General features: G+C 37.4%; 2 protein-coding genes and 1 pseudogene across 4 annotated transcripts; 1 reads left to right on the top strand and 2 right to left on the bottom strand.

The window, feature by feature from the left end:
- Positions 1-37,548: 37,548 nt before the first annotated feature.
- On the bottom strand, positions 37,549-57,537 carry cysltr1 (cysteinyl leukotriene receptor 1). Of its 3 annotated transcripts, none has more exons than XM_055159588.1 (2): positions 57,068-57,537; positions 37,549-41,060 (listed from the first exon to the last, which is right to left on the bottom strand). In XM_055159588.1, the coding sequence occupies exon 2, from the start codon at positions 41,052-41,054 to the stop codon at positions 40,023-40,025; it is 1,032 nt and encodes a 343-aa protein (XP_055015563.1). In that variant the 5' UTR covers positions 41,055-41,060; positions 57,068-57,537; the 3' UTR covers positions 37,549-40,022. The 3 variants fall into 3 exon arrangements, with proteins under 3 accessions (XP_055015563.1, XP_020773379.1, XP_020773378.1); XM_020917720.2 differs by lacking the exon at positions 57,068-57,537 and adding an exon at positions 50,187-50,226; XM_020917719.2 differs by lacking the exon at positions 57,068-57,537 and adding an exon at positions 44,200-44,316.
- LOC129410787 (5S ribosomal RNA) lies at positions 41,491-41,608 on the bottom strand (annotated as a pseudogene).
- Positions 56,573-63,582, top strand: LOC110153796 (proteinase-activated receptor 1-like). Its single transcript, XM_020917718.2, has 2 exons — positions 56,573-56,801; positions 61,365-63,582. Exons 1-2 carry the CDS (start codon positions 56,773-56,775, stop codon positions 62,098-62,100), a joined length of 765 nt encoding a protein of 254 aa, XP_020773377.1. The 5' UTR covers positions 56,573-56,772; the 3' UTR covers positions 62,101-63,582.
- Positions 63,583-72,089: the final 8,507 nt, after the last annotated feature.

Genomic DNA, 72,089 nt, shown 5'->3' with positions numbered 1-72,089 from the left:
AATTGATTTCTTTATTGATTGATTTAAAAAAGAATAGATTGAAGTTAAGGAATACTATGTAGGATTTCATAAAACAACAAAGATGATGATAAAACATAACGTTTTCTTGTTGAGTTAACTGTAATTTCTATTCTGAATTTGAATCTGAGTACTGCAGATTTACAGATATTCCTGCATAGTACACCTTAGACTTTCTGGGCATAGGAGGGTCAGAGGTGAGAGTGTGTTTTATAGTATTGTAGTAGTAGTAGCTTTGTGTTTGTGTGAAACAAAAAATACAAAAAAAAAATTTATAAAATAAAGGAATACTATGCAGGATTTCAACAAACAAATAAATAATAATAATAATAATAATAATTTTCACTGACAAAACTCTAATTCATGATACATTTCATTTGAGAATTACAGTTTTGACAGAAATTCCTGCATAGTACACCTTAGACATTTTTTTGGGCATAGGATGGTTAGAAGTGAAGCTGTGAGTGTTATAGTTTTAAGTAAGAAAAAAGCAAGGATTATTATATAGGATTTCATAAAAACTTAAGAACGTTTGATATTAACATGTAAAGTTTTGTCTATATTTTAATTGAGTGATTAACTATTTTAATTACAATATATGAAATATGTGATTTTGCCCCAGGTTAGATTGTACTGAAAAAGTGGGTTCTAATTGACACACTACATTTAATCAGAGTATTACAGTTTGACAGACATTCCTGCATAGTACTCCTTGCATTTACTTTAAACTTGTGCTTTTAGAGTGTGTCCCATAGTACTTGGCAATACAGCTACTAAGGACTAACTCTGTGATAAAAAAAAAAAAAAAGAGTAGTAAAAGTAATAGCCATCATATTTCATCATATTGCCAATGCAATAGTGAAAAGCCTGGTGCACTGCCAACTGGTTCACCAGCAGCTACCATGTCTAATGCAGCGCCCCCTTCTGACGGATTGAAGCTAATGCTGCCCAAACAAAGCTTAGCAGGTAGTAACCCAGACACAATATCAGACCGTACATGGAGCTTGAAGGCAGTGTGGCTGCAAATCTTGTGCTAATAACTAATACGTAATACTCTTTTTTTTTTTAATAGTCTTATGTAAGGGTAAAAAAAAAAAAAATGAAATAATGAAAAAAAACTAAAAAATATGAAATATGTTCTTAATTAATTCTAAGCCTTTGTAAACAGGCTGTGTGAATACTGTTCAGAAATAGTGACTTTGGTTGGTTTGAATGATTGTATCCAGAGCTGGGCTTGTTCAACAGGGCTGTTCACTTGTGTGGGACATTTCCTTGGTGACATTTCCTGCTTCTCCTCTTTGTGTTGTTTTCTTTGAGAAATTATGTTATGTTTATTATGTTAAATTATGTTATGTTAGGTTTCAGTGTTTTATTCTAAGTCATCTTAACTTATTAAATTCATTTGACTCTAAAATGATAAACAAACATGAGGTAAGAAATAAAAATCCCATAGTATCTTATTATGAACATGCACATGCCTTAACACTGTTTCTGTTTCTGTGTCTGTTCCCATGGTGACTGGTTTGGAGGGGCCAGCTGAGCCCTGTGGTCCTGAGGTCTGATGAAGCTGACACAAAGACCCCTGTCTCAAAAAGATGAAGAATGAGAGATGTAGCTGATCAGAAGTGAAGTGATGAAACTGAAGAGAAGAAACCTGTCTCCAGAAGATGAAGAATGAGAGATTAACTTAAATTCATTTGACTCTAATAATGATAAACAAACATGAGGTAAGAAATAAAAATTCCATAGTATCTTATTATGAACATGCACATGCCTTAACACTGTTTCTGTGTCTGTTCCCATGGTGACTGGTTTGGAGGGGCCAGCTGAGCCCTGTGGTCCTGAGATCTGATGAAGCTGATGAGAAGAACCCTGTCTCCAGAAGATGACGAACGACAGATGGAGATGATCAGAAGTGATGTGATGAAGCTGACAAGAGGAACCCTGTCTCCAGAAGATGAAGAATGGGAGATTAACTTAAATTAATTTGACTCTAAAATGATAAACAAACATGAGGTAAGAAATAAAAATTCCATAGTATCTTATTTTGAACATGCACATGCCTTAACACTGTTCTGTTTCTGTGTCTGTTCCCATGGTGACTGGTTTGGAGGGGCCAGCTGAGCCTTGTGGTCCTGAGATCTGATGAAGCTGACAAGAGGAACTCTGTCTCCAAAAGATGAAGAACGAGAGATGGAGCTGATCAGAAGTGAAGTGATGAAGCTGACAAGAGGAACCTTGTCTCCAGAAGATGAAGAATGAGAGATTAACTTAAATTTATTTGACTCTAATAATGATAAACAAACATGAGGTAAGAAATAAAAATTCCATAGTATCTTATTTTGAACATGCACATGCCTTAACACTGTTCTGTTTCTGTGTCTGTTCCCATGGTGACTGGTTTGGAGGGGCCAGCTGAGCCCTGTGGTCCTGAGATCTGATGAAGCTGATGAGAAGAACCCTGTCTCCAAAAGATGAAGAGCGAGAGCTGGAGCTGATCAGAAGTGACGTAATGAAGCTGAAGAGAAGAAACCTGTCTCCAGTCATTTGTTTACGCAGCAGCACAATCTGAGCCCCAACAACACAACGTAACACACCGCTCACAACCCGCCCCAACAACGTCAGCAAAACTACAATAAGAGGCTACGGTCCCAACACGAACACATCAGCGCTGCTCCTACAGCACATGGCAGAACACCGGAGCAGCTCGGGGTCTAATCAGAAGTGATGTGAGGACGCTGACCAAAAGAACTGTCTTTAGCAGATGAAGGAGAAGAGCAGATCAGAAGTGATTTGATGAAGCTGACCAGAAGAACCGTGTTTCCAGAAGATGAAGAACAAGATCCTCAAGGAGCGTCCAGAAATCTGTCAATAAATGGAAGGTTGATTTGGAATCCTTATGTTTTTTTTTTGTTTTTTTTTTTTTTTTAGAATTATACATAAGTAAATACTGCAGTTTGTGCATTATATAACTTTTCAGTAACAATTTATTTTAGGGTACACTTATTAACATCTAACTACCTGCTAATTAGCATAGTTGTAGCTAGTTAATTTGTCATTAATTAGTATTTATTCAGACCTTATTAGTGTCTAATTCCCCATAAACTTGTTCTGCTATTAGTGAGACATTTACAAACACTTTCCTTTTAATACACTCCTTATTACTGCTTATTAGTATAATACTAAGCCATTTTTGACCATGAATTATTATTGTAATAAGCTTTTGGTAATAAATGTGTTATTAAGGACTAGTAGCACAAGAAATGTAATTTTTACTTATTTGCACTAAATTCAGCTTAGTCATATGTAATAAAACACTCTATTAGGTGTTACTAGAGTCCAGCTAGCCATGAATGAAGTCATTAAGCTCTGAATATGTTCCCCATTCTAAAGTGATGTTTTGATTGTCGATAATAAATGATTAGTTTGATACAAAATGAAATTAATATGGTTCCTATTCTAAAGTGGTCTCCTCTTCACACTTAATTAATGTATTGTGACATGCATATTAATAGTTCATACATGAATAGGTAGTTATAAATAAAAATAAATATGAACAATTACACTGTTTAAGTATATTCTAGTCTCGGCCACCTTTACCTATGTATTTATTTGCCGTAAATAAAATAAACATTGTACACTTCACAGTACAATCAATGTTACATAACTGCTTTAACGAGCTTCAGTATTTTGATTTTCAGTATGTTTAAGGCAAATTGTCAAATGACATTCTTTACAAAAAAAACAACTTTAGTACAGAAACTCAACTATTTTGTTAACAGGCACTTATAATGAGCTTAAAATTTAATCAGCAAAGAAAGTAGTTTTCCTTTTGACTTAAGGTCTTGAATCATAGCCTTTTTTCTTGTGTCATATTGGATGCACACCTTTTGGCAAATGACAGCAAGGTCTCATTTGCATTGTCAAGTTTAAGGCTATTAAAAGTCTCTGGGTCGACATTACTAAGTTCCACAATAGGCGCAATCATTTAAAGCCATTTTCGCAAGTCCCACCTCTGCCACCATGCCAAGTTACAGGTCAGATCTGTGGAGACTCAAACCTTTTCAAAGTAAGAATGAATGATTATCAAAATTTTCTTCTAGCCATAAAATCTCCAGGTAAAAATGCAAGATAGATACATTAAAAGACATACTAGGGAACTTTCCAAACAAAGCAATCACATCTCCATGGACACAAGCATGTGGCATACACTCTACCAGAAAAGTTATACAGCTCCCAGTTCTCATTTCTCTCCCCTGTCGTGAGATTTGTTTGAAAAATTAGATTGTATGCAAATGTGAGTAGGTGCATAAGGCTCTGTGCACTGATACGCAAAATAAAAAGGCTAAAAAAGATGATATATTGTCAGCGATGCAATACTTCCACTGTATGTGCTACACCTCCTCTGTTCTGCAACATCTGAGACTTATACAAGATGTCAAAATTATGTAAATGATGCAACTTCTACTACTAAGATTTACGGCTAAAACCAACTAAATATTCAATGACAAATACCGTATCATATTAAAACTGTGACTGCTATTAATAATTCACCTCATCCATGCTACTATTGCCACTATAGTACCTCAGCTCCCAGTTCCTACAGATGAACGCTGTTGTTGTGTCCTTGGGCAAGACACTTAACCCATCTCGCCCCCAGTGTCCGTGTACACTAGTGTGAGGGTTCTCCCTGCTCCTCCTACCCCTCCTTTCCCTGCTCCCTCTTCCCTTCTCTCACCTTATTTGGTTTTTCCTGGGCGGGCCCCCAAATCATCTCACCTGCTGAGCTCCACTCCTGATCCTCGTCAGTAATCATCTCCGGCAATAAGAGACCTGCTGACCTGCTCTCCAGTGCCAGATCGTTCTGTCAACCAAGTGTTCTTCCTTTTTGGAGCCAGTCTCATCCCGTTACCACCAGTTTCTGTAAGCCTCCAGTCAGCCTCCATCTCCACAGACCTCCCATCTGTAGCCAACCCGGACCCGTCCTGCCTTCCCTGGAATCTATCCCCCTGCCAAGACTATTTTTGTAATAAAATACTTTTGTTTCCCTCTGCATATTTGGGTCCGACCAGTGATTCCTTAACACACTGGTGTATGAGTGTGTGTGTGAATGGGAGAATGGTTCCTTGATGTAAAGAGCTTTGAGTGCCTTGAAGGTGGAAAAATGCTGTATACAATGTGACCACTAACAACTGTGATTTCTGATACTATCTTTGTTGCTTCTGTTATCACTACTGCTGCTACTACTACTACAACTACTACTACTACTACTACTACTACTACTACTACTACTATTACTACTACTATTGATTCTACAACAGGTTTTGATTCTATTGTAACCCAGGTTAATATATACAAATCTAGTCAATAGCGAATATTCCAACGGCGATGGGTCACTAAACGCATCATGTATTTAACTAAAACTGGTACTGTTATTTACCACAGGCCAGGTGATTCTGGTTGAGAAAACCATCCCGATGGCGAGCTGAACCCAGGAACTTTGCCTACAACTTAAGACACTTCAAACAGCTTCTACGGTCGGGTAGGGGCTGTTGCAGCCAGTCCGGTCCCGCATTTCACCTACTCAACCCGCTTTTGGACGATTACACACACACACCCACCCTAAAGACTATATGTACACTTCTACACGAATTGTGGACATTAAATTTCACCTTTTGGTTTTGGACAATGATAAGGACACTAACAAAGTGACTTATTCACCACTGCTGTTTCATATTGTTTCAAATGTATTAACCAAACTTGAGAAAATCTGCAGATCATTGTAAATATTGTAAATATTGTATATATATTTTTCACTTTTCAATATATAGCACCAACCATATCTCTGCAGTTTCTTGTGTTTTTTACTGCTTCCCTACCTCCCAGAGAGCCGCTGCCTAGCTTTCTGTTTCTAGCCCTGTACCTACACCAACTCCACCCCTTTGTCCCTTGCATACACCTTTTAGATATGCTACACTATCAGTATATAATACTACTGCTACAGCTAAGTACTACTCTACTGCTACTATTATTGGCTTATTATTGATTACTATTATGGGCTATTGTTCTTCGCCGGTTTCTTTTTTTCTTTTTCCCCACACTGAATCGCATTTTTGACCCCCTGAACATGGATGAAAAGTCCCCAAACCGGGGTTCAGATCGATCGGCCCGGCGAAAAATTTGATAAAATGGGCATCGCGACAATGCCCAAAGTGACCCGACTCAACAGCGCCGCCTAGAATTGGACCCCTATGGGAGTGGGGACAGGCAAAGTTTGTCGCAGGGAAACGAAATTCGGGACAGTGATAGAGAACAATGAGACAAGCCAAAAGATGAATTGGAGCATGACCCTATGACGAACAGGAAGTCGGCCATATTGGATCAAACATTCGCCGCCGTTTTGACTTGGGTGTCTACAAAAAGATTCAAGTCCCCGGGGTTTGGTCCAAATAAGCTCAGATTTGACATGTCACATCTACAGACAAACTCACAGAAATTTTCAACTTTTTTTTGGGATACTCCTTACAGTTCGCCCGTAGCTCGCCGGCGAAAAACGCCTTCATTTCCTGTTTTTTCGGTGACCTGTCACGGCCACAGGCATTGTCCTAGAGAGCTCAAATTCAAATCACAATTGCGTGATCCAGGCCTGAATGTAATGAAATATGAAATTTAATAAAAGTGAACTCTATAGCGCCCCCTACCATAGACATAAAATGTCAACATTTTTTAATGTGTACCAAATTTGGGGATTAAATTTGATGCATGAATACAAGCAAAAAAGTCTATTATGGACATGATGCATTTTCCACCACTGGCCAGCAGGGGCGCAAAGACTCCCCCACTAATGCATCATCCCAGCCTGATTATAATACACTATAAAACATATGAAATGTGAACACTATAGCGCCCCCTACCATAGACATGACATGTCAACATTATTGGATTTGTACCAAATTCAGGGAAAAAGTTCTATGCATGACTATGAGCTAAAATATATATAGCGGACATGGTGCATTTTCCACTGTTGGCCAGCAGGGGTGCAATGACTCCTAAAAATATTTAAAGGTGCATTATGTAACGTGTGGGGCGTGCGCGCCGGGGCGAGGGCCACCACCACCGCGCGCGGCTTTAATGTTACTTGTATTTAATAAATTTTTGGCTACACTACCCTATGAAAAGCAATGTGTCCTTCCTTCCATGTGTTGTAAACACATTTTATCACAGAATTTATTGATCTTTGACACCACAAAAACCTTGGAAAGGATTATTTTTCTGTAATAAAACAAGATGTGGTCCTACACCAACTGTGGTTAAGAAAAAGTGTTGTGTCAGCGACGGCATGTGGAGGGAACGTTATATAAATTCTAATATGCTAATTATTCTGCCAAAAATGAATGTTTATTATCATGGTGCACTGTGGTATATTGTACAGCAGGACGACCTATGGATTAGGCAGCAGCACAAACAGGTTTAACAGGGAATTTTCTGACTGTCTGACCCTCCTTTTATGTTGGTATTTATGGGGTGGCAATAGCTCAGTTGGTAGAGCATTCGCTCACTGATCTGAAGGTTGGTGGTTTGAATCCAGCTCTTGACATCTAAACATCACAAGTTGAGTGGTGTGATTCCAGCTCCCACAGATGAATGCTGTTGTTGTGTCCTTGGGCAAGACACTTAACCCACCTTGCCCACAGTGTCTGTGTACACTGGTGTGTGAATGGGTGAGTGGTTCATTGTTGTAAAGCTCTTTGAGTGCCTTGAAGGTGAAAAAGTTCTATAGAAAAATGTGACCATTTAACAAATAGAGAAGAATAATCTGACTTTTCTGATGAAGGTGTGTCTCCATGGAGATATTTAATGCTTTACCTGGAATGTTCTGCAGTTTAGCATTAATGCATCTTAAATTTATTCAATTACACTGTCTTTATTACTGAAAAATGTACTTTTAACACATTGCTTTTGTTCTGTGAAGTACTTTGGATTACTTTGTGTACAGACTGAGCTCTACAAATGACTTCTGTATTTAGTATAATTGGTCTAAATTAAACCACGACACTGCACACCATAATTACATTACATTGCTCATAAAAGCACCATTGTATCTTGTTCTAATGTTGAAAGACTTCTTCCTCTCCTTGGTTTTCCTCGAATCCACTGTCTCTGGCCTCTGTTTAACTTCAGGGGCCACTTACATATTACACAAAACTGACTCTTGTGAAATTTAAGCAGTATTAGAATGTTTTTACCTCATCAAAAACATATCCGACTTGTGTTTTGTTTCATTCACACATGTTTGAGTAAACCTGCATTATTGGTCTGTCTACATCTCCAAAGCTCAAAATGTTCTGTTCCACCTGGTGATGTCATGAAGTGGAAGTTTTCAGCTACCTTTTACCTTTAGTTCAGTCGAGATTAACAATTCCAGAGCTGAAATCATCCAAAGGATTCTAGTGAAGGTGTATGGGGTTTAAAAACATAGTGGAGCACTTACTGTATTCTGTATTACCACGTGACATCACAAGGTGGAACAAAGTGTTTTTAGTTTGAGAGAAGAACTCAGCCTAAATACGCAGGGTTACAAGCTAAAATAATATAATCGTTCCTTCTTCCAGGTCAGTTTGGGGAAAGGCTGTGGCCCAGTTTCTCGGATTAATCAAGTTATTAAAATCACATTTATTTGACATTTTACATTACACAAAGCCCTATTATGTTTTCAACTGCTCTGCCACTTGTGCTCAATAAGGAAACACTGATCCTGGAGGATATTGTACTACTATTGCACAAACTGATTATTACATAAAAGCCTTGAAATTCCATAACATTTTCTTTCTTTAAAATAAATATAATTACTTATTACTATAATCTTATATACTGGTTAAAAGCATACATATACATATTATTATATTCATGTTAAACTACAATTGAAACCTTACAGTGACGTTACACTGGAGGTGTTCTGTATGTAGTAACACAAAGTTTTAAGATTAAGAAAAAACTACAAAGTGGATTTAAACAGCACATTTTCAGGAGCCTGTGATCAAAACAACCATTCATGGCCCTGTTTAGTTGTTTTCAGCAAAAAGGTGAGAGTGACTAACTGAAAAATTTGTGGCTACTGTGACTCTTTTTCTTTGTAATTTTATGTGAAAGCACAAATGAACTCTCCTGTTGTAGAGTCAAATAAGTCATGTCTTTATGGTCAAACTGGGTTCAAATTAAAATCAGATTAGATAAATCTAATTTAAGTAACAGAGTTTAAGAGTGAGTAGTGCCTTCAGTTAGCGTCACACCCCTAGGAAATATTGATAACAGTCGCAAAAGTATGCAAGGTATAGTGATCAAAATTATGAATGTATGGATTTCATGTAATTTTCTTCTGCTGGTGGTCTTCTGAGTCTTTGGTTTGGTCCAGATGAATGGGGTTTTGTTTAGAGCTGGATTACAATCAGTTTGGGCACAATTATTCCAGATTTGGGCATATTTAGACCTGGTTTGGTCCTGGTTTAGTCCTAGAGGTGGGCCTACAACACAAAACTATGTGTTATGATATGATGGAAAACTGTTTTAACAGTTATACATTAAGACTTAGTTTGGGTGGGTTTCCCCTGGGCACTCTGTTTCCTCCACCATCATCACATGCACCACAGGTAAAATCCTAGGTAATCCTGACCAAGTCTTTGTTTGAGTCTTTTTGCTACCACTTTATAATAACTACATCTTAATTTACCTTAATAAATCATGAACAAATAATGTATATTTAGAATGATTTAGACTTAATAACTTAAAAGTGCACTGTATAACTTTTGTGGAGGAGGGTCTGTCGCCTGTTTGTTTCTATGCATGTCACTGCACTAAACCAGGATCAATTGTCTGCAGTGTTCCACAGACAATTGACTCATTTATAAGTGGTTTTAACTCAAAAATACACTGAAAAACATTCTGACTGTGGGAGGGGTTGCCTCTCCACCGATCTGATCTGTAACTTGGTCTGGTTTGGTCTCCATGAAGATCAAAACGTTTATTGCCATATTGTGAAACATCCCAGACAAAGCAATAACATCTCCATTTGATGGACCCTCCACCAGAAAAGTTACGCAATGCACCTTTTAATAAGGGGTTTGCACTGTTCATTATGATAGCTAACCTTATTGTATCATTTTAATATTAGTTTGAGTATAGTTCTGTTTCATCAGTAACAATTTGTATTCATTTTGACAGTACACAATGTGACCCATGGGTTTAAAATTTAGAATAGAACAGAAAACACCAAGACCCAAAAGTCAAAAATCCTAGAAAATCTGCTATTGTTTATAAAATACTCTTCCTTTCTAAATGACAGGATTATTGTGGGTTATGGAGAGCTGTGTGCTGTTTGAATATTCCCTGGACATGAAATACAGGAGGCTGTAACTACCACTCTGAGCCTTAAATCACCACAGAAAATCACTAAACGGATTATTATTGAAGCATGTGGATGGATTACTGTATGAACCATGGAGTTTGTGAAGGATCAGCCCAGAAAAACACGCTTCTGTCTGTAACACACTGGTTTGTGCTGCTCCTGATGCCTCTGGAGATGACTGAGACTGAACTTGAACCAAACACAGAAGTGAAAGAATAAGAGATCGACTTTAGGAGCAATGTGGAGGAAGACAACTGATAGCATTTAAAGGTCCTATATTACTCAAAATTTATTCTTGTGGGCTTTTAGCCAAAAACATACCTGAAAACACATGTCTGTCCACTTCTCCAACACTCAAAATTCTCTTCCACATTGTGATGTCCATGTGTGATGTAGTTTTCAAGTTAACAGCTACCTTTTACCTTTTGTTCAGTAAAGACTGGCAATTCCAAAAAAATATCCAAATTGTATGGAGTTTAAAAACACAGTGGAGTGTTTTCTGTTTGAGAGAAGAACTAAGCCTAAATATGCAGAGATGTGTGTTAAACATGTGTGAATGAAACAAAACACAACTCCAGGTATGTTTGTGATGAGAAAACAACAATATAACATAGATCAGAAAATATCATGTTATAGGCACTTTGAGATCCCTGAAAAAAAAAAAAAAAGTTAGTGAGAAATATGGTCCTTCCTAATAATATAGTCTGAGGGTTAAAGTACAAGTTGCACATTTGAAAGATATTGTGCTGATATCTATAGAGAGAAATTTGACCCATGTCTCTACGTCCCCTGTGTTTATTGAAAGTTAAAACCATACTTTGGAAAATTCTCTTAAACCACAATGAAAATGCATGCTTCTATGTTACTCTGTTTACTGTATTTGGCGAGAAAATCACATACTCTAGCTTTAAAATAAATATTTAAAAATATAAAATAGATGTAACTGAAAATAAACTGGTATGTCAGAAGAGAAAATGCTCAATAGCTCCAAATTAAATGAAATATTCACTGAAGAACTGGTGTGTTTACAGGCTGCTTATCTTATTAATGTTGCACTGTCTCGACTAAATAAACTCAAAAGCATGTTGCCAATAAAATGTATATAATGCATAATAAAGCATATATATATGGGATGATTATGGTGCGTTCAAGGGATACAAATCTTGCCTGAAGTTTTTGTGTGAAAGATCTCATATTCACATTCACATAGTCACTGTAATGTGCTGCAATGGGGCATCTACACCCAAAAAGAAGAAATATAAATAATCTAATGACATTTTTAGGTTACTTCTCTTGGTACAATTGGTCACCATAACAAAGTGGTTGCAAAATAAAGAGCTATAGATTCAAACTCCTGACCCCCTGCTTTAACTTACAGTCTCACACTCCAGCTGCTCTAGAGGGACATTTCTGCACCTACTGTGACTTGTATAGCTCAGTAATATTTCCAATCACCTCGTCATAGGCATGATGAAAAATACATGTGTTTGCAATTAGCCCCTTGGCCAAAGCCTGCTCAGTATTACCCATAGTTCCACAGGTTTGCCGTGGTCTGGTCTGTGTTAATAGTTTTACAGTGTACAAGAGACTGAGTGGTTATGAAACACCAGCTCTCTCACACACGGCTCCAGAGTCATTACGTAAAGCTGCAGAGAGTTTGATAGACGCGGTGATGACGGATGAAGAGGCCGTGACTTCACATGTAGAAGTCTGTTTAAACTGTTGGACTCCGCACTGGACTCTGATTATATCTGGTCTGAGAGAGAGACGACCAACAGTGTGAAGTATCTCAATTTACATGGAGCGAGGTTAGGTTAGGACTCTTTATCCCGCTTTCAACATAAACATCGTTGGTTGAGCACTCAGATTCACCGGCCCACAGGTTGGCAGTGCGATTCCAGCTCCCACAGATGAATGCTGTTGTTGTGTCCTTGGGCATGACACTTAACCCACCTCACCCTTAGTGTCTGCGTGCACTGGTGTATGAATGTGTGTGTGAATAGGTTCCTTGTTGTAAAAGTGCTTTGAGTGCCTTGAAGGTGGAAAAGCCCTATATAAAAATGTGACCATTTACCATTTATGTATGCATTTATTTATTACGTGCAAGGGTGCTGATAGTAGTCTGATAATGGGGCATGTTTTAAACTTATGCTATGTAACTTTTCTGGTGGAGCCTAAGCATGCATTTATTAAATTACACATGTTTTTACAGTTTGAAATCACTTACAGGTCCAGTATTGCACAAACGATACTCCTTTAAGCGATGTTATTATGCTGTTGCCTCATTAAAAACATACCTAGATTTGTGTTTTGTTTCATTCACACATGTTTGAATAATTCTTGTTATTAGACTGTCTACATCTCCAAAGTTTATTTTAAAAACACAGTGGAGCACTTCCTGTCAGAGGTGGGTACTTGCAAGTCGTGACTTGGACTCAATCAAACTTGAGTCACAATTTTTAGGACTTGAGACTTGACTTGATAAAATGGACTAAGACGTGGGACTCGACTTGGACTTGAAGGTCAGTGACTTGGGACTTGACTCGGACTTGAGGCCTGTGACTTGAGAAGACTTGAGAAGCACTTTTAAATGTGAAGTCTTTCTATTCTGACCGTAATGATTCACACTAAGATCTTGTCAAGGCATTTAAAAAGGAAACATGAACATTTCTACAGCTCTTATATACTCTATAAATAGTCAAATATAAATACTATGATTTTTTTTTTTTTACTACAATTTATCTTCAAATTCATATAAATTGCAAAAATCTAAGCTTTGGTTTAAAGACTTAAAATAACTTGAAGCTCAAAACAGGCGACTTGGACTTGACTGTATTTGACTTGGGACTTGACTTGGACTTGAGGTCAGTGACTTGAGACTTACTTGAGAGTTACAAAACAACGACTTGGTCCCACCTCTGCCACATGACATCACAAAGTGCAACAGAGTATTTTCAGTCTGAGAGTTTGTTGTAACACATGTGTGAATGAAATAAAACACAACTCCAGGTCTGTTTGTGATGACGAAACAACATTATAACATGGATTAGAAAATAATGTTTGTATAATGTAATATAAGCTTTTAAAAACAATATATGAAATGATTTTATACAGTGTTTGCATGTTCTCCCTGCGTCGGGGTGTCTTTCCTCTGGGCACTTCAGTGTCTCCCATCATCATCATCATCTGCACAATAGTTAAAATCCTCAAGCTACTCCAATGTAGTCCTGACCTCAAGATCTGGAAATGTGGTCCCTACTGCTCCAGAGGCCTGATCTGTTCGCCAAAGTGAGAGTAGTTTCCCATTTTAAGCCCGATGTCCTCCTTACACTTTCTCCTTCCTCTTGAGTGACTGTTCTGTCCCGTGTTTGACCCTGACAACAGGAACCATGAACCCAGTCAGGGGCCCACTGTTTTAGTGTGAGGGCAAACTGTTTCTATTAGTTTATAAACTGACCCCAGAGTGGAAAAAAGAGAGGGACAATGAGCGAGGGAGGAGAGAGAGAGAGAAAGAGAGACAGACAAAGAGAGTGAGAGAAGAGAGAGATATAGGAGGGAGGTAGAGAGGATGGGTGGTACTTCCTTTATGCCTGCAGGAAACACTGATACACAATGACATCAGGAGGAAGAGCAGATAATGCAGGTTTACAATTAATGGTGAACTTTGACCTCAATAACCTCTAATATTAAGCCTTATTTTTTATCTTCAAGACCAAAAATAATTAGTTTTATGCTACTCCAAGCTAAATCCATATGTTACACTGATATGGAATTATTTTCTCTGGTCCGAATCAGACATGTAGAAAAATGAGAAAATGATTTTAATCTGCACTGACAGCATGGTCAGTCTCATTATGTAGGTCAGTTTACATTACATGAAATAGCTGCACAAAATATCAGTGACTCAAAACAGTCAGAGTTCAGTGGCAGCTAAAATAATAAAGATTTAACTTATGTGGTTTTGTTATAGTTTGTTCTAGTAGTCCCAGCAAAGCAGAGATCTTCTTTAGTCCCAGCTGAGTCCTATTGTTTATACCTGCTTTTGTCAGATTTGATTTGCTGTTGGTTGTTTGGTGTGGTCCTGGTTTAAGCTCAGTTAAATCCTGATGTCAATTTGGGTTGGTCCAGTTATAGTTCTGGTTTAGTTCAGTGTTTTGTCCCAGACAGTCTCAAGGCTTTGTGAATATAAGCCTTACGCCAAACTTGGTACTCATCTCCTTTTTTAGTTCTGCTGAGCACTGGCTTAGACTTGATCACCTCTGTCCCGGTCTATAGCCTTTCAATCTTGGTTAAATCCTGCCTTAAATCCCCAATAATAAGAAATGTTTTATATTATACTCAGTGTTGGGGAGTAACACATTACGTGTACCGGAGTTACGTAATCAGAGTACAAATTATGAGTAACTGTATTTGGTTACAGTTACTGTTTCAGTGAGTGGTAATGGGATTACAGTTACTTTGTTGAAATAAATGGATTACACGGCGGTATTTTCCTGTTTTCACATTTTGGCATATATCCCTAAACCAGGACTAAACCAGGTCTAAAACAGGATTTAAAAAGACTAAACCATGCTGTGTGGACATGTCTCCTCCTCTTCTATCAATAATATTTTTAATACGGTTAAGGAAAGTCTGGACATTTTATCTTCTTTTAGCAGACAAAACATCTTATGTGAAGATTTCCTTTGCTTCTCTACAGAAAATCAAGTAATCCAAAGTATTCAGATTTACGTTACTCACATTAAGTAATTTAATGGATTACGTTACAAACTGCATTTTGGGGTGTGTAATCTGTAATCTGTAGGGGATTACATTTTAAAAGTAACCTTCCCAACACTGATTATACTTTAATCCAGTGCCTCTTAAACTTTTCACCTTTCACGTACCACCAGATTTTACTCTAAACATAGGTCTAGATTAGAGTGTAAAAAGCCTAAACTAACTGAAACCAAGTTGTTAGTTGTTGGTTTAGTCACATTTTAGGCCTAAACCACGAATAAGGTTGTTCAAAAAGATGATTAACTCAAAGAAGTACAAAAACATGAATAGTGGTGCACAGCTGCTGTATATACATCAGAACTCTGTAACCTTGTGCTTTAGCTGCAGGTGCTGATTTGCCTCATTACGAGTCTCTGTATTTCTTAGCCTTTCTCTGGCCTTTCTCTCCTCCTCTGTTCGCACTCACTCCCCTGTGGTTTGTGTTGGTTGAAGCACTGGAGATGATCTGGAGATGATCCGGACCTGCTCTGGAGCGCGTGAGTTTAACTTGGCTGTCACAGATAATTAGAGCAGGAAGCTAAACGGCAAGCTGCTGTTTCCATTGGAGCGTTTTGTTCAAGCTTTACGGAAAATCTGCCATTCCCATTACCCCTGTGACCACAGAGCTTCAATAATCAGACATCAGCTCCTAAGATAATAAGGAAATTCATGTGCAAATTATTAACTTACAGAAAAAGTATGCATTTAGATTTAATACAGAATTTTGTTGAAGTTTGTACAAAAATCTGTCTTAAATATGCTGTATCTGATTTCTCTGCTTTAACAATGTCAAAAAAAAAGTTCATTTTAAACAGATTGCAGTGGTCCAAAGTTATTCCTCACTGTCTGCATTCAGAGCATCCTAATCATTCACCATGATGAGCTTCAAAGCACTTTTCATTACCGTATTTTCCGCACTATAGGGTGCACTCAAAAGTCTCCAACCCCATCAAAAAACGACTGTGCACCCCACAAGCCAGAGCGCCCTAAACACGAATCCACTTGGGTGTCCCAGCATGACTTCAGTAAACTACAAAGCTGCACCACCCACAGCGCACGTAAACACGCACAGAGCAGACAGCGACCGCACAGCGAAACACACCCGCAGTCACACTCATCACTCCACGCCAACAAGGAATGGAACGGAGGAACGAACTGAAAAAGCGAGTGCAATGTGCCACTTCTAGCCACAACTGAACAACTGAGTCACTGCGAACACGCCAACAATCCAGCGGTCCCAGACAGCACCCTCCCTACACACCACAACTGAACAAAGCCCAGAGTCATCGTGAACACGTCAAACAAAGTCCCACTGACCATTTAACTGTTGTGCTTCGTTTAATGTACCTTATAATCTGGTGGGGTTTATATGTGAAAAAAGTTTGAAAATAGACCATTCAATGACAGTGCGCCTTATAATCCGCCCTATAGTGTCTATTCTCATTTTGTAACACTTCCTCAAGACTTAGAGCTTGAAGGAAGGACTGTCGTAATGACGTAACACCACAACAATGAAAACTGTGTGTTTATATATTTAAGATTTAAATTTAATTTAACTGATTTGTAAGAGATATAGAGCCCTTTTTTCATGTTCATTTTTTACTTAAGTTGTACCTACCTCCTCTCTCTTTTTTTCTAGTTAGATATCAAAGAGGTGAGCCTGTCTTTTTAAATAATGCATGTATGTATGTATGTATGTATGTATGTATCTATTTATTTATTTATTTAATTTACACCCTGCCGTCTTGTAGTATGGTAAGGTATAGTATTGTATATTATGGTACATTCTTACTCCAGTGTATGCAGTCATTGGGGGTGAGGGGGGGTGAAGGACAACACAACATATCTGTGGGAGCTGGAATTGCACCGCCAACCTGTGAGACAGTGGATCTGTTTTAGGTTGAGAGCAGATTTGAATCACCAACCTTCGGATCAGTGGACAAAAGCTCTACCAAATGAGCTACTGTTTATTTCCTGATCTTGTTGTGTTGAGCAGTGCAGATCCTCTCCTCCCTTGGCCTCCTTTGGCCTCCTCTGGTCTGGTCTAATGTGACCCTCATGTCTCCTATTAGACAGAGACAGACTAATGAGAGGCACAAAGCCGCTGCTGTGTTTGGCTCTGCACAACAGTGTGGAGAGAGAGAGATACCTGAGCCTCATTCGCTGAGATCACTGAAGCCAAGAGTAACAGAGGGGGTAGATATTAAAGGCGCACTATGTATTCACATTTATTCAGTTGCAGGTATTTCTCTCTCCAAACATCTGACATGTAACTTCGCAGCATCACCTGCTTGTCTCCATAGTGATAAGCAATATTAATGCTACTGTGCATCATTTCAGTAAAAGCAAGAAACAAGTGGCAGGCTCTCTGTCTGAAAAGTTACATGATGCATCTTTAAGTAATAATAAGGATACTTCAAAATCACTTTAAACTCAAAATAAAACTCAAGGAAACAGTGTCTTTCCTAGTCAACAGGCTTTACTGTTGCAGGAAAGCAAAAATTAATCTCCTCACCTTTTCAAAACACAGAGATATATTTGGACAATAATGGATAGAAATTAAACAGCCATAATAAGTATTGGTATTAACACAAAAGTTTGACCTGACTACTAGAAGGTTCCACATTTGACTGCATGTGGTGTGGGGCTTTTCTGTGTTCTTTAAGTTTTCCTGGATGAATTTCCCATTTTCACCATCAACCCAAAATAATAATATAAAATTCCAGTTAACTTAGTCTACCTCAAGATATGGAGATGCAGAAGAGGACTAATTTCCGTATGGATATCAAACTTTATTGATCCACAAGGAAATTATCTGGACACAGTAGCTCACATGTCACAATATAATATAATAACAAAGAGTAAAAATATAAATGTAAATGGTAAAAGCGAAGTGTGGCGATGATGACCCTCAAATTTTTCAGTAGACCGGTCTGTCCCAGTTTGGGGACTTTTTGTTGACGTTTAGGGTCAACGCGATCGTTTGCAAAGAAAAATAATAATAGAGAAGAAGAAACCGGAGAAGACCAATAGTCCTTGCCAGTTATTCTGTTACTGGCTCGGGCCAAAAAGTAGGAAAATTGCAGGAGACTGGTGTCAGATAATAGACTGGATCAGTATGTAATTGTAACTTAATTTGAACCTTAATAGGGAGAATGTTTATTATCATTGCAAACATTGTGTACAAAATTCAGTCTAATCTATTTTCAGTATCACAAAATAACTCACAGTAAAACTATTGTTGGAAGTGTTCAGTTTATAGAAACAGGAGGAAACAGGCATTATGGGCATTGTACTAAAGTAACAAAAAAATCACCTGTCCCCTCTGTTGCTGTTGGTACAACACAAAGTAGTTTTCTCTTACAAAAGCAGTTAGCACAACAATATCCAACAGGACAAAAGCAGGACAGGAAATATTCTATTATTGACAGTCTCTGTTTGGGAGAAATAAACAGTTTGAGAACCATTTGTAAAGACCTGACACATACACGTACCCTGACATACTGTATATAGAACTATGATCCTTATCTGTAGTACACACAATAGATGACTTACTGCTTTATCTATGAACTACTCATTTGTGACTGTATCACATTTCAGTGTTGTAATTACAGTAGAAAGGAGTGGTAGAGAGTAGAAACACCACAATTTTATGAGCACTGATTACTGAAACCATAACTAAACAAATACTTCATTTTCTTTCATTGACATACCAGTGGTTCTCAGGCTCTTTCTTTTGCCACCCCATAACAACTGTTGTGATCATAAAATGTCCTTGTAATGTTTTTGTAAAGCCATATATAAATTAAACTGAAGGAATTTTTAGTTTAGTACTTTCTTTTTGCTTCTGAAAATGCCACAATTATTTTTTAATTCTTACAATTAATTATATTGTGACCTGTTTACAGATTAGTCTTGACATCCCCGCTACACAACTGATTAAAGCAGTATTCAGTTAGATTATAACAGATTGTGGCTATTTCACCACAGTGGAGTTAGCATTACTGTGAACTTTGAACATTTGTTTGTTGTTGTGATTCTCATGCTGTTTTACGAGTGGTACTGCGCACTCCTCATTTCTCACACTACATTATTCAGGCTTTTGTCATAATCCAGATTTGGTTTAGCTCCACTTTAGAGCTGCTCAAGACCTGATTTAGATCTTGTTGTTCTTTAAAGTCTTTGAGTGGTAGTAACTTAGTGTGAAAAGTTAAGACAACCACAAATCTATTGTAACTTCCCAAATGTAATAAACATATTTACTCACAGGCCTAGTTTAACAGGTCAAAAACATGTTTATTTCACATGTGGAGTGAAGGGCTCGTGGGCTGTTTGGATGTTTTTCTCTTTAACCTAAGGCAACAATACAGTTAGTTATTATTATCAGCTTTTAAATGCCTAATAGGTCGTTTTAAGGTCATATGATAATAGTTTTGTTTTCAGCATATAATCAATGTCACACAGCAAAAACACATGATACATAAGTTAACTATTGTGATAGCAATTAAATACTGGAAATTAATAAAGGTAATTATTTTGTTTTCCCATCAATGTAGAAATGCATATTTAATCGGATTCAGCAAAGAGAAGTGTTTATTTATTTAGTTTGAAGAAGTTACAGTAATATTTTCTTCAGTAGTGGGGTCTATGACTATGACAATACAATCTTGAAATCTTTTGAACAATTCCTATCTTAGGTCAAGGCTCTCCAAGTTTTTCCCTGAAGCCATTTAAGAATTGGTCAAAAGAAGACAACTAATTTAGTACATGTTTATTGCACTGAAATACTCTTTACTTGGGTTTGCATCTCCACAAACCTGACTCTTATTTGACCTACTTATTTCCTGCTTGTTTCCATGGAAATGTTGTTCCGAGAATGTTCTGAAGTATGGTTTTAACTTTCTTTTTCCATGGATCATGCAGATGACCTGGTGCCACATCCAAAAAGTTACATACTGGACCTTAAATAAAATTTATGCCAAATTTGAATAACCATAACACTTGTGCGCATGTATAGTTAAGATTTTCCCACAGCAGTGAAGGCTTTTATATTTATGAGAAACTATGTGAACCACGAGTAGCTTTTCATTGCTGGTGATTTTCTCATTTGTCATAACAGTAATGATGCTACGGGGCTATAGTGGATACAATGGCCACAGTTGTCCAGTCACATTAGGGGCCTCCAGAGTCCCCCATTAACAGAGCTGGAACAGGAAGACTATGGGGACAAAGCTCTGACAGCCAAAAGAGACCAATATTTCATAACAAACATTGTGTTGTTTGGCTGCACTGACCTGAAAATCCAAACACTTTGGACATTTTAACAATAGGATTTAGGATCTTATGGTCTCCAAATCTGAGATCTGCAACAATTGTCAGCTCTGAATTTAAAACAAAGCAATGCTGAGGTTTTAATATAATGTGCAATAATCTAAAACAGAAACTGCCCTGAACCTACAGTGATATTTAACTGAAATTTGGAGAGAATATGGAGTAGTTATTGCAAAATTCTTTTGCTTCAACACTGTAAAAAACAAAACAAAAAAAAGTTGTAAACAATGTGATTGATTTAAATCTAGATCAAGTTGTGGTTCTATAAAGCAGATTTTTTTCTATGACAACAAAATGATAAAGAAATTGTAGTAGTATAATAGTAAGGTTAAGATACACTTTATTGTTCCATGCATGTGAAAATTGTCATCTGCATTTGACCCATCTTTCAGTGCCACAGGGGGACCCAGACCAGGCTTGGTCAGGACATGTTTTGATGGGGGAAACTGGAGAGCTTGGAGAAAACCCATCCAGACACAGGGAGAAAATGCAAACTCTGCACAGGACCAGAAATCAACCCCAGGGTCTTCTTGCTATGAGTCAAAGGTGCTATCTATTCATCAGCTGTGTTGTCATAATAGTGACATAGTAATGGTAAAACCTGTAGTAGTTGTAGTATTTTTTGCAATATCAGTATTAATAGAAGACGTAGTTGTATCACTGAACCAAAACTATCCCACATTTGGACAAAGATCTGGTCACATCAGCGTCACTAAACTTCTTTCTGATAAGAGGACATCTGGATGGAGCTTCCTGTCCTGTGCTGGTCTATAACAAGTGCCCCATTGTGTCCCTCTGGCCTGCCCATTGGCAGCATGTGTGTAAAGTATATGTGTATGTATATGTATATGTATATGTGTGTGTATATGTGTGTGTATATGTGTATGTATATGTATATGTGTGTGTATATGTGTATGTATATGTATATGTATATGTGTGTGTATATGTGTATGTGATGTATATGTATATGTGTATGTGTATTTGTATTTGTATGTGTATGTGTATGTGATGGGGACATCCTGATGAGAAAGCTGTGATTAGGTCTCATGTGATGGCTGCTGTGCACAACGGGGGCTTGAGGAGAGTAAACAGAATCAATCCAAAACATAAGGTGAGGGCCACAAAGACTGACCCTGAGCTCCAGGCCCTCTATGACCTTTGCACTCTGACTCCAGAAGCTGGTTTACTCACTGACTCGGTAAAGGCTTTAAATCACTGTACGAACGATCGCTTTTGACTTTTATTATAATTAAGGGGGCCATTTATTTTCATTTAAAGCAAATAAATGTCAGAGGAAAACCATATAGCTTCATTAGGACAAACCACATCAAATTATCTCGTGGAAATCATTGATAATAATGATGTTATTAGGTTCAGGAGGTTCAGTGCCTTTGTCATTTCATTATAAATCTTCTCTAATAAATATGTTATAATTTACCCATTGTTGTGATGTGGTCTAAGTTAATGAATTGATATTAAATAACGGGTTATGCTACATTTCTATGCTATACGGAGGGCTCTCACTGCCAGCTCAGTCCTTGTTATCTTAGCCTGCATCATCAGAGGTATAATACTCCCTACAATGGAAGCATAGCCAGAAATAAACTGGCTACTACAATTTATTTTATAGGTTACACAAAACTGAAACTGAAGTAATTATAATTTACTAAAACGATTCAATACAATATTAATTTATAGAACAGATACATACAGGATATATTGAAAATATTGCAACACAATTATAATAATAATCAATCTTTTTTTTTTCTAATCCTAGTAATATATCCATCTCCCAAAAATGTATTCTAATTGTGGTCAGTTTTAAATCAAGATGCAATTGCTAAAATAAGTGAATAAAATGGAGAGATTACTTAAGAGCATTTCAAATACTTTATATAGGAACAGTATAAGAGCCCAGTCTGTTCCCTCACTTCCATCATCGCACATTGTCCGAGCCAAAGTATGTTCGTCCTACAGCTCGGGCAGCTGCAGCTTCCAAATCTTGAGATAGAGACTGGACCCAGTGCCAACACACAAAATCCAACTCTGGCTCAAAATCTAAAGTTTGAAACCAGTTCATTCAATAGAAGAAATCCTTTCATTCATGGTCTAAGTATTGTTGCCAAGTCTGCTTCTTTATCGCGACTTTGAGTTTCTTTTCTATTGTAAAGTCTCTTGCACATTTTAAGAGCTGTGGGATGTGTTTATTTGAACTTGTCCTGCGCTGCTTTCCCTTTCAAATTACATGAAAGAGGTGATTTTTTTTATCCTTTTGTCAGTTCTGTTTCATGTTAATAGACTCATAGAAATGTCACTGCTGTGCTTGGAATGTTCCACAGTATGACATTAAATAGCTCTACCTTACGTTTATTCAGTTACAGGTTTTACCCCAAAAAAAAACAGATATTCTGACTGTGAGTGGAATTGCCTCTCAACAGATTTTGGTCTGGTTTGGTCTCCATGAAGATAAAAAGGTTTAATGCCATGCTGTGAAACATTCTAGACAAAGCCATAACATCTCCATGGAGAAAAACATTTGTCGGACTCTCCACCAGAAAATTTACACAATGCACCTTTAAGCTCTTAATGTTGTAATATTTTAAAACTGTTACTGATGTTAAATATGGTACAAAAATGTGTGCCTCTTATTAATGCTGGTGCAACCTTTAACTAGCTGCTTTTATTTGAGGCTTCTTTTGTAGGGCTGGAGTTGCTTGTTTTGAACTTTTTATCAAAGGATTAGTTGCTTGTTACTCTCAGAAAATCTGGCAACCCTGGGTCAGCTCTTGTGATGGTCAAAAGCAGATGAAAAGTTCTTTGTAAGTCAATGAGGTGCGAGAAAAAGGATTTGGCAGTTTTTTCTTTCTTTTTTGGATCAGGTTGCATGGAAATTAACAGGAGGAGAAAAGCCGCTACAATGGACCATAGCAAAACAGTTATGAAGTCTGAAACTAGGTCACACCAATAAGACCAGTGTGTTGAACTTTTGCTGTCCATAATTCATAGAAGCTCTCTCTACCCTGAACAACCTTTTTAAAAAACAAACTGTATTATTTCTCATAATTAAAGGTCATATATAAGGCACAATTGAATCTTGGGGAGCTTTAAGCCATATTATCATGCTATTACCTCCTCAAAAACATACCTGGAATTATGATGTGTTTCATGCATATTTGAGTAATCCTGGATTATTAGTTTGTCTACATTTCTGAAGTTCAAAATGTTCTATTCCAGTGATAGTTTTCAAGACAGCTACTTTCTACCCAGTGGAGCACTTCCTGTATTACCACAAGACATCACAAGGTGGAAAAGAGTGTTTTCAGTTTGAGAGAAGGATTCTGCCTAAATGTTTTGTGTGTTAAATCTGTGTGAATGAAACAAAACACAACTCCAGGTATGTTTTGGATGAGGAAATCGACAACTTGGAGATAGAACCTGGACCCTTCTTGCTTACTTCACCTGCGTGAGAAAATTACTGCAATTATTATATTTCTTTAAAGCGTGACTTTGTTTAATATTGTACAGTTATTTGGCCCAGGGTTGCTTTAGCAGTAAAATGCATTTTGGGGGAATTGTCTCATTCAAGAAAAATGCACTAAATTAGAAAACTGTAAACATGTGGATGAAAATATGATGTGCACCATATTATTAAGGACTGGAAGGAGTTTGTGTCCCAATAGCAGTGTGTTTAAGGCCTGTATTTGACATAATTAGAACCAAACGTGTGATTATTAGCTGAAAATCTGTGTGGTTTAGGGAATATCTGGTAGCTTTATTGAAGAATGGGGATTTTAACTGGAAAAGACAGCAGTGATGTAATTCATCAAACTGTACATTCTACACAGGCAAAAGGTCACAGCTGTTTATACCAAGGGTAGTGAGAATTCCGATGGCTGACTGCCCTGCGGTAATATTGTTTATTCACATGTGCAAAATACACTGTGAAACATTTTCCCACCTTGGAACCTTTGGTTGGTTGGTTTTTCATTGGAATTAACAACATCTCCATGGAGTTAACCATAGACTGTATATATAAATGGACATAGCAAACCTGTTAGATGCTGTGTTCCAAATAGGAAGTGAGCATAGGCGCTTTTTCGGCTCCAATTCACTTTGTGTTGTATTGCATCACTCTCTGTAAAGGGGCTGTCACACCTTGACGATTTAGCCAGTGTATGCCGATGTATGAAAAATTTGGCAAATATACTGGCATACGTTGGATAAGTTATAGACAAGTTTTATATTAGTTCTGAGCACGCTGAAGCACAGTGGCATATGTGGACATACATCAAGGTCATCCAAAAATTTTGGGCATACTGAAAATTTCTCAATGCATGCCAGCGTATGTTTATCCATCCTGCATACGTGGGCCATAAATTGTAGTTAAGTTATGCGATTGTTGACACACAATTGAAAGTTACTCATAAGTTCAAACACGTTGAGATAATGTCTAGCGTACACATAACTTATGAGTAAAGTGCTTTGATCCAATGTGTAAGTTATATCAAACTTTTCTCCAAAGCATATTGACGTATGCAGACGTATTTGACATGTTCCAGACGACTGCAGAACTTACTGAGTGTGTTTCTAACTTATAGCTACCATACAACAGCGTATTGGCAGCATGTATGGAAATTGATATATAAAAATGTGGAAACCGTCAGTACTCCTCCAGACTTCATGGTGAGCAGACCCCGCGGTACCACCTGCTACACATGTCATCCGAGAGAAGGAGGATCCGGCAAGGCTGAGATGAATACATACTAGCAGTCCTCCAACAACAGCATGATCTCATCAATTTGTCACTGTACCTGTTACATACCAATAGAGACAGGAGAAGAAGAGACGGTAGAGAAGGAACTGGGTGAGACCATGGATCGGGAGGTGACGGCAATTTGGCATGTATGAAGTCAGTCTGTCGTTGGGCATAAGTTGTGGACACTGGCAACCAACACTAAGCATTAGTTGGTATAAGTAACATATAAGTTATCAAAACATTCTATATAAGTTACTAATACGTTATGTGTATGTCCAACTTGTTACGAATATGCTATGTATATACCCAAAACTGAAAAAAATAACACTGATAGTTCAGTGTATGCCAACATTTTAGGGAAATTCTGTTACTTTGGCACAGGCTGGATGAATCATCAAGGTGTGACAGAGCCATAACTGCGACTGTCAGGCTTCTCATTTTGGCCTTAAAATGTTTGTATTAACCCACTCTGCATGATCCTTGTGTTTTTATTTCACTATTTTGTCCATAAATCAATTCCGATTCCTAATATGGAACTGGCTCCAAATTCACCCCATAACTGCTTGGCTGTGGTGAGCTTCATTTGACTGGAGCTGGATGCTATGGCTGACGTCACTCTCGCCTTATTACACTTTTTTATGCAGTGGAGTTAACTTATCAGGAAGGATACACAATGCACCAATAATGATTAAAGTTGAAAGTTAACTTTAGTGTTTTTAGCCTCATTTAAACTGTTCTATATTTGCAACAATTGCTGAATTTATTGTTTATCGTATAGCTTGTGTGGTAAGATGATCTAATATTCCCAGGTACATATAACCTCATTAAGAATTTGCATACAATGGCCCATAAAATTTTCTGTGAGTAGCTGTCCTGTTGTCCTCAAAATTAAGAAAAACATAACTAATTTCCTTTGTTATCTGACATTTCTGCACATTTGAGAAAGCAATTTACGCTCTACTTTAAACCATAACATCCATCAATGTAAAACTGTCTGCAGACACTAGCATAAGCACTAAACAGGACATAATGGCCTTCTCTGGTATGTTTCTCCCAGCACGATTTACAACCTACTCGAGGAAACCCGCTCTCTCTCTCTGTTTGTTTTACAGCTGCTCATCTCCAAAAACTTCCACTGTTTTCCTTTGGGCTTTGCATCAGGGAGACAGTAAAGTTGAGAGGGACTACATGACAACGCATATATTACACACAAGAGGAAAGGAATTCAAATCTGTTATTGAAATCTAGATATTAGCTCTAAGAGAATAGGCCCTTATTGTCTTATAACAGGGAGGTTGGCAGTTAAATCCTACCCCTGGGCAAGACACTTCACCCAACATATACAGTATGTATGAACACTGCACTGCACTGAGCCCCATCTCTGTGAGTAAGCCCCTGTGACTGCAGCTGTGACTATCTTTGCTTACAGTGAGTGAATGAATAAAGGATTACTGGAGTGTGTCCAATGTGATCTTATGTTGTTAAATACTTGATTAAGCTTAAAGTATACTTAAAGGTGCACTATGTAACTTTTTGGTTGGTGGTCCATTACCTGCTTGTTTCTATGGATATGTCAGTGCTCTGCCTGGAATCTTCTACAGTATCACATTAAACAGCTATTGCATTTATTACATTACAGGTGGTTTTATAGCTCAAAACTTAGACTTATATCTTGGTCGATTTGGCCTCCATGAAGATAAAACAGTTTAATACCATACTGTGAAACATTCCAGACAAAGCAATAACATGTTCACAGAGAAAAGAAATTCATTCTCTGGATTTGACCCATGCACCTTCAACACTTCAGATGCATGCTCAAAGACTCATCTCCAGAGCTTGATCAGGACCTCTGTCGCTGGAGGTATTAAGCTTGTGCTCCTTAAACGTTTTTTTCTCATAAGGATTAGTATTAAACACATTTTTTTCAGTGACTGGTGGAGGAGGGCAGGGCCAGTAATAATAGTAGCACAACGTTTTGTATGAAGATATAGAATATGTATGTATATATATATATATATATATATGTGTGTGTATATATACCCGCTCTCCATAAAAAGAAGAGGCTGGAGAGGCCGATGTTTGTGCTGTTGCGGTGACTTGTAGCTGAAATGAAAAAAGGCAAAATGTTTTTACAGTATTGTCATCGTTGACTGTAATGGTGGATTTACAGTTACATAAAAATACACGCGCTGCTGCTGTTTACAGTGTCCCTTGTTTAGTCTGTTTAGTCTGCTTGGGCCAAAGTGAAAAATGAACACTTGCTACAGACTAACCAAACTGAACACATGATTTGTTTTGGTCTGAGTTTTACCACTGCATTTTTACTAAGAAATCTCTCTCCATTCCCATTTCACTTGTGCAATTATTTGGAAATCCAACCACCAAAACTAGTAAGTTGAGTAACTTGTGTATTTCACAACTGCAAATAAAGACTGGATTTCCTCTCTGTTCACTAACTGAGGGACTAACTGAAAAACTAGCTTTTGACTGTAATGTTAGACAGTTCTTTCTGGTTAGACTGCCTTAAATTAAAGCTCAGATTAAAGTATACTAAAGCAGTAAAGTAAAGTGTCAGTAGTACAGATTTTAGGGTTAAATGAGACCTCTGTGTACTGTCTGCTCCTAATTATAATTTGCTTTTACCATCCTTGAACCAAGAAGTAATGCTAGTGCACTGTTAGCATCCTAGTTATTGTTTCTTTAGATCTGCCCCCTTCTTAATATTTTAAACACTCTTAAAAACACTGTAGTTTCCACTTCAAACTCTGGTGCTCACATTTACTCCTCTGATACTTGCACTTGAAAGCATCAGCAGCTCCAACATAAAGAGAAAATGTAAAGTAATATAGACTGATCTAGTATAGTTCATTTGAACAGGTCAGTACCAGATATTAACATCGATACCACACTACTGATGTACTACGATACTACTAGCTCATTAAGCAGCTGAACCACAGAGAGTTTATTTAAGGAAACTGTATTTGGCTGTGAGCTTGTTTGTTAAAACCAAAACAAAGCACCTCGGGCCTGTAGTGATAAGGGGAGCGTGAAAACTTTCTAAAGGCTGAAGAAATGCAATTCTTTCAGTGTTCTTGCATCACAGTGTTAAAAAATTCTCTGAAATACTGTGAAATATTCTGAACACAATCATTTTCATTAGCAGAAGCTTCCTGTAAGAAGCTTTCTGTTATAAAAACCCAGGCAGGAAGAGGACACTGAACAGGAGCAGCAGCCTATGACAATAAAGAGAAATATCACACCCCGATCAGAGCGCTATCACAACACAATCAGTATGCATCACTCTTATGAAACTACTGCACATTGTATCAGGATTGTGAAGCTGTAGTGTATTGTTTAGTATCCTACTCTTTTGAAAAATGGCTGTGGAGCATGGGTGAAATAGCCTTGTATAAGAAACATGGACTTGTGAGGAAGGTTTAAATAGTGCAGGAGAAATTACTCGAAAGTGCATGATTGACATCTTAACCCTCTTCAAGCTTGTTTTTGGAGAAAGAAACTATTTTATAACATGGTGGAAAAGGTCAAATTTGCATAATAATACACGCTTTAAAGTTCCTATTGTGTGCTTTAAAGGGACAGTCCGGAATTTTGGACATAGGACCTCAATTCCTAGTTAGCCAGAGTTTTGGAGATGAATGAAGACACATTTTTAAATATTCCATCCAGTCCTTGTATTTGCAGAAGTCGCTGGTGCTAGGCTAGTGCATATCAATGGCCATAGTTATCCTGAAACTACAAAACAGTCTTACCCACTCCACAAAACACCAGAAGCAAATCTATTATTACACCAGACTGTCCATGTAAATGTCCGTGTTGATTTAGAATAATTTTAGAAGTAAAACCAACCTTGAACCTTGCATTTGCATTTTATTTCAAACATTATTCTATCGACACAGACATTCACATCAACAGTCTGGTGTAACAATAGATTTGCTTCGGGTGTTTTGTGGAGTGGGTAAGACTGTTTTTAGTGGCAGGATAACTATGGTCATTGACATGCACTAGCCTAGCACCAACGACCTCTTCAAATACAAGGACTGGATGAAATATTTCCAAAACTGTCTCCACACGTCTCCAACACTCGAAAAAAGGTCCTATGTCCAAAATTCCGGACTGTCCCTTTAAGACATATTAGACTGTTGTTACCTCTTTAAAAACATACCTGGAGTTTGAGTGTTTGAGTAACCCTTTATTTTTAGTATGTCTGCATGTCCAAAGCTTAAAATGCTCTTGTAGTTATCAAATTAGCTCCTTTTACCTTTAGTTCAGTAGAGATTGGCAATTCCAGAGCTGAAATCATCCAAATGATTTTAATGATTTTTCTAGTATGGAATTTAAAAACACAGTGGAGCATTTCCTGTGTTACCACATGGCATCACTCAGTGGGACAGAGTGTTTTCTCATTTAGAGAAGAACTCAGCCTAAATATGGAGGGCTTGTGTGTTAAACATGTGTGATTGAAACAAAATACTTGTCCTGTTATGTTTTCAATTAGGAAACAAATTATAGCACAGATGACAAAATAATCTAATATGGGCCCTTTTGTAATAATGCCTGAAATGCAAGATAGATATGTTTAATGCCATACGTTGAAACATTCCAGGCAAGGTAATAACATGCCCATGAGACAAAATGCCCCCCCCCCAACAGAAAGTTACATAGTACACCTTTAATGTGTACATGCTCCAACGTTTTCTAATAATATGAGTGATGTATCGAAACATGACAGTACATCTCATTTGCCCGAAGTAAAAAGCTGCTAACTCACTGTACTAGTGATATTGTTTGCCTTCATCATTTTAATCTTAAAAACAAGACCACAGTGATCACTGGAGGTGACCTTTGACCTCTCCTGGTGGAAGTAAAGAAAATGCAGTCTGCGGGGAGTCTTTGAAGGGAGCGAGCAGCCAGAGTCACATGATACGGTTGATCAGGACCAAGGCAGAGCCCGGTGCATGTGAGAGACGTCAGGGAGGGTTACAAGACCGAAGAGGATACTAAGGTTCATTGATGTGCATTAAATAAGCATTAACCAAAGAGAAGCCATGTGTTATGCAGTTTTAAGGTGCAACGTGGAGTCAGTGAACTGTATAAAGCTGGTCACGTGATTGGCTGTGAGCTGGAGACATTTGTCACAGTGAGGGACAGGAGGACAGTGGACAAACTGCTCTCCATCATGGACACTCCTGCTCACCCACTGCACCAGACTACAGAGGGACAGATAATACTCCCTACAACTGTACAACAACTCACCCACTGCACCAGGCTATAGAGGGACAGATAATACTCCCTACAACTGTACAACAACTCACCCACTGCACCAGGCTATAGAGGGACAGATAATACTCCCTACAACTGTACAACAACTCACCCACTGCACCAGGCTATAGAGGGACAGATAATACTCCCTACAACTGTACAACAACTCACCCACTGCACCAGGCTATAGAGGGACAGATAATACTCCCTACAAATGTACAACAACTCACCCACTGCACCAGACTATAGAGGGACAGAGCAGCTCATTCTCCAACAGGCTCCTAAAGCTCCGCTCAAACAGTGACAGATACAGGACTGCATTCATACCATAGTCCATACAACTGTACTATACTTCTATTACTATATTTCTATGTTTAATTTTTACTTGTACATATACCTTTGTATAATTATGCCTCATTTGACACCGACACCAGCTTGTGTCTTGCTTGTTTGCTTGCTACTTATTTAGAATGCATTATTACCATTTATAGTTTTACTCTTTGTTATTATAATTGCATGTATTGTGATGTGTGAGATACTGTGTCCAAATAATTTCCCTTGTGGATCAATAAAGTTTGTCTAAGTCCAATTCTTATGCACAGTTGTTGCTTAATGAGCTTGTACCATGACTACAAACTGAAATATCTCACCTGTGAATGTGAAAAGCCTATTTACTGTCTGTAAATCTCTTGAATATCAGAAACTAGTCCCTACTTAGAACAGCTGAGCATTTGTTTACCCGTTGCCATCTTGATCTCCATGGATCCGTGGACCCCCCACTAGAGAAGTTACACAATGCACCTTTAATCACTGAATTAAGTTTTTATCAACAATTAAATACAATATTTTTCAGATCACTGCCATTCACAACTGCAGCCGAAATCTGATATCTACAAATTGCTTTAGTTTTCTATATCAAGTGCTATGTGCACTATGTCACTTTTTAATTGTGGGTCCCTCACCTGCTTGTTTCTATGAATATGTTACTGTTCTGCTTGTAATGTTCCACAGTATGACATTAAACAGCTCTACTTTACATTTATTCAATTACAGGTTGTTTTATAACTCAAAAATACCCAGAAAAACAGGCATTCTGACTGTTGCCTCTCCACAGATCTTACCTGTAACTTGGTCTGATTTGGTGTCCATGAAGACATAAAGGTTTAATACCAAACTGTGAAACATTCCAGACAAAGCAATAACATGTCAATGAAGAAAAGCATTTGATGGAAGTTATACATGTGAGAATAATCTGAGCACGGCCTGTTTTGACAAAGATGCTTTGGGGATACAGATGATTTTATTTAATCAAATTCACTTCAGCCCATTCAACTAAATTAAAACATATTTAGCAGAGCATGGTGTAAACTGTGGACTTGTGGTCAGATTGGGTCACACTCACTTGTGGGAGTCAAATTTTATTGTTATCAGACTCTCAAAATAAGAATGAGTTTCTGCTGAATCAGTTTCCAAATCAATATTTTTATTCTTTTGCACTTGGTCAGTTTCTGCAGTAAAATAAACAGTATTGTCCCAAAGGGGAGATTTGTCTTGGGGCTCATAGCTGTATTCAGAGTTACATCAGAAACATGTCAAACAAACTGAGCTCCACAGTCTACAGTAAGCAACATTATCCTCCTAACACAAAGGACGAGATGTGATCCAGTTTGGGCCAGTATCAGCACATTCAATTTACACAAAAGGAATCTGATTATTTGTATAAATCCAACAATATTTGTTCAGGGATACACCAGTGAAAAGTTACTCTCATTTAAAGTTTTTTTTTTTTTCTATGTTTACTTCTGTCTACATTTGTTCTGCATTCAGAAAACATCAAATATATGTTTAGTTTAGTTTATTTCTTTATTTATCAGGGACAACGCACATAAAAACAACGAGCTACACAAAGAAATCATATGCTTGTGCTTATAGGTTATAGCAAAATTGCTGATTTCCACCTTCAGTCCCTAGACAGGTTGATGTCATAAATGGCACACATGCCAATAAAATAGAATACAGTGTATAGTGATGCAATCATTTATCCAGTCAATCAATAAGTAAAACTATAGTCCCATTCAGTCTCAGTCACCACATCCACACATTTACTTATTTACAGTTCATATTGCTGCATTCATATGAGGCAAGGTATATAAAATTATGTAACTAAGAACAATAAAGTGAAATAACTCTACTCAGTTGTTTTCGACAAAGCAAAGGATGGCTAATTTGAGGATTTGGTTAAAAAAATAATTACTGTATTATTCAACTTTTTCCCCCCTTTACTACATAATTCCATATATCTTACTTCATATACCTGGTGTCTTCTATGTGTATATCAAATGCAGAAAGTAGTAAACAGAAAAAAGCATTGAGTGAGAGGATGAGTCCAAACTTTTGGCTGGTGGTGCATGTCTCAAATTAAAATTGTGAATTACAGATCTGCGTTAGGTCATGCACCTCACTGTTGTAAGTTAATCCTTCAAAGAACACCATTCATTCTGTGTTTTCCTTTTACATTTGAGCTCCTGTATGAAAAGGCAGTCTGTTCATTAGTGTAACCACCAGGAGAGAGGAAGTGTGGTTCAGCTGTTTGTGCTAAAATATCAGGAATGTGTTAAAAACAACATTAAGTCAAAAACAAAACAAAAATCTCTCCTCTTCACTCTGATCACCACAGCTGTGTCCACTCTGTGCAAACACAGACTGACTCTGAATGTTTGGAGAGATTTTGGTCTAATGTTAAAACTGACAAAAAGTAATATATATTTTTTAAATATAGTAAAAAGTCACCTAAAACAGGATAGCTGAATTCCGTCCTATATTCTGATATAATCAGTGATGGAAGCATAGATTGTATATATAAATGGCCCTAGCTAAAGCACTAGCCGCTGTATTCCATAGGAAGTTCTCATGCTGGTTCTTCAGGATTAAAGAGTAAAAAGTATTTCACTCAGATTCTGTGTTTTTGTTTTGTCACTTTTGAAAGAGTCTTCTCTTTACACGAGTTTCAAATGCCCAAATTCCCAGTCCTTCAGTTCACCTGGAGGGTTCCTGTTTTTGTCCGTGTCACACGTGGCCACCACATGTTCCTATAATTCAACCCAAAACTATTCCAGACTTTTTCTTAACTTACCTTCTCCTCTTACTCTCACTTAAAGGTGCACTGTGTAACTTGTCTGGTGGAGGGTTCTTCAGTTGCTTGTCTCCATGTAGATGTGGCTAAAATGTTCCACATTATGGCCATAAACTTATGTATGTCCATGGCAAGACAAGTTGTGGAGAGACAACCCCACTCACAGTAAAAATGTATGTTTTTGAAGTTAATTTTGAGCAATAAAATACACCTGGAGTTAAATAAATGTAAGAACAATTAGTTTAATGTGGGCAAATTCATGTGAGCAATTTCAACCAAAGCATTAACATTTCCATGGAGACAAACAGGTTGCAGACCAGCTCCAGAAAAGTTACACAATGCACCTTTAAGCCAAAATGAACCTGCACAGATCTCAAATGACCTACAATATCATACAGGGAGGTGGTACTATTACTGTTTTTACATATAAATCAGGAGAGGTCAAAAGGGGGATTTTCCACAGTTCCTGGATGTTAGCCAGACAGAGAGTCCCCCATGAATCCAAAGATGTCGCCAAAAGGAACAACAGTGGTTTTGTTGAAATGATGGGGCCAGTCGGTCATGTGCAGATGGTATCTTTGTATGAAGTGGATGTCTGTCTCATCACTGCAGCCTCTGTGCACAGCTCCCATTGACCTGGAAGACAAAATCAAATGTATGTTTTTCAATACAAATCCAGACTACACTGAATGGGGCTGTTTGCTTACTTAGTACAGTGAAGAAAAAAAAAATAAAAATGCAATCATCATTCAAAGGTGCACTGTGTAACTTTTTTGATCATGGTTGCTTCCATTGAGATATTATTGCTTTGGATTCACAGTATGGCATTAAATACTATATATCCGTCTTGAATTTATTTCATTAGGTGTGTTAAACTTAAAAAAACCTAGTGTGAGTGAGTTTGCCTCTTCACAGATCTGACCAGTAAATCGACCTGCTTTCTCCAAGGAGATTAATGCCTTACTATGGAACATTCCTGGCAATATTTTTTAAATATTTTTATCATTATTTTATCATTTATTATTTTTATTTATTTTATATTTTATTACTTATCTTTATTTTACATTTTTACTTGTACATTTACATTTATATAATTATGTTTTATTTGACACCAGTCTCTTGCTATCTTTTTTGCTACTTTCTTTGAATTTGTTATTACCATTTACATTTTTGCTCTTTGTTATTACATTTATTGTCTCTTGTGGATCAATAAAATTTGTCTAAGTCTAAATCTAAGCCTAATATTCAAGGAAACAAGCAGATGGGGGACCCTGGTGAAAAGTTGCGCAGTGCACCTTTAAGATAATAATGTGAAATCATATTGTATGTTGATAAATAAAGTTATATAATCGATTATAAAGGCAAACCGCAATGTTTATGAGTCATTATGAAAGAGTATCCATAGCTACAATGACTTAAATCACATGAACATGAACAAAAATTAAGGATGAATCAAGCCTAGTAACAACTTAATTAGGTAGTATTAATTATCTATTTGTTCTTTATGAATTAAGTCTTTCTTCATGTTTGATAAAGGCTAATAAAAGTTTTGTGTTCCCGTTATCTAGATGATAGACAGATAAATATATGATGGGTAGAGTGTTTCTAAGTGACTGTAAGGGCCACATTGCAAACAAAAATTATAGGATAGAGTGACACCCAGTGGACACTTTATGTATGTACAAAAATAAATAAATAAAGATTGAAGAAGTAATTGCCTTTGTTTTGTAGCATATATGTAAAATGGAAACATACCACAGGGCCCGTATTACACTATTTTCTGATCCATGTTGTTTTCATACAAACAGACCTGGAGCTGTGTTTTGTTTTATTCACAAACGTTGCATATTTAGACTGTGTCCTCTCTCAAACTAAAAGCTTGAAAACTATTCCACGTTGTGATGTCATATGGTGATACAGGAAGTGCTCCACTGTGTTTTTAAACTCCATACACCTTCACTAGAACCATTTGGATGATTTTAACCCTAGAATTGCCAATCTTTACTAAACAAGAAGTAAAAGATAGCTTGGAAACACCTCTCCATGGCAGCAAAACATTTAGAGTTTTGGTAGTGTAGACAGACTAATAATGCAGAACTATTCAAACATGTGTGAATGAAACAAAACACAGCTCCAGGTTTGTATTTGAGGATGTAACAACATTATAACATGACTTAAAGCTCCCAAGAATCAATTTTGTGTAATATAGCCCCTTTAAAGGTTAGTCCAGGTTTAGTCTGGCCTTGTATGTGGTTCTTTAAGTGCCATACAATGATGTGATGTGAAACGTATGAGAATAAACTTATACACTCACCATTTAGAATAGTTGGAATGAACTGCTGAATGCAATGCTGTCCAGTTGCTCAAGCTTTTACCGTCATTATCAACTGAAATCAAAGTGCACGGGTGGTCCTGGTGCCATAGAAACGAATATTCCTTACTGAAACATGATCGAAAAGATCTGGTGAGTTGTATGGATACCGATTTGCACAGAAAAGTTACAAATTCAGCTTTATTTATTGTGATATGTTATTTTTTACCCCCAAAGTATTGTTGTGCTACTGTCTAATGCTTTTTTAAAATTGTTTATTTAACACAAAACATGTCAATAATAATACTACTACTAATAAAATGTAATTTATTGAAATGACATTATGGTTGACACAAAATACAGTTTGATACAGCAGTTAACAGTCTCTTCTTTACAGTTTTAGTCACACATCAAAACACAGGGTACCACTTTACTTTACACCACAGTAATAGGATAGTAATAGTATTGTAAATAAACATGTAATTATGTGAAAATTCATCATAATAACTCATGGAAACTGCATCAGTCATTCTACTTTATTTCATGGTCCTAACCTCAACTCAGCATGGACCCTTAAAGGTGCACTGTGTAGCTTTTTGGAGAAACGTCCACGACCTGCTTGTCTCCATGGTGATGTTATTGTTTTGTCTGTTATGTTCAACAGTAAGGAATTAAACAAATATATACCTTTTTCCACCCCAATTTTTTTTATTACAGTTGTATCTATTGGTCAAAAATACCTTCACTTACTCTCCACAGATCTGACCTGTAATAAATTGCCCTGATCGCACCACTGCAAATTTCTCTGATCTGGACAAAATTTTAAAACTTATATCAGGTTATTCCTCTTGTTTTCAAATTTATTATCGACTTACTAGTTCCGAGTCGGCTTCTAGTCTCGAGGTGGTTTATTTTAAGATAATTTGTCAACTCAAATGATCTTGCTGCATGGACAGATGATTTCACTACTTTTAAGTCATTTTCTGATAGATTTAAATGTTTATATCTTAAATTTTAGCCAAGCTTTTTAGCAGTGCACTTGTCCCCATGGAGACATTATGTATTAATACTGAGAATTCTGGGCAAAGCAATGATAAACAAAGAGACAAACAGGTGGCGGACCTTCCACATGAAAAGTTACTCAGTGCACCTTTAAATAATCATTGAAATATGGTTATAATTATTTTAGATTACATGAAAAGAAGTTTACTAAGTACATTATCCCCATTGTTATTACTGTGCGGTACAATGAAGTGTGACCAAACATAGATATAAGACACAACTTTCTGTACAATGAGAGATAAGGGTCACTTCAGTTTTTTGGAGCAGAAATAGATCAGTAAGTTAAAGCTTAACAGTGCAAAAAGTTTTATCTTTCATTAAAATACAACCACAAATGTACCAAAAAAGGCAAGAGCAAAAAAATAACAATTTAAATAAGGCTTTTCCTTCTTGAACTTGTCATGAAATTTTAAGTATACTTCACAATTTCCTTCAAACAATGCAAATTTGAAAATACAACTGCAATAATAATGTGAAATGCAGATAAAACAGCCCCCAGCATGTAACAACTTTGAAATGTCAATACATGGTCATTTTTAGCTTATATAGCAGGGGTGTCAAACTCATTTTGGTCTGGGGGCCGTATCCGGCCTACTTTGATCCCAAAGGGGCCGGATCAGAAAACTTATGGCATATATACCCCCAAAATAGCAATAAGTTCAAATATTTGTGCAGAGAAACGCAAATCTATTGCAGAAATCTTTTTAACTGATGAACTCTTTCTTTTACAAAATAATATTATGAACAACCTGAAACTTTAAGAAAAATGCAATTTCAACACAATGTTTTAACATTGTATGCAAATAGGGAGAAGTAAATTTTTCTTGGAAAATCCTACACTCAGCGTCCACTTTTCTCATTTTTGACAATTTGCTGGTGAGGTCAAAATGATTGTCCTTTAAGAGCGTTTGGAAAGAGGCGAGTCTTCATTTGTGCTGCTCTGGTGGGAGGGGCCATGCACAGAGGCACTGGAGACACTGCTATGCTAAGCGGCACAGAAAATTACCAATATTTTAATAGAAAATATAATTAAAATATTTTAGTAGAAAATCAGCCGAGGGCCAGATTAAAGGTCTTGGAGGGCCAGATCCGGCCCCCGGGCCTTATGTTTGACAGCTGTGTTATATAGCATAATGAAGGCAACAAATGTTTACTCATTTGTCATAGCAACAGCTGTTTGATATGCTAATAATGTCATACAGTCTGGGAGTCTCCTGCCAAAAGCTTACCATCAATCAAGCAGAAAGCCCCGCCCATATTTCCAAATATGGATGCGTGGCTACGTCCCTGAGCTTATACAAACTAAACATCACTTTAAAACAACAATGTCATCTGAGGTAAACTTAACTTGTAAACATTTGTCTTTCTGAAATTCAAAATGGTGCAGTAACATTCAAGGTAATTTATTTATATGTTTCGTGAAGGCTGCTTTGAGATTTGGTTGTTGTGGACCTTCTCAAACTTTACCTGAGTCTATTGAAAATCATCACATAAGGTCAAGCTCTTGGTATGTTTCTTCTGTTTAAGTCAGTTCTACTAATGTGGGATGATGCTTTACAATGATGCACCAAGTACATAAATAAACGATGATGTAAACTAGCTCTCTTGAAGAGTTACAAGTTGCCTTTTCATTGTGTACATAGACCTGAATCTCCTAATTGTTCTTCTATTTCCTGGAAGCTATAACATTAATAATGTATTGCCAGATTCCCAGCATCCTAATTATTGACCAATTATTCACCGGAGCTTTTCACAGGGGCATTCACAGGGAGTTTTGCTGTCACGATAAAGCAACTAGCATGCTAACAGTGCACTTCCTTGTTCTTGGATGATAAAATGCTTTATATTAAGATGCAGGCAGTGATCTTATTTTGACCTTAAGAGCTGCTTTGAAATATAGATAAGTACTTAGTCTTAGGCTACGTTCAGACTGCAGGGTTAATGCCCAATTCAGATTTTTTTGTGAAATCCAATTTTTTTTCACGAGGTCGTTCACATTTCCAGTTAAATGCGACTTGTATGTGATCTCCAGTGTGAACTTTAAATGCCCTAAAAGTGTCCTGCATGCACATTGGAGGACATGATGACATCACACACAGAAAGAGTGCCCAGTGTTTACGGAAGTCGCCTAAACATGGACTTGAACATAGAGCACCTGGAGATTTTAAAGTTGCTGTTGTTCCAGAGCCAGAACATGTACAGCTTATTTGTTTTAAGGAGGAGATTGAGAAGGAGAAGATCTTGGGTTTTGGCCGTGGCACTTTGTGGGGCAGTGGCAGCAACATCCGTAGAAAGGAACGTGTGGGTACGGAGTTGCAGGCAAGAGTGATGAGATGATGAGATGTGCTTCTCTGCTTCACTCACACGGAGTTCGTGCACAATTTTCTGAGCGCCTACTTGTACCACTCTCACAGGAGAAAACACGTCTTAGGTGGGATGAATGCGACCTGGCCATTCAGACTGAAGTCGCATGTCAAAAGATGGGATATGTATCGGTTTTAGGAGCATATATCCAAGTGACCTGGGTCACATTTGAAAAAATTAGATGTATGTCATTCAGACTGTCATTAAAAGATCAGTTACAGGTCACAAAGGGCCAAAACAAATCAGATGTGGGTCACTTCAGGCTGCAGTCTGAACGTATCTTAAGTCTAAGAGCCTACTTCTACTTCAGACTAACTAACCCAAACCAAGTTCATAATTACAATTTAAATGGCCCGAATTATGCAATTTTTTAAATCTATGTTATAATGTTGTTTTCGCATCAAAAACATACCTGGAGTTGTGTTTTGTTTCATTCACACACGTTTAACACAAACCCTGCATATTGAGCTTTCTACTCTCTACAGAACTAAAGGTAAAAGATAGCTGATAACTTTAAACTACCACTACATGACATCACAAGGAGGAACGGAGCATTTTGAGCAATGATGATATAGGCAGATGAATGAATGAAACAAAGCACAGCACTTCATACATGTGGCGAACTCACATTGAGCTGATTACTTTCCTTAACCTGTTGGTCTGGGTTTTCTCTGAAGGTCCATTTACCCCTAAAGGACTGTCTGAAAGAGTTAACTCGAGTCCTAAAACCTTCACCAGAAAAGAAATACAACATCGGATCAAAACAGGAGTTGGATGCGGCCAGACACAGTGTTATCACAACATATTTCTGCATAGCTACCGTCTCCTCACAGGAAGCATCCGTCCGGGACAGGAAGTGCAAGTGGATGGTGCGCTGGATGTGGTACGGCATGAAGCAAAGTAAGAAAGTTAGCAAAACAATCACTATCATTCGAATCGCTCTAGTCGCTGATGCTGTTTGCTTACTTGGGACCATCGTACGAGACATTAACGTGCGGATAATGCCAACATAGCAAATAAGGATGACCAAAAATGGAATGAGGAAACCTATGGCAAGGGAGACGTAGTTGAGTCTGACCAGGGTCTTGATTCCTTTGATCTTTTTTGGAGGTTCAAAGCATTTTGTTTTGTTGGTTACTGGATCAATATGCTGCCCCGACAGCAGAAAAGGGCAGGACATCAAACATATTAAAACCCACACACCAAAACAGACAATTCGGGCGCGTTTTTCCGTTACCAAGTACATATTTTTTACCGGGAAGACTATAGCCAAGAATCTGGTCACGGACATCACAGCCATGAAGTAGATGCTGCAGTAGAGGTTGACGTAGAGAGAGTAGGAGCTGAATCGGCACAGGAAGTCCCCATAGTTCCACTGGCCCTTGTTGACATAGTAGAGGATGCGGAGTGGGAGGGTGCAGGCACACAAAATGTCCGACACAGCCAGGTTGAGCATGTAAATGTGAAAAGGCGTGCTGTGGCGGTTGGTGCGAATTAAAATGATCAGAGCGAGACCGTTGCTGAGCAAAGCGAAGACGGTGATGAGGGAGTAGACCGTGGAGTACACCTGGTTCCTGAAGTCATCGATGGAAGGGCACTCCGTGGAGTTGGGGAGAGATGTGGAGTTTAAATTATCCATTGGGCGCTGAAAAACAAGAAGAAAAAAATGTAATACATAAATATATGCAAATATATATGATTTTTTGCTTTTAAAAGTTCTATATTACAAAAAACTGACTCTTGAGCTTTAAGGTATGTTACAATCAAAAACATATGTGGAGTGGTGCTTTGTTTCATTCACACAGTTTGATAATAATAATAATAATGATGCATCAGTTTTATTTAGCACTTTTCTGGACGCTTTATGGAACATTATTCATTCACTCCATACCCAGTGGTGATAAACTACTACTGTAGCCACAGCTTCCCTGGAGCAGACTGACGAAAGCGAGGCTGCCAATTTGTGCCATCGGCCACTCCAACCACAATCCTCACTCACACACTCACCACTTTCATACTAAGCAGTGTGGGTGACGTGCCTTGCTAACGACAACATTTTTTTTTGCAACTGGCTCCCCACTGTGCACCTGATTTTTCCAGCAGTCTCCCAATCAAGTACTAACCAGGCCCGGCCCTGCTTAGCTTCTGAGATCTGACGGGATCAGGCTTTGACAAGCTGGTATGGCATAGTAAGAGTAACCCTTTATTATTAGTCTGTCTAAATCTGCAAAACTCAAAATGCTCTGATCCACCTTGTGATGTCATGAAGGAGTAGTTTTTAAATTAGCTACCTTTTACCTTTTGTTCAGTAGAGATGCTCAGTTTCAGGTCTGAAATTATCCAAATGATTCTACTGAGTTTCTAATTTGTGCCCCTCTGACCACCACCAATGTCCTATTTACACACCACTCATAGAAGTGCAAGGTGTATGCAGTGTCTTGCCCAAGGACACAATGACAAAGGTTTTGGAGGAATAATGCTTTAGCTACAAAATATCTGCAATCTTATTTAACTAGAGAGCCTATATTATTTTCTAATTTATTATATAATATTGTTCCCTCATCAAAATATATCTGGTTTTGTGTTTTGTTTCATTTACAGATGTTTATCACACAAATTTCTTCTCTCAAACAAAAAAACACCCTGTTCCACCTTGTGATGTCATGGTAATGTGATGTGGAAATACAATAAGCACTCCACTGTGTTTTTAAACCTTCACTAGAATTATTTGGATCATTTCAGTCTGGAATTGCCAAGCTCTACTGAACTCTACTGAGTTTTTAACTTGAAAATTACTGCTTCATGACATCACAAGGTGGGACAGAGCATTTTGAGCTTTGGAGATGTAGACAGACTAATAATAAAGGACTACTCAAACATATATGAATGAAACAAAACACAACTCCAGATATGTTTTTCATGAGGTAACAAGGTTATAACACACTTAAAGTTCATAAGAGTCCATTTTGTGTAATATAGGACCTTTGAAATATTGTCTATAGCACTGAAGTTTGTGCAGAGAAGGCAATTTCACATAGGCATAGTCACAAATCATGTTTCATTAAGATCAAATCAGAGTTTAACTACTTTTAAATGACTCAGGTGCTCAAATTACAAATACTGTGGTGCTCAATAGCCTACATTTACAACATTAACACACATGCACGCACAGACACACACATGCACAGTACACACACACTTGTTTTGTAAAAGGACCCACTTTCTAACCTCCACAAACTCTCTGGAGTTCTAAATTACCCACAGGGTCGATTTGAGCAAATATGAATTCAAAACAGACTCAGTGTGTCAGGCCTGATCATTTCCCTGATGATTATTTAATTTAGAGCATAACAAAGATATGAGTTTAAAATCTGTTGCTTTTGCCTCGGTACAGGACATGTCAATAAATAAAGGTCAAGGAGGTGACTGCAGTATAGAAGAATACAATTATCTATAGCTCGAGAGGCCATTTCCAATCCAATTAGACAAGGATTAGATTATAGGCACACTGGTGAGCTGTTTGAAAAGCCAGATTGTGACTTTTCTATGTTATCTGCTTGAATTATAATGCCCACAATGTATTCGTCTCTGTTGAGAAAAAACACATTTGTCATTTTATCTGAGAATCTGAAATGCGTGCAGTACAGCAAAGTGTTTCCTGTCCAATCTTGATATCAGTTACACAGTTTAAACACGTAAACTTGGGTGAATAAAACGAAGAAGAGAGTACAGAGAGGATGATGAAGATGCTATTGCTTTCCCTGGAATGTTCCATGATATTGCATTAAACAAATACACCTTGCAATTATCCATTATGAGTGCTCAAAAATACAGTAATTCCTTTTGTGAATAGGGGCGACTCTCCACAGGTCTGAACTGTAATCAGCTTGTCTCTCTCGTGATAGATGGGTTTAATCTCTCACCATGGGACATTCTAGACAAAGCAATAGCGTTTCCATGGAGACAGGAAAGTAGCAGACCCTCTCGCTTGTAATGTGGCGCAATGCAGCTTTAAACTAATTGAAAAGCTTCTTAACAACACCATACAAAAATCTTAACAACATCAAATAAAAGCCATGTATGTGTTTGAGTATACTAGTAATATAATATTTTCTTTCTTTTTTTTAAAATTTGTTTTAATTTAAACCCAAATAATTTTTGCTTTCATACTAATTACTTCCAAATGATTAGTTATTTGTAGTACTATAAGTAAACAGTATTAGTTCGTCTGTAAAATTGAGGATACTGTGAAAAAAACAACAACATATGCACCTGCTTGTTTCCATGATGATAAGACAGCAAGAATACAGGGTCATAAAGTCATAAAGTTGTTAAAAATGTATAAAATTAATGCCATATTGTGGTGCATCCCATCATATAAAATACACATTACACATTCAAATTTCTTGCTAAAATATGTCACAGTTGCACTCAAATTCTCAAACTCAAAATCGATTGCTTACTTGGTTTCACTTTAGTTATAGTCTCACAATAAAGAGCAGGTGCTTTCTCATCTTTCTTTATTATTTCCATGCCTCGACACTAAGTCACACAATATGAAAGCTGTTTGTGCGTGCATTATTAAAAATAGAATAAATGTAGCAAGAAAATTCAAGTCAAACCTTTCAAATACATATTATGACTCCAAAAGATGCATCTATACATACAATTATTCATCACTTAACAGCAACTGCCACTAAACACTGAGCAAAACTTTAGTAGTAGTAGATGTACACAAGATAAGAAGTACCACTAGATCTATATATGAGTAAAGTCTGTCTTACGTAAATCTTGGGTTAGTCCTGGTTCAGTCCTGGTTCACATCTGAAGTGTGTGCTGTAGCGGCTCTGCTCTGTGTGTCTCAGTGGGAGGAGGAGGAGGAGGAGGAAGAGGAGGAGTTCTAGAGCAGGTGATAAAACTCACTGGAAATCTCTCAAAAGTTTGTCTTCCTTTCAAATCTATAACAATTTTTGTGAAAGTTTCCATGAAACAAAGTTTATGAAAGAAATAGTTGCAGTACTTAAAGTTTGCAGTGAAGTTCAGCATTTTATAACACATTTATAACTTGTCATGCAACGTTACCACAGCCACAACTGCACAGCAATGTTTCATAACACCAGAGATAAGGTCAGTTATCAGCACGTGGTTTCGTCCCATAAGCGTGCTATAGCAACGCTGACTATTCAAATGTTGAGAATATTTTAAAGGAGCATTGTGTAACTTTTCTAGTGGAGGGTCCATCAAATGCTTTTCTTCATACAGGTGTGACTGCTTTGTCTGGGATGTTTCACAATATTTCTATCTACATGGAGATCAAAGGAAACCAAGTGACAGGTCAGATCTGTGGAGAGGCGACCACGCTCACAGTCAGAATGCCTTTATTCTAGATATTTTTTTAACTTTAAAAAACCACATGTAAAGTAAAGTAGAGCTGTTTAATGTCATACTGTGGAACATTCCAGGCAAAGCAATGACATGTCCATAGAAAAAAGCAGTTGGCAGACTCCCAACCAAAAAGTTATGTAGGGCTAATATTATATTCTACAAAATGAAAAGGCATCCCAGAATTTTTATATAATGAAGCAAATATAACATTTTATTTCCAAAATTTGAGAGAGATTTCTTTAAATAAAATGTGCCTTAAAAACTTAATTCCATTTCCTGTGTATCGTGTCCATAGCAGGTGGCAGAGCCCTAAACAAAAAGCTACATAGTGCACCTTTGAAATCTTTTTTGGACCCCGCATTTAGTAAAGTAAAAGAAACTCATAGAAAAGAATAAATAACCTACAGTGTATATAAAATATTGTTCAAATATTATTTAAAAAAGGGATATGGTGAGATGTGATGTCAGTAGGTCCAGCTGTCATTACCAAAGTGAAAAAAAAAAACATCAAATATTTCTTGAATAGGGCTGTAAAAACAATAACGATCAAGTAAAATGTTGTATATATAATTTTAAACACATAAAGGCTACATTATGTTTATTTAAAACTCTTTAGGAACCTGCTGATTTGTAGTTAAATAAACAAATGGAAGGCGGTGTCTTGTCAAATTTCCAAATAGTCGATTCATGTAATGCAAATGAGATTCATGACACTGACAATATAATTATTGTCATTCATTATATAGTCATTTTATTTTATGTGCTCTCCTCTTTATCTCGTCCAACAAGTTCCGTGTGCAGTTATAAATATGCTATATCCACAACTCTGAGATCAAACAGAGACTGAAGCACAGCTAATATTTGACCAGCGTCGTGATGCCGAAGTATTTGTTGGTATTAGCAGCTGTTATGTTTATGATCATGTGGGAAGAAGATATGCAAGAGTAAGTCAAAGTGTAATGAAATAAGAGTTTAACTGCTCATTTTAAACAGCTTGCAGTGCTCCAGTGTTATTCGTCACTTATCATGTCCATTCTGAGCGTCTTAATTATTCACAGTGATGAGTTTGTGAGTTTTCACAAAGCTCAGAGATCAGAGTGAGTTCGCTGTCAAAGAAATGTTAACAACAACTAGCATGCTAAACAGATATTTCCTGATTCTCTGATAGTACGTTTTAGAATTAGATGTAAACAGTACACAGCAGACTTATTTTGACATCAAGAGCTACTTTTACAATATATCTGTGACAAATTTTGCTCAAATACATAAAAGATAATCTCAGACTTTGTAGAGCAAACTGGTGACTTGATCCTGAGAAATCATTGGTACTCAAGTGAGATTTAAAGGTGCATTGTGTAACTTTTCTGGTGGAGGGACGGTCAAATGCTTTGTTATTGCTTTGTCTGGAATTTCTAATCTAATTAATCTTCTTCTATCTTCATGGAGACCAAACCAGACCAAGTTACCTGTTTTTCTAAGTATTTTTGAGCAATAAAATCACCTGCAATTGAATAATTGTAAAGTAGAGCTGTTTAATGTCATACTGTGGAACATTTCAGGCAGAGCTATGACATATCCATAGAAAAAAGCTGTTGGCAGACCCGAAACCAAAAAGTTATGTAGGGCTAATATTATATTCTAAAAAAAATAAAAGGCATCCCAGAATTTTTATATAATCAAGCAAATATTACATTTTATTTCCAAAATTTGAGAGAGATGTCTTTAAATAAAATGTGCCTTAAAAACTTAATTCCATTTCCTGTGTATCATGTCCATACATTTTCAGCTTTAGATGGGCATTACAATGGAAGAGGCCAATGTGATTATAAAAGCTAAAGGGCTTGTGAAGTAAATGGAATACTTCTGAATACATCTGGAAGTGGTTTCACTTGCAAAATGGCAACAACAAACAATTGGAGCAAATCTATCCCAGCAGAGAGACGATGCTTTAATCGTCTTGATGGTGCATTAAGTTTGTGAAAGAGGCACAAAAGAGCTTACAAAGATTTCATCTGTTCACTGAACTATGTGGAGCCTTGATGCACTAGCTCCTAATAAACACTTAGTATCAGTGTGCATTATGGGTACTTATAAACAAACAACTTTTCTGAGCATTAAAGGAACTGGACTTGTTCTCTTAATGTGTTTTTAAGGCATGGATTATCACAAAGTGTTATTGGGATCAATAAATTCTCTCTCTCTCTCTCTCTCTGCTATTACAATTACAACTGAAACTGGCTTTTCAGTGCCATAACCTGCAGACAGAGGACACATAGATGTTTTTCTCATTCTCAGTATCTAGACAGACCACATCTCATGTGAAAGCTCAGAACCTCCATTCATAGATTTGTTGCCTTCAGTGACAATCTCCAATGTGATAATCATGGAAATAAAGAGGAAAAATAAAGGAAAATTGTGTCCAAACTTTTGACTGGTAGAGTAATTCAAATATTTAACAATATCTCATTACAGTTACCAGGAAATGCTTGACTGGACTTTCTTTCTCAGAAGTCTTTATTCACTTTCTTTAACAGTTGTACCTGTAGTGATGGGGGTAGTAGTGGTCTGTGTGTCGAGCCACTTGTGGAAACAATCAGGAAGAATGGAGAAATATCTGGGATAGACATTTAAAAAATAACTCAGAAAATACAACAGAGTCTCGTAGCATCAGTTTAGATCAAGAGCAACACAAACTGCCACATAAGTGAACCTGGTGTTAAAATGTGGCTGTATTAAAGAGTAGACAGCTTTATTTTGTTTATAAGTATAACATATTATTACTTAAACAGTCCTGGTAGAAGTTTAAGTTGTTTTGGGAAAGTTGCTGCATTTGTTACTTCTGTTCACACTCAGTACAGCACCAGTGTTTAGAACTCAGGATACTGCATCTACATGCCACAGTATCCTGAATACTGTCAGAATGTCCCAGTGAGAGTATCCTGGTTTCTCATAACCAGGATACTGGCTCATCCAGGATACTGAAATCAGGATACTATGTATACATGAACACACACTCTGATCATAAGTGGGATACTCGAAAGCATACACACTAAGAGTCAGCTTTGATATAAGAAATAAAACAGATTCATTTATCATTAATGTGACTGCAGATATGTATTCATGCCTGTCTGTCTGTCTGTCTGTCTGAGCGATATATATTTTTTATTCAATTGTATTTTTGAAATTCATTGTAAATAAAAAGAGAAAATAATAATAATAAGCTGAAGCTTCAGCCTACACCTTTTCGGTCTGGGTATGTTAAATATGACTGACTGTGAATTATTGTCAAAATATACCTGTGACCGAAATAAATAATCAAATAAAATAAATAAATAAATAAATAAAGATGAAACAACATTATAACATAGATCAGAAATAGCGTGATATGGGCCCTTTAAACAGTAAATTCTACCACTGTATTCAAACTTGTCCTTCATCTTAATTTTGGTATTGTTGTAATGACACATGAAACCAGCCTATTCATGGATTACAGGCAAATGATTCCTTCCTGATTTGAGAATTTAGTGAGGAGCTTTCCCCTTTTAGATAGAGACAGACACTGTTCTTGGTGGTGTAAATGTAAGTCACTTGCTTGAGAGAGTGTATTGTTTAGTATATTATTTCTCATGTGAACGTTACCACAACCTACTTCCTTCAAATGTACTTCCTGTCTATGGTCAAAAATTGAACTACTTAAATTACTCAGAGTCTTATTTTTCAGTGTACTTTTAGGTGGAAGCATTTGTAGTTACATGTTTCACTTCATAAAAAGTACTAACCACTATGTAATTTATACATCTTTATAATCATTATATTAAAAGAAGCCACGTCCATCACTTTAGAACCAGACTTAATACTGCATTCTGTCCCTTTCATAAAATTTACAAGATGTGGGCTCTCGGTTTTGCTGCGTAACCTTTCTGGAGGAGAGTCCGCCATCTGTTTATCTTCATGTAGATGTTAGTGCTTTGCCTGGAATGTTGTTGTTAACATTAAACCTAGGGCTGGGCGATATGGATCAAAAAATATATCTTGATATATTTTGCTATATCTCGATATACGATATATATCTCGATATCTGTACAGGAAAAAATAACCCCCTAAAACGGAAAACTGCAAAAACAAATATGCCGAATTCCACAAGGTCCTTTTTTTAAAAATTAAATTGTAAGAGGTCAGCAGTTCATATGGGAACATTTAAGATTACAAAAAACCCTAATTACATAAATAATAATTTAACTGTCAAATAAAAGAAATAAAACATATTTCTTTTGTTTCATTCATAAATAAAACAACTCAACACAAGCTCATCTTGTTATCCAAACCATAACCATGAACTCTTTTAACAGAAGAAGCTCAGGATGTTCCTTATTTTAACAGATCCATGTTCCTAAATGGTCACATTTTTCTATAGCGCTTTTCCACCTTCTAGGTGGTCAAAGCGCTTTACAACAAGGAACCACTCACCCATTCACACACACATTCACACACCAGTGTACACAGACACTGTGGGCAAGGTGGGTTAAGTGTCTTGCCCAAGGACACAACGACAGCATTCATCTGTGGGAGCTGGTATCACACCAGCCAACCTGTGGGTTAGTGGATCTGACCGCTCAACCTGTGATGTTTTTTTATGTTGAGAGCTGGATTCAAACCGCCAACCTTTAGATCAGTGGGCGAATGCTCTGCCAACTGAGCTACTGCCGCCCCTATCCAGCAGTAAGGAGCTATGAGGTTTCCCACAATCCACTGCAGATCAAACCCAACGTTTCCAAACACTTTTGTACAAGTGACACTGCAACAGATTATTAATTAAAATCTTCTGCATAAATAGATTTTACATTACTAAACTTTACAAGATATATAGCATAACGACTCAAGAGCCACATCAGCCCGTTTGAGATTATAGTGTTAATTATTTTATTTTATTTTTTGCAGCTCTGCGCAGACTTGTTTACGTTTTACAGAAACGAAACTTAAAAATCGCATGGCTAATTTGCATAAACAGCGCACGCTGTGCCGCTCTTGCGGTTCAACTTCTTTTGGACTAAAGGACACGACTTGGTGGAATATGAGGATGTGCTGCTGTTGGCCTTGTCTGTAAATGGTGGAAAAGTTTCGCTAGAAGCTTTTCACTGGCAGCAACTTTCGGCGTTCACGGCGATAGTGAGGAGTGAATGAGACACGAGCGAACAAAATCAGGGAGGCGGGGGCGCGCGGTCGGTGACAGAGAAGACAAACAAGCGAAGCGGCGAAATCAAAATTGAATATAAGCATATATATATATATATATATATATATATATATATATATATATATATATATATATATATATATATATATATATATATATATACGATATGTCAGAATTCATAATTAAACCTACCTATCTCCATGGACAGAAGCTGGTTGTACCACTAGTCGACCTCACTCACAGAATGTATGTATTTTTGAGCATTAAAAACATGGAGACAAGAGTTGGCCAACCCCGCCCCCGTTTCACGATGCACCTTTAAGCTTTTAGCCTTTATGTTATGCTTTGAGTGAATCATATCTCAAAAACTTCAAGTAGATATAGATCTGTATCTAGTATCACATCAAAGTTACCTGATGTGTCAGCGCTGCTTTTGAGGTTTGAATTTCCCATGAGCCAAAATCAGACTGCAGACTCAGTGGATCTGTATGTAGGTCACTACTTATCTGTCCTTTGTCAGTTTCATCAACAGTTTTTTCTCATTTTGCATTTAAAAACTCTGCAGTTTGCTACATTTTGGTGGTTTCCTTTATATGAGAGAGCAATAGAGGCATTTTTACAGGTGCACTGCAAAACCTTTCTGGTGGAGGTTTGCTACCTGCTTGTCTCCACAGAGATGTTATTGCTTTCCCTGGAATGTTCCATATTAAACCTATTCATCTAGCATTTATTCATTACTGGTGTTTCTTTTGCTCAAAAATCCAATAATTCTTTCTGTGAATGGGTGTGACTCTCCACAGATCTGAAATGTAATGCAGTGTAGTGCTTTACCCAGTCTGATATATAGGTTTAAACTATACTATGGAACATTCTAGACAAAGCAATAACATTTCCATGGAGACAAGCAGGTGGTAGACCCTCCACTAGAAATGGTACGCAGTGCACCTTTAATATATAGAGAACATTATGAAAATGATTATACAGGTGTTAAATGGTTATCTTTTCAACCTCCAAAATACAGCATTTTGTAGTTTTTAGACTCTTTAGTGACATCTAGCAGTCAAAGTACAGATTGCAATACTTCAGTTCATACTTAACTCCTTTTTGGACATGCTCACAGGGTGTATTCTCTTATAGATACTCATTTAAAGGTCCACTATTAAACAAACAAACAAACAAAAAAGATTTTTGTGATTGTTATACTGTTGTAACCTCCCCAAAAACAGACCTGGAGTTGTGTTATGTTTCAGTCACACATGTTTGAGTAATCTGACATTATTAGTCTGTCTACATCTCCAAAGTTAAAAATGCTCTGATCCACCTTGTGAGGTTATGAAGCTGTAGTTTTCAAGTTAACAGCTACTTTTTTTTATACCTTTTGTTCAGTAGAGATAGGCAATTCCAGAGCTGAAATTATCCAGACAGTTTGGAACTCTTGTTATATTACCACGGCATCACAGGGTGGAACAAAGTATTTTCAGTTTGAGAGAAGAACTCAGCCAAAATATGCAGGGTTTGTGTGAATGAAACAAAACACAACTCCGGGCGTGATCACAGAACCATCAAACGTTTTGTTGCAAATAGTCAGCAGTGTCGCAAGAAATGTGATTAACTGCAAGAGATTTGAGAAGAATCAAACATGAAGCTACAGGAACCCATTAGCCTCCAGTGCTGTCATATTTCAGAACTGCAACCTACCTGGAGAGCCCAGAGGTACAAGTGTTCAGTGCTCAGAGACAGGGCCAATAAAGAAGGCTGAAACCTGACCACCACTAAACAAGAAACATATGCTGAAAAGTCAAGACTGGACCAAGAAATATCTGCTGACAGATTTTTCAAAGGTTTTATGGACTGATGAGATGAGAGTGACTCTTGACGGAACAGATGGATGGGCCCGTGGCTGGATCAGTAATGGGCACAGAGCTCCACTTGTTGGATCTTTTCAGGTTGAAGATGAAATGATCTCTAAGACCTATTGCCAGTTTTTAGAAGACACTTTCTTCAAGCAGTGGTACAGAAAAAAGTTTGTATCTTTCAAGAGGATCATGATTTTTATGCAGGACAATGCTCCGTCGCATGCATCAAAGTACTCCACGGCATGATTAACCAGTAAAGTCCTTAAAGATGAAAAAATACTGACATGGCCCTCTCCCTAACCTGACCTAAACCCTAACTTGTGGGCCTTTCTTAAATGGGACATTTAGGATGAAGGAAAACTGAACAGTGTCTGGGAGGCTGTGGTTGCTGCTGCAAAAAAATTGATTGTCAACAAATCAAGAAACAGACAGACTCTGTGAATGGAAGGCTTATGACAGTTTTTAAGAAAAACTGTGCCTATATTGGTCATAAATGTATTTATTTATTTATTTATTTTTATTTTTTTTGAAATGGGAGAAATGTTTATTTGTAAATTCTGAGTTGTATATTCTGACAACATATACTGACGAAAATACACAAGTGAGAACGGATTTTTTTTTCATTTAGTTGCATAATAATTCTGCACATTAATAGTTTGCCCAATAATTGTACACACATTTTCTCCCAAGAAAGCCAAAACTTCACTTTTACTTTCTTAAATATTCAGGTTTGGGGTTTATTAACATTTTGGGTTAACTGAGAGCACTGTATTTGTTCAATTCTAAAATGAATCCTCATAAATACAACTGGCCTAATAATTATGCATGTAATATGAGCCCTTAAATCTAATGATGTTTTTCACTTTAAAAATACGATTTATTAAATCTTATGTGTTGTAAGGTTTTGAGGAGAATAAGACACGTGACAGGGAGGTTCAGTTGAATTTGCCATGTTTTTTATTGATACATTTGTAGGAACTACTTTGTAGGAACATTTAACAACACTTTTGAAGCATGCCCCACAGTACCTGTTCTAACAAACTGCAAGAGGTTTTGAAATGGGTAAAACATAACCAAATAATATAGCTCCTAGCAAAATAAAAAGAATCATGCATTTTATGATACATCCAACAGATTAAACGGCTCATATTACCCCATTTTCTGATCTAAGTTATAACGTTTCCTCATCTGAAGTTGTAGTTAGTTTCACTCACATGTTTAACACACAAGCCCTGCAAATTTAGGCTGAGCTTTTCTCTAAAATGCAAAATACTCCTTTCCAAATTGTGATGTCATGTGATAATATAAGAAGTGCTCTACTGGGTTTTTAAACTCCATACAACTTCGCGAGAATCATTTGCATAATTTTATTACATTTTTTTTTTACTTTATGTAATCACAGTAAACCAGTCACGTATTAATAAAACTGGTTTTGAAACGGCCAGCTCTGGCTTTTATTGGGTGCGTCAAGTCTTATGAATGTATCTCTCATTTCTTTAATGACTTTTTATAGCCAATAAAAGGAGTCATCTGCTTGTCTCCATGGAGATTTGTTGAACGTTCCAGGCAAAACAACATCTCCATCATGGACAAAACTCAAGAACTCTGACCCTTCACCTGAAACGTTATGCAGAGCCCCTAAACCTTCTTAACTTTCTCATGAAACTTTTTTGAGATCTTCCTTTTGTTCAAGAGTGCAAAAGAGAGGACTGTATAAAGAAGTGGACTAAAGGAGTGTGGCGTCATCCATAGCGTTCGGCTCCAGTCAAATGAAGCTCCCAAGGCTAGCAGCTATATCCATATTAGGGACACAATAAAAAGTGTTCTGAACCAGAGACCCTGTGGTTTTGGGCAAAGACTTACTGTACAATTTCCATATGCTCAAATGCTCAGTAAATGTATTTTGGTTAAAAATAAAATAAAAATCTCCATTAACAACACATAAATTGCACATTACAGTAGCTCCCCATGTAGTTGTTTATATAGCTTACATTAGTACATTATTTGAACAGCGGATTTTCACCTCTTCAAACTATTACGTAACTTCTCTTTGTGCATTAGACTGGTGTGTTTGAGGAGATTTGTTACATTGACAGATGAGAGAGGCCTCGTCTTGGCTGAGAAGAGGAGAAGGCGTGTCAGACAGTCCTAAACATGATCAGAGCATGAGTCAGCAGGAAATGTCCATCAGCACTAAATTCTGCTCTGTGTAAATTACTGACAACTGTAACACATGCCAAGAACAGACGTTTCAACCCTCTAGTTTTTATGTGTCTGAGCCTATAACTTGTGGACAACCATTCATATTTCCTCCCTATGCAAACAGACTATAGTTTCAGTGGGTTTATGTATGTGGGTTTCCTTTATAGACTGTGGGCTAATGCCACTTTCATTCATCAGCAATTCAGAGGATACATACATACATTTATATCTTATGAATAAGGAAGGCACTACTGCTTCATTTTAAACTTAAAGTAGTTTAAATCACTGTATAAAAATATAGTTGTATGTTTGTATGATCTCTTAGATTATTTTTCTCTAATTATTGTACTAATGTTTAAAAAGTTAAATAATTACAAATAAACAAAAACTAATACACGCAATAATGATTAATAATTAGTAATAATGATTAAAAGGAAAAAAAAAAGAAAAAAGATGACATGATATGACATGACATGAAGTCCGTTACAAAATCACAGGGAGGGCAACCAGATTTCACCACACAAAAGAATTTGTCAGCACTTAAAAACAAGACTTATGACTTACTGAATAAGTTTAATATGATAAATACTATTACAATATTAATATGAATAAATATATTATATTTGTTTATTGAAAAAAAAAAAAAAAAAAAAAAAAAAAAAACAAGCAGATGCGAACACAATGCTAGTGGTTAGGGGTGTATTTGGAGTTGAGTTTCATATTAGGAAAAATATAGGAATTTATTAACAAATAAAATAAAAACACCAGGATCTTGTAGAGCAGGTTAATACGAAGATTTTAACACCAAAATGATGAGGCTCACTGCAGCAGTTGTGACAATTTTTCAACGTAAAGTCAGTCAGAAACAATGCAAATGGAGCCAGACGTGCCCCCATGTTCATTTCCTGTTTGGACCGCAGCAGTTAGCAGGTTAGCTATATCCGTTTATAAACAGTCTACAGTCAGTGGTCCAGATCCTCGCTTGGTGTAAGATCCAATCACCACAGTCGCATGAACTGCAATTTGTGTCATTCTCTGTCACAAATGATCTAAACCCACATCATCTCTCGTCACGTTGAAGTGTGACAAACGTCTGCCAGTGCCACCTGTTTCATAAAGTCTTCGCTGCTAACCGTCTGCTAGCACGGAGCGAGGTGGCACCATGAGTCAGGTGTAAGTGATGATAGGTACTTTATAAAGTTACACCCAGATTGTTGTGGTTACGACTTGTGTTTGAACCTGCCCAAAGTCAATTCACTGAAATAGATCTTAGACTTACTCAATGGTTTTTACTGGGAGCATATTTTCATCCCTCATCATGAGATGGCTGAGATGACTGTGGTTAAGGAGCTAGCGTGACACTGCTACACACAACAGTAGTAATTTAACATGGGGAGACTGTGTGAGGCAGATAATGTGACAGATCGGGTGATCAAAACAACACAAAAACATAGTGACAAGACACTAAAGTAGGTCTTGTAAGATTATATGACATTTAACAGTCTCACCAGGAGTGCAGCAGAAAGTGAACCTAAAAGGCACGTTTACCTAAACTGTCAATCAAACCCATTAGGCTCTCAGATTGGAATGACAGTGTTTTCAAAGCTTTGAATTGCCAATATTGTTATGTGTTATATTTGATCTGAGTAAAAAGAAGTAGATTTTCAACATTTCCCCAACGCACTTATTACTAAGTAGGAATGTTAAAAGTGTTAATACGGAGATATTAATGTGACTAAAACTAGTATAAAATCAGATACTCAATACCTCATACATATTCATCGTCATTATAATATAAATATTATATTTATATTTTAATTAATGATTTATTATGTTTTATATTTAGTATATAGTGTACATTTTGTCTGTTTGTGTTTGTGTGCTGGCATGTCACACTTACCTGGGGACTATAGTTGGAATAGCTGCATAGCTAATACTGGTGCATTTACTGAAATGTTTATTAATGTGCATTGTCCCTATTCACTAACTAACTTACTTATTGCTAAATATTATTATTTTATGTTGAAAATTACATTTTTGGTGGATTTTTATTATCACTGTGGTATTGAAGGGAATAGGTCTTTTCTTTAGCATTGAAATCACAAACTTTAATGTGACAAAACTACTTCTTTTTTAAATGGGGATTTCAGTATCAACTACATTTTTAATCTTTCTCAAATGCATAAACTTGCGTGAGTGCTCATTAGCAGTGATATAGCCGACATATGTGACTCTGACATAGCTGTTACTAAATCAGGCTGTGAACATTTAGCATTAATGTTTCCGCCCACACCTTCCACAGTCACACTCTTTTCCTTTGTCATGCTTTCTTTAGTATTTACACAGCTTCAGTTGGTTGGCAGACCCCCCGCCCCCCCATCCCCTTATCATCCCACTAACCCTAACCCACATATGAGCTCCTTTTTTGGGAGTGTTTTCTGGAACACATCCGACTGGTTTACCGCTCTGTCCCTCCAGGCGCACGTCTTCACTGTGAGTCAAAGTCTGGCTCTGCTCCAGTGCAGGCGCACAGCACAGAGGTGACAGACAGACAAAGACAGAGAGAGGTAGAGAGTGTGAGGTGAGACAGAGGGAGGGAGGGAGAAAAAGACAGAGACAGAGAGAGAGAAGAGGAGATCATAACTATCCATTCTGAGTTTGGGTCAGGAGGCTGTGATGGAACAACATTACAACTAACCTAATTCAAAAGATACACTACAATGAAACCACTCAACCACCCACTTCACAGGTAAGTCACGTCAGATCATTCATAACATTTGTACTGCAGCAGAGCTTCCTCCAACTTTTTACACAAAGTACCACCTAAAGTAAAAATGGGCTCTTCGTGTACCACCAGATCTTAATTAGGTCTAAGGCTGGCCTATATTCCAGGTCTAAGTTAGGGCTACACCATGTCTCAACTTGAACTACCATTACTAGAACAGTTTTAAGCAATAACGCACCCAGAGGACAAAAGATTGTACAAATATTAGTACTGTAGAGGACCTTGCATACCTGAATGAGCTGTTTCTGTGTACTATTGGAATTTGATTGGCGTTCAAGTAGGTCTGTAGAGGATGGTCTGCAAAAAAACAAATAAAATAAAACTGAAAGGAAGCTTTTTTAGTGATCAAAGAGATATGAATATAATATGTTTGGAATGTGGTTTGGTGTTGAAGCTATTTAGTTCCTTGTGGACAATACTTTTTCTTTTATTTCTCTTTTATTTTGTGGACTTAGAAAAACTTACAGAAAATCAAGGATTAAAAAAAAAAAAAAAGACATAGTTTAAAGATGCTAAAGGTGCACTATAACTTTTCTAGAGGAGGTGTAACCTGCTTGTCCCCTTGGAAATATTATTTGGTTTGCCTGGACTTGTTCACATTATGGCATTTAACTTATGGATTTTCATGGATTGTACCTTTAAATATTACTGTTGTATACAGTAAATATGTCATATTTACATTCTGAAATGAGACACTGAGCCCGTGCTCCTGTATTTATCTTACTGCGTGGGTTTATTTATAGCACTGGTTCCCAAGGTGAGAGTTGGTTGTGATATTATTTCAAATTGCAGTTTTACAACTATGACACTGTATTTAATTGATTTAAAAATGTCATAAAAAGAAAAAAAAAACACAAAAAACTTCTTCCACCTGCAAAGTTTGGGAAGTGCACCTCTAAACCCAATACTGAAGTGAAGTTTTTGCTATTTTATGAAGATCACATCATTTAAACTGTCCATATCAGTAAACATTACAGGTACAGGACTTTATAGTGAAGCATCTGTTATTTTTATAACATCTCGAGGAGTTTTTTTTTTTAAAAGATAAGAAGGTAAAAAGTCAATCAGATGTCCAGATAGTGCACATTTATGGAGAAATCTACGTATACTCTTTAAAATCACACAAATGTTAACTCAGCGCCATTCATTACCAGTAATCCACACTTGCCAAAATACTGTAGTTTCCTTAACAAATTTATGAATGGGGATATAGGAGCTCTATGTCTTTCTAATGCACTGTCAGCATCTATGGTTTAAGTCAGTGTTTCCCAAACGTTTTTCTGGGGACTCATATTTTAAAAAATCTCAAACTTACGTGAACTAAGTCAGTAGATATTATTCATAAATCACAAAATAAAGGTGGATTTGACCAGATCATTTGAACATTAATGAGGATATTTTTATGGAGTAAGAAAGCTTTCAAAAATATTTGTGCGCATAGAATAGAAATCCGTGCATATTTGGGAAATCTGTGCATATTTGTCTGTAGTTGCGCATAAAATAAATATTTGTAAACTCTCAAATGAGTCCAGTTGTACATAAAATATATTGTATGTATTTTATCCATCAGAATACGAATTGAAAAGTTTCAATGTGAAAAATGACAGTCACGAAATGAAAATTTACGATTCCGCTTTCATCAGTACGAATGTGAATTCACAGAATGGACTTTACTGTCAAAAATACATCATCATTTCACAGACATTATTTATCGAGCAGAAGAAACATCGATCAAGATCAAGACTGCGCATGCTTAAGTTTGTAGCAGAGGGTAAAAACGGAGTAATGGCACAACAAGGAGCTACAACAGCGACCAAGTGGGTTAATTAAAATTTACTGTTAAAATGTCTTGTCTTGCCACATTGAATTTGGGAACCAAACGCTGCTGTGTAATATTGTGCAGAAATACCTCCTCTGAATGGGAAATTGCACCTATATCTTAGATAACCTAGTGGAGCCAGTTGGCGAACATCAGACGTAAAGTTATCCCAGGGTTAATTAGCAAATATCAGGGTTCGCTGTATGTTTAGATTAAAACATTCATGGCTACAGCCACAGCGAGCATCAGTCAGTCTTAACCTTCATCTCAGCTGCATTTCTCTCATGAAATATGACCAAAAGTTCCTCAGAACGCTGAAATGTCCCAGTTTACACCAAACACTTTCAAACTGTCCTGGTTACAGACATCACAGCCAGAAATGTTACACATTACAGTTTAATGCAGCTTCCAGCATCAATTAATGTTCGTGTTTACAGGCAACACCTTGGTATGTATACAGTATTTACCGGTAAGTATAACGTCACCATGTCGTGGCGTAGATGAATTTGCTAGTTCATTATAACCCATTATAACTCATATATAACCCATTGTCTGTAACCAGGCCAGTGTTTTATTGTTAACTGAGTGATCATGTCTCAGTGAAACAATGAAAAACACTGAACTAGCGATAAAAAGTATCCATAAGTCGCCTATTTGGACATTAAATAAAGCCCAATTATTTTTCTTTTCAACATTCAACTGAACTAGCAGTATTGGAATAAAAATAGTCAATAAAATTATTACAAAAAGATTAGAAATTATACAAAACATGTCAGAACTGTATATTGCAGACCTACATGCAGATTGTGACAAGGTGATTTCTAGAGTAAAGAGGCGGGAGGAGGTGTTTCTACTGAGTGAGCTGTGGAGGAGGAAGGTGGTGTCACGCATGCACAACATTTGAAAAAGGACTGTCGCTGTATTTCACTTCCCTTTAAAAACCCTCTATACAACTTTTAAGTCACCAAAGATTCTCTATGCATCACCATGTTGGAGCACAAGTTTCCACAACAAACATACTAAACCACAAATAGTTTCAGTGGTACATCAACATCATCCATGTACTTTTTCTTCTTACAACTTGGGTGCAGTCAGTAAAGCTTGTTTTTCCCCCCACACACCGTAAATATGTGACTCATGCTGATTTGCTTAAGTGCCTCAGAAAAGCATTAAGTTCCATTTTAGTGTGGGCCAATTACTCAAACCATAAGTAGTAACCTGGGGGGATACATGTACTCAAATTGTGTTTTCGCATGCTCAGGTTCGACCACTAGCTAATCATGAAAAAGTTAATGATGCTAAATGGCCCAGTTTGAGACAGATTATGGTTAAAGTTCAGTGTTCAGTGCCACAGACAGACATTTTAAAGGTGCACTTTTCTGACGTCTCCATGGAGTTGTGTTTTGAGTTCCCTGGAATGTTCCAACGTATCCATTTAGAGTTTATTCATTACAGGTGTTTCTATTGCTCAAAATACAATAATTCCTTCTGTGAATGGGGTCCACTCTCCACAGATCTGAATTGTAATGTAGCGTAGTGCTGGGACCTGCTTGTCTCCATCGTGATAGACAGGTTTAAGCTATACAGTGGAACATTCTAGACTAAGCAGTAATATTTCCATGGAGACAAGTTGTGAAAGTTAAGAAACGTTACGCAGAGCACTTTTAAAGTTTGACCCATTTTTCAGTTGTGACAGTGATGATATGGTAGAGTTTGAGTTGCAGATTCAAAAAACGTTTTATTAATTTGCAGACCTTGTTAAAAACACTTCTCTCTTAGTAATATAAAGGGATTATTATTATTTTATTTTTTTTTTTTTTACCAACATGCGAAAAGAATAGAAACAGAACAAAACATAAGACATACAGGTATACAATAGGGATGGGCCATTTGATTAAATATTCTTAATCGATTGTCAGGAGAATTAACGATCGATTATCAATTAATCATTAACGTTTTTTATATTAAAATGTATCATCATTATTATTACTATCTGCACTACTAATCTGCATAAATAAATTCAATTTTACAACATATAAATCATAACCACTCTAGAGCCACATCAGCCCGTTTGAGATTATAATGTGTTTAATGCAGATTTGTGCAAGTCTCACAGAAACGAAAGACTGTTTTTAGTGGCAGGATAACTATGGCCATTGACATGCACTAGTCTAGCACCAGTGACCTCTGCAAATATAAGAACTGGATGGAATATTTAAAAAAGAGTCTCCACATGTCTCCAACGGTCTGGCTCACTAGGAAATAAGGTCCTATGTCCAAAATTCCAGACTGTCCCTTTAAAGCTACACTAAATAACTTTTCTTGCTGTTATCGCTTTGCTTTGAATGTTCCACAATATGGGTTTAAACTATTTATTCAAGTTCAGGTATTTTTATTGCTCAAAAATACCTTCAAAAACTTGTTGTACTGTGAGCAGAGTCACTTCTCCACAGATCTGACCTGTAACATGGCCTGGTGGTGTCACAGTGATGCGCCATAAAGATAGAAATGTTAAATGTTGTACTGAGAAAGATTATGGACAAAGCAGTAATATCTCCATGGAGACAGGAGAACAGGTTCCAGAAAAGTTACACAGTGCAACTTTAAAACATCATGATGGCATTTAGTGGATTACAAATGACTTCAGTTGCATTTTTACTGTACTATACCATAAAAACTTACACTCTCTGTATATTTTGTGTTGACAGATCGTCCCAAGTGCTGCGCTGTCTCTGGTCCCTTGGGTGCTGGTTCAAGCCCTGTCCCGTGGGAGAGGGGGGTGTGTCTTCCTCTCGTTCGTGGCTTCGTGGGTTCCTCTTCCTCAAAGTGGTCACTCTTCTCCTCTTCCCCCACTGGACTGCCTTGGGTCTCATTTTGGGATGTCCCTTCAGCATCAAAGCCCTGGTCCTACTCCTATCTCCTCAAATCTCCACCAAACCAACTACTGTCTTTCTTTTCCATCTGGCTCTCGCTGACGCTCTGCTCATGCTACACTGGATGCTTCCCATTGGACATAAAATTGCCATATGTTTTGGGGTGGACTTCAACAACTTTTTAACACAAGATCTCCAAATATTATGGTTAAAAAATGCATTTACCATCTTCTCAAACCACCTTCTAGATGCTCACCTTTTAGCTTCTTTGTTTTTCTTGGGTTTTGTCGGACTTGAAGCCACCATGGTCTCCCGTTGGCCTCTTCAAACTCGTAATATCAGAACATCCCATTGGGCACAGCTGGGGTGTTCCCTGGTTTGGGTCCTGGTCCTGTCTGAACTTGTTTTGGTGATTTTTTCAACAATCCAAAATACACAAACTCCGCCCTCTTTCTTCTCATTGGACACACTGTCTTTCTGCCTGAGGAGAGTTCTGTGGCTGTATGACTTATGGGTCCATTATAACATTATTTATCACAAACCACAGAAGAGAAGGAGCTCGTTCCATTAAGACCATAAAATGTACACTGCGAATGAGTGTTATATTGTATAGACATGGGTTTTGGGCCTAAACTGTATAAAGAAGTGAACTAAGGGAGTGTGATGTCACCCCTAGTAATCGGCTCCAGTCAAATGAGGCTCATGATACTAGCGTTTATAAGGGCTGATTTGGAGCCAGTTCCATATTAGGAATTTATTTACAGACAAAATTGTGAAATAAAAACACCAGGGTCATGTAGACTTAGACTTTATTTTCAAAAGAGATGGGTTCATATGAGCATTGCGATGACAGTTTTTCAGTGTAAAGTCAATTGGAGGCAGAGACGATGGAGCTGGTAGCACCCCCATGCTCACTTCGTCTTTGGAATACGGCAGCTAGCAGGGTAGCTATGTCCATTTACAGTCTATGGTTTCAGACAGAGTTACTGTCCAAAGATGTATCTTTGAAGGGAAGAGTAAATAGAGTAGAGTAGAGGAAATGCTTTGAAACAGTCTGGTGAACAGATAGTGTGGGAACAGATAATGGATAAACACAGATGAACTCACATGGGCCATTAAGGAGCCGTTGAGTCTGCCAGAGCTAACCAGAAATACTCAACTTATATCAACTAAAACCACACCAGATGGTTACTGGTATCTCTTTTAAGGGCCAATATTACTTTTATTTATTTATTTTCTGATCTATGTTATAATGTTGTTTACTCATCAAAAACATGGAGTTAGAGTTTTGTTTCGTTTACACATGTTTAAACACACAATCCCTGAATATTTAGGCTAAATTCTTCTCTCAAACAGAAAACACTCACTTTCACTAAAATTATTTTGATCATTTCAGCCCTGGGATTGCCAATCTCTACTGAACAAAAGGTAAAAGGAAGCTGTTAAATTGAAAACCACTTTATGTGTGAATGAAAACAAAACACATCTACAGATATGTTTTTAAGGTGTTATAACATGGCTTAAAGCTCACAAGAGTCAATTCAGCATAATGTAGGACCTTCAAAAGGCAAATTTGGATGAGTGATTTTGAGATGCTATGAACAATATCATAATAGTGGAACACAATTAGGTAAAGAAAACACAAAACTGCATGTAAAGGTTAAATCTTTTATTAATTTTAAAAAGCCAAGACAGAAGTTATAAGTTTCTGGCAACTGGAAGTGAGACATGCCTTTTATTTGTACTGCTCTGTCTTCATTGTTGAGTTCATTGGACAGTTTAATAGGTTTCCTCTGAAGTCTATCTGATCTCATTGGTTTTTAAGAGGAAACTCAACATCACTCTGGTCTCCCTCTGAAACATTATGTCTAAACTATTTATCAACTTTGACAATCTCTACAAATGAAAATGTTGATACGATATGGTCTCTGTAAAGTTGCATAACTTATAAAACATATTTATGTAACACATCAAACATGTTTATTTAATGTTATTTAACTGTGTAAAATTGTATCATTGTCAATGTACTTATATTGTATCAAATAAACTATAGTATAAGAAACCATACGCATTTTTTTTGTCATTTAATTAAAAAACAAACAAACAAAAATAGAAAAGACACAACACAGCAGTGGTGGACTGTGCACTTCACACCTAGGCCTTCAGTAGTAGCACGGAGAAGAAGGGAGGAGTGTTTCAAGACATCTACATGACCTCTGCTGTGAGCGGCTTAAGTAGGTCACTGCTGATTTCAAAAATCAACAAAATGATTTAAAATTTTACACACACACACACACACACACACACACACACACACACACACACACATATATATATATATATATATATATATATATATATATATATATACACACACACACACACACACATATATGTGACATTAAAAAGGTTTATTCAGGTTATATACATTTAATAGTGTAGTGCAAAAAAAGTGTAAATATGTGTCCATGCTTGTAATACTTACCTACCTAGTATAGTACCCAGAGTACTTGTGTACCTGGAGCTTCTGCCAGTGTCTCTAGAGTAGACCACGTCCATGCCCTGTTACTTACACTGCTGACACACAATCATTATGGAGACCAGGGAGTGGAGTCTGCCCCCTGTCCAGGCCCCTCCATGCAGCACTGCTCCTTTGGGCACACTCACATCAGAGGCACCAGAAGGAGCACTGTCATGGTGCATGGTTCTGGTAGCATTTGTTTAATGACATTGGCAGTACAACTTTTTTCTGATTTTGATTTCTTCTGCTGTGGCGGGTCGTGTCTTTCACAGATCTAAACACAAATGTCTGCTGTGGGACTGAGGCTGTGAACAATAAGTCTGAGTCTGAACCAGAAAGTAAAAGTGTGGGACAAAATCAGTAGTGTTCAGATGGAAGATTTGGCCTCTGTGTGGAGACATCGGGTGCTCCAAAAGACTAAGGCCATACTGAGCCAGCCTAACCATGTACTACGCTCACAGTTTGTGCAAATGTCCTCTGGGAGGCGCTATATCACCCCACAGCAAGACCAACCTCTACGCTAAATCTTTTATTCCTTCTGCCATAAAGCTTTCAAATGGAAAGTAAATTTGCTATTGTGTCCCTGATGCACTGAGGTTTGAATGTATGGCATCTGTTTTTCTTTTTCTTTTATTATTTATATATTGTGCACGACCAGAGATGTGTGAACTGAATTGCCCTTTTGGGATTAATAAAGTTGTTGATTAATTGATTGATTGACTAAGATCTGGGCAAAACAACAACATTCAAACCAGTCTATGAACCTATGACACCATGTCTTTTGAAGGGTAAACCACTGATTTGTCTCCATGGAGATGTGGAGTATTGCAGTAAACCAAACTCTCTCTATAAAGACAAAATGTTAATGCTCCCAGGTCAAGTTACAAGTCAGATCTGTGGCGTGACAAGTCTCACATTAATAATGTTATGCACACACTTGAAACAGCTATAACTTATAATAGGTTACATAAATTGAATTTAGTGATATACTCTATAACTTTTCAGTTAAAAGAATCTCCATGGAGACAAGCAAGTAGCGGACTCCAATCAGAAAAGTTACATAATGCCCCTTTCAGTAAATTGTAATAAACAATACAATGTACATGTACAAAAACCAAATCAACCTTCTGTTTATTGACTCATTTCTGTACGTTCTTTCAGGGTGGTCTTCTGATCAGCTCCATCTCTGGTTCGTCATCTTTTCTGAAGACATGATTCTTCTTGTCAGCTTCATCAAATCATTTCTGATCAACTCATGTTCTTCATCTTCTGGAAGCGGCGGACTGGCAATTGTTCTGGAAAAGCCCAGAACAGCCGTTCACTCGTGGACTGGTCCTCAATTTCCACCGTGGGTAGAGGAAAATTCCAGGGCCTTTTTTTGGTCCCAATTTGCCCGTCTTCTGGAGATACAGTTCTTCTGGTCAGCTTCATCAAATCACTTCTGATGTGCTCTTGTCCTTCATTTTCTGGAGACATGGTTCTTCTCGTCAGTTTCATCAAATAATTTCTGATCGCTCATGTTCTTCATCTTCTGGAAACACGGTTCTTCTGGTCAGCTTCATCAAATCACTTATGATCTGCTCTTGTCCTTCATCTTCTGGCAGCGGCAGACTGGCAATTGTTTTGGAAAAGCCCAAAACGGCTGTCCGCTGGTGGACCAGTCCTCAATTTCCACCGTGGGGGAAAATTCCAGGGCTGTTTTTAGGTCCCAATCCGCCCCTGTCTTCTGGAGATACAGTTCTTCTACTCAGCTTCATCAAATCACTTCTGATGTACTCTTGTCCTTCATTTTCTGGAGACATGGTTCTTCTCGTCAGTTTCATCAAATAATTTCTGATCGCTCATGTTCTTCATCTTCTGGAAACACGGTTCTTCTGGTCAGCTTCATCAAATCACTTCTGATCTGCTTTTGTTCTTCATCTTCTGGAGAGATGGTTCTTCTCATCAGCTTCATCAAATAATTTCTGATCAGCTCATGTTCTTCATCTTCTGGCAGCAGTGGACTGGCAATCTGTATTCTGGAAAAGCCTAGAACGGTCGTCCGCTCGTGGACCGGTCCTCAATTTCCACCATGGGTCGATTTGTGGGGGAAAATTCCAGGGCCGCTTTTTGGTCCCAATCTGCCCCTGTCTTCTGGAGATACAGTTCTTATGATCAGCTTCATCACATCACTTCTGATCAGCTCATGTTCTTTATCTTCTGGAAATACTGTTCTTCTGGTCAGCTTCATCAAATTACTTCCGATCTGCTGTTGTCCTTCATCTTCTAGAGACATGGTTCTTCTAGTCAGCTTCATCACGTCACATCTGATCAGCTCCTGTTCGTCATCTTCTGGAGACACGGTTTTTTTAAGCTTCATTAGATCTCAGGACTAGGGGCTCAGCTGGCCCCTCCAAACCAGTCACCATGGAACAGAAACAGAAACAGAAACAGAGTTAAGGCGTGTGCACATTCAAAATAAGATACTATGGAATTATTAATTCTTACCTCATGTTTGTTTATTATAACTAGAGTCAAATGATTTGAATAAGTCAAGATGACTTACAATAAAACACTTAGACCTAGAGAGGAGAAGCACTCCCATCTCTGCAGTTACAATTCTTAACAGTACTGTAAAAAATTGTACTGCCAAGAATTGTAACTGCAGAGATGGGAGTGCGTTCACTGACTTTTACAAGAAAACAAAACAAACACCCAGTGTACATACTTTCACAAACAAAACAACAATCATTCAGTTACAAATGAATCAGAACAATTACAGTCATTCAGAGAGAAGCAGGGAGTGTCCCACTGACTGGTGAGTTAGTAAACAAACCCACATCTCAAGATACAATCATTCAAAACAGTACAAGTCTCCAAAGAGACTATTTACAAAGGCTTTCAGTAAAATACACATTTGATTGGATTTGAAATGGTCCGTTACTGGCCGTACAATGTGAATCCAACACAACAAGAACAGGAGATATGAGTGAACAAAGCCACACCTCCACACTTTATGATTATTCTCTCATAGTTATTATAATGAGATTTGCAGTTGTTGAGAATATGGCTCACTGCCTTAAAGCTCCGTATAATATACTTTTTTTGTATAACACATTTAATCCTTAGTAGTTGTAATACTAAGTAATATAAAACACACTCACCGCTAATCCTCCTATGCCCAGAAAAACAAAGGTTTACAGTAAATGCAAGGTGTACTATGCTGGAATTTCTGATTTCTGATTAAATTTAAATCAATTAGCATCCTAGCACTTTCAGTATAAACTAACCTGGGGCCCAACTGCATATTACATATACATAGTATAATAAGATAGTTAACAATCACTCAATTAAAATATAGTCAATGATAAAACTTTACATTTTATCATCAAAGTTTTTATGAAATCCTATATAATAATCCTTGCTTTTTTCCTGCTTAAAAACTATAAAACTTATTTTCACCTCAAACTCAAAAAGTAAAAAGTCAAGTTGCACTATGCAGGAATTTCTGTCAAACTGTAGTACTCAAATAAAATTTTACATTAATTACATTTTAGTCAGTGAAAAGAGTAAAATGTATTATTACTATTATTATTATTATTATTGTTTGCTTGTTGAAATCCTACATAGTGTTCCCTACATTTTTTGTACATTTTTTTGTTTCTAAAAATATATATATATATATATATATATATATATAATATATATATATATATATATATATATATATATATATATATATATATATATATATATATATATAAATATAAATCTGTATAAATATAAAAAATCTGTATAAATCAAAAAGTGTAAGGTGTACTATGCAGGAATTTCTGTAAAACTACATTACTCAGATTTGAATTCAGAATAAAAATTACAGTTTACTCAACAAGAAAAAGTTATGTCTTATTACCAGTGTTTGTTGTTTTATGAAATCCTACATAGTATTCCTTACCTTCAATCTATTGGTTTTTAAAAATCAATCAATCAAGAAATCAATCAAGAAATCAATGGGATGATGGGCGTGGTTGAAGGTGGTAAAATTTGCCGCATTGAGCCAAGCTCTGAGTCTCAGAGGCTGAGTTCAGTCCTCGTCCGTCTCAGAGTCTTGGAGCAGGTGGTGGTGGTGGAACCTGAAGTGTCCAGATGTCCTAGAGGAGGTGGAGGACCTTGGGTGGGAGGTGGAGGGGTCTGGGTCGGAGGTGGTGGGGCCTGGGTCGATGGTGGAGGGGCCTGGGTGGGAGGAGGAGAGACACGGCCGCTTGGAGCTAGGGTCATCCTGTTCTTCATCGTCTTCATCCTTGATGCGCTTGTGTCCGCTGAGAGGAATGAAGTCCAGAGCAGGACCCACAGGAGGAGGACATGGAGCAGCAGGAGAGCTGGGTGCTTGCGGCTGAGGAGGGGGGATCGGAACACGATCCTCTGGCTCCACAGCTCGAGCAGGAAACATCCACCGGGCCGCCCAGAGACGAGCTAAGGCGTTGACTGCTTCCATCCGTACTTCCTCTTCAAGGAACACTCCCCTCTCTTCTTCCTCTTGGATCAGCACTTCCCTCTCTTCTTCCTCTTCATCCTCGTCTTCTTCCTCTTCGTCCTCCTCCGCGTCACTCCAGTCCTGAACTTCATCAGCTGGCCCGTCGTTCCAGTCCTCTTCATTACCTAACCCAAAATGAAACCAAGGACCGCCTACCTCTAACTCACCTTGGTCCTCCAGGTCCAGAGGGTCCTGAACGGCCACTGCAAAAGATTTGACAATGTTAAAGACCCTTCAATTTGTAGCTGGAGCAAGTCAGACTAGTACCACAGGCTCTACTAACACATACTACTCCTACTACTCACAGTTATTTAAGTAACATATCAAAGGTGTATGGTTTATGTCTGGAGGAGCCAGAGTTTGCAGGGACGATTTGTTATTTTGATGTTTGCGTCTAAACTAACTGTAGGTTGAAAACATTGATTCTGATCAGTTTAGATGGCCTATTTTACTGTTACATCTATTGTGGTGTATTCCAAATTGAGCAATTTGGACCGGCTGAATACATTTGGTTCTGTATGGCATTGCCATTACAGTCAAGATAAATTATACTATAAAGAAATACAATAGACACAACACTGTCAACTGAGTTAAGCTATAAGGATACAAAACTGCACAATAAGTGGCTCTGACTGTAGTTATGAACAGTGAGGCAAAATGGACAAGAATAAACAGTAGATAAAGTGACTTGAGTATACTATGTTATGTGTACAATAAGTCACTATAACTATGTATTATCTACAGTGCAGCATATGGACAAATTAAATCAAGTGACTTGGGTGAAATGTATCTGCAAAATCTCTCATTATATTACAGTATAGCACATGATTAGGCCTACTAACCGCTGATGAGCTAATAAGAGATAAATACCAAAGTTACGTACAAGTGTCCACAGAGCGTTCAAGAAGCTTTCTCTCAGGTGAGAAGTGAGCAACTGAGCGAGCGCAGCGGCTTATATAGTGCGTCCAGACGTTCTGTTGCTATGGCCCCGGCGCACGACGCACCTCCTAACTGTACGTCTTTACGCCTTTGACTTGTCAGTAGCCTAATGAGCAATTCATTTTAAGAGGATGATTATTAAATTAGGGCCTGGTCCATGCGTGGTTTTACTTGTAGCCTTAATGTTATAATTTATTTGAGCTGACCACAACACTGCTGCCAACACCACTACAGAGACCAATACTTTAAACAGTAGAATTGAGCCGAGTCATTTATTTTCCATTATCATGATATTGTCCTATCAGTTTTACCAAAACACTGCTTTTTAATACATTCCTCCACCTCTGCTCCATCCTCCGGGCCAATGTTGTGGCCTCGTCCCCCTCGGGGTTTTCCGGAGACTCTCGGGCCTCGCCTCTGCTCCAGACCGCGCCCTCCTCCTCCTTCACCCCCCTCTGCACTTGTCCGAGTCAAAGCGCGCTACACATCAGATTCGTAATGATGGGTATGCCAAAAAATGTGTCCATGGAGATAAAAGTGTAATACCAGACTGTGGAACATTGTAGGCAAAGCAATAATAACACCGTGTTGAATGTGCACAACATAAAAGTTACACAGTGCAACTTTAAAGAAAATACTTAAAATGTTAGGTTTAGAGTTTTCTTTATTGACAGCATTGAGAGACAAATGCAGTAAACAGTATTTCTTTCATTTGACTTTCCCACATGCAATTCTAAAAAGGTGTTACCGAAAGGAACAGACATATATTAAAACATAATAATAATAATAATAATAATAATAATAATAATAATAAATAAATAATTTTAAAAAGTAAACACAGTAGAAAGAACTAGAAATGAGTAGAAAATATGCAGTCTGGTAGTACATAAGGCCTCCACAGTGCAGCCAGACTAATTGGTTTAAATGCATTAGGGCAGAGTATTGATGAATACTAAAGAAGAGAGTCCCGGTTTTTCATATTTCTGATTCACATTTACTGTTATGTGCATAAATTGCAAGTTTGTATGGTTGATGCCACAAAACGTAAATTATTATACAGTAAAGGCAATGTACATGATCTTTCTAATTTTTGGGAAGGAAATATTTGACCTGCTCCAGTATATATTGTATAAGCAGCTTTGGGGTCAAAATACGTATGTTTTGTACTGTCTGCATCTAATTATAAAGTGTTTTATTGTCAGAAAATCAAGGGGAAGTGTGTAGCAGGTATTGGGCCAGAAGAACCACTGCTACGGTTTAAAATATTTGTGTGGGGAGAGGTCAGCACTGAAATAAAGAAAATGAGACACATGCGTTAGTTTCGTGTTGCCTTGGCTTTCTGTTACTGCCGATTAACTTTAATTGTACATGAGCACAATACAAAAATTACAATTTACAAATTACACTCAATTACAATATTCTTTCCTATTTGTTACCACTCTGTAATAACAGTTTAAGTTTCCATTGTTCTTGGTTAATAAAACCATAATTAGTAATGAATAATGTTCATTGCATCAAATGTCCCGTTTATTCTGAATTTTAAAATATCATAAAATGACTTAAATCTAGCAGGATAGCAGAACTTGTCCTGACATCACTTTAACAAGTGTACCTTTTGGTTTTAATTGTATCAAAATATTAACAAAATAACAATACCGTATAACAACAACAACGAATACAAAGTGTGTCTTTAGCTCTTTTAATAAATAAACGGGCTGGAGCGGCCCAACTAACAAGGTCTAGACTAACGCTAGCGCGGGAGTTAGCATAGCGCGCTAATCACAGATTTTAAGAGAATGATCAAAATAACAAATGTCTAGCGGCTGTTACAACAAAAGTTATACTCTTATGACTTCATGTGAGTCAGTATTATGGTTGGTGGGACTGTACTAATCTGAAATAAACAAAATGAGACGGAGACGCTCTTTTATTGGATCCATAGTGTTTCCTCGGCTTTCTGTTACTGTCGATGAACCGGAAGCAGCAGCCAGAGCGCCTCCAAACCGTCTCACTGCATTTGATGCCATCTGGTGGACAAAATTGGAATCGCAACCACTATTTCTCATTTACAAAATTACATTGCATTAAATAAAAACTATGTGACCACACATTGCGGGTGTCACAAGTACACGTCAGCATGCTAATTGCTGTTAGCGTTGCTGTCACTGGTTTCTCAGGGTTGTGAAAAGTGTTTATGGACCACTGCAAACCACTTGAACCACTAATGAACTAGTTCCATTCATAACAATTTAAAAGCCTTTAAATGACCAAGAATGTGTTACATAATAAATAACCAGATTGCCAGTAAAGTTTACTCTTTTTTTAATATATAACATGTATTTGTGCTTGTGGAGCAGTGGCTATGTATACATCCAACATGAGGGACCAGGACTAGGACAAGGACTGAACCAGGATTAAACCAGGACTAAACTGGGACTAAAACAGGACGTCGGGACGGGTTCGGAAGTGCACCCACGTGAACGCAAGTGACCGCAGGAGAAAAGAACCGGCACAGAGCATCACGCCCCGCGGGGCTCAGGGCAGCCGTCGCCCGATCGCGCTTTGCGGACATCCTGCTCCGCAGACT

Source organism: Boleophthalmus pectinirostris, unplaced genomic scaffold, assembly GCF_026225935.1.
Source record: "Boleophthalmus pectinirostris isolate CB_2022bp ecotype Guang Dong unplaced genomic scaffold, ASM2622593v1 HiC_scaffold_23, whole genome shotgun sequence".
Taxonomy (NCBI): Eukaryota; Metazoa; Chordata; class Actinopteri; order Gobiiformes; family Gobiidae; genus Boleophthalmus; species Boleophthalmus pectinirostris.
The sequence above is the reverse complement of the archived record's forward strand: the minus strand, read 5'-3'. Positions and strand labels throughout refer to the sequence as shown.

Coding starts and splice junctions, on each gene's coding strand:
- cysltr1 (XM_055159588.1), bottom strand. CDS start 41,054: ATGGATAATTTAAACTCCACATCTCTCCCCAACTCCACGGAGTGCCCT.
- LOC110153796 (XM_020917718.2), top strand. CDS start 56,773: ATGAAACCACTCAACCACCCACTTCACAG. Junction 56,802..61,364: donor CTCAACCACCCACTTCACAG/GTAAGTCACGTC, acceptor TTGTGTTGACAG/ATCGTCCCAAGTGCTGCGCT.